General features: G+C 45.7%; 1 protein-coding gene across 1 annotated transcript; it reads left to right on the plus strand.

The window, feature by feature from the left end:
* Window positions 1-25,348: 25,348 nt before the first annotated feature.
* LOC121005787 (zinc finger protein OZF-like) lies at window positions 25,349-55,762 on the plus strand. The gene is made up of 3 exons (XM_040438552.1): window positions 25,349-25,356; window positions 36,488-36,543; window positions 54,585-55,762. The coding sequence occupies exons 1-3, from the start codon at window positions 25,349-25,351 to the stop codon at window positions 55,679-55,681; spliced, it is 1,161 nt and encodes a 386-aa protein (XP_040294486.1). The 3' UTR covers window positions 55,682-55,762.
* Window positions 55,763-60,948: the final 5,186 nt, after the last annotated feature.

Genomic DNA, 60,948 nt, shown 5'->3' on the forward strand with positions numbered 1-60,948 from the left:
TGTCTAAACCACCATAAATTGTGCCTGTTTTTCTATAAGCAAGATCTCCTAGCTCATAAAACACAGCTTGGCAGTGAATGAGAACTGATAATAAATTCCAGACGCTGTATCTTGTTATAACTGTACCAGCACAAAAGCAATACCGAGAATCAATATTGTTGCTGCTGTATAGTATTAAGCACGTATACCAGCACAAGAGCATCCCTGGCCACTCAGTTCTTGCGTGGTCATACAAGCTCACATAAGGTGAAAATAAATAGCTTTCGATATGCCATATTATTAAGTTACTGTACAAACATGTCAGTGCTCAGTGCTTCTCACCACACTGTGCATTTGCTATATGGTCCTACTGCTTATGGCACAGCTTTTCACCTTAAAATAGCTCCCAGACTGCAGGTCTTTGGCTTAGCATCTCGTAGTGTTGTCTCTGATTTCTCAGCACTGACACCGATGGTACTTTATGTTGCTTAAGCTGCCTGGATGGATGTAATACCCACTCTATCGTAAAGGCATGGTTAGGCGAGTTTGGCTTTAAAGAACTTGACTGGCCACACACAGCCCTGATGAAGATCTCGAGCCGTCATCATTGTCTGACCTCATAAAGGCTCTTCTGGATGAGTGGGCAAAAATTTCCACTCCAAAATCTTGTAGATAACCTTTCCAGAAATGTGAAAGCTAATTTAGCTGCAAAGGGGAAAACACCTTCATAAAAATGCCTATAAATCTAGAATGGGATGTCATATTAGATCCTGGAGGTGTCGGTGTCCCAATACTTTTCTCCATATAGTATATTTTTTGAAGTCTCTTCGACAGTTATTGTGTGGTCTTCCTAACATATTATTTCTCACAGCTGGACATGGCCACTCAGATAATTCCTTTCGTGCTGCAGTTAATAATCTACCTGATAAAACAGATCTTTATATCCATTGAATTTGTAAATTGTTGGACTCTTATGCATTAATTCCACCAGTTTTCTGCACATGTTTAATCTCTTAATTCTGGAACTGCACTTTCATCATACTTGCAATAATTTTTGTTACACAATCCATGTTTCCCATCCATGCCTTCATAATGCCACCATACCCCACTGGTATCCTTTGACTTTCCATGCCAAGGTTTCCAAGCTTGCTTTCGGTCAAAAACTGTTTGATGTATCTGGTAGGGCACCTGGGGTTGATTCCATATCATCATTTAGAAACCCACTTCTGCAGTGGTGGTAACAGTTTTTCACTGTTCATCTTGTCCTCAATGAGTGTTCACTGGTTTAGTAGTTGTAAAGCACTCCCAAATCAGCTTGGTGGGTTGGTGTTTTGGGGCTTGTTGGCTGTGGTGAGGTTGAAGTTCAAATGAACTTTGATTTACGCCCTTGCATCTCAAAGTGAGTTTTGTCAAGAGAAAAAAAAAAATACTTTTTCATAGTTCAGTCTTGAAGTTTCCTTGTCTATGATTACCATTCTGGCCACATTCCAGTACACGAGGCATGGACATTGACCCCATGTGAAGCCATTTCTTTCTTCATAGAGCATCATCTCATGAAATTGATTTCCTATTTCTTCCACAGCGTCCTTTCCAGAAAGCTTCTGTTGTACTCGGCTCTTTATGCAGTTTCACAATTAATGAAACACTCGATTTCCCCACAACTACTTTTGTGATTTTCCAAATCAACTTTTTTGTGTTTCCTTTCAAGGTAATAAATTTGGAGCACTTTCAGGAAGTGATATCCATCTCTACACCAGAAGTTAAAAATCTTGGAAAATACAATGACCATCTCAATGAGAATCAGTGACAATCACTTTCATGTCCCAATTAATGTACGCGACTGTAATTGTGGGACACAATGTTATCTGCTGATAATGTAGCCCCCATTTCTGTGAAATCTGATGCAGATTTCCATTATTTATTTTTTTATTATAGATCCCCCAGCATGCCCTCCCTGTTTGGGTGATAGCCCGAGGACATTACTGGGTTTAGAATTTTATTCTAGGATTTCAGTAACACACGGTGGATGGCAAATATACAACTGCTCACCTATAAAACTGCTCTGTACATACAACAATTCTATATAATTGTCATGTCACACCATGACTATCCTCAATGTGCTCCCTGAGGTGTCATCTGGGGGACCACTAGACAGCTGCCATCAGATATTTTCATATAGTGAGATTGGTCAGAGCCCAGAAGGAGGGTGGGGGGATAGCAATGAGGAGGGGGTGAAAACATCACAGCAAGCTGTCACTGACCACTGGGGATTGATTCCTGTGATTATTTCCTTACTCCAGGACATTGTTAAATCTTTACTGACAGACAGGCAGCTGCTAATGATCAGCGGTTGATCTTTTTTATTCCCCTTGTTTACCCTGCCCCGTTGGTGGCTCTGCCATAAGGCTCTTCCCGATTCCCAAAAATTCTGAATTGTAAGTGAACCCTTTAAGTACTACTGAAAGAGGGTTCATAGAAGTTAGAATAAAAGATGATAATCCCAAACTTCTGTTCAATACTGTGGGACCCCATGTAGTGGTAAGAATTATGTGCTAGTAAAGAGAACCTGTTAGAAAGTATGTGCCCCCCAAACTTCCACCAGCACCTGACAGTGGAATGAGGAATCAGTATTTAGTGAATGAGTAGAATCTGTGAGTCTTCTCTGTTTTACTTAGTGGTTACTACTCACCTGGGCTGTTATCTGTAGGAATGTCCTCTATACTCTGCTCATCACCCCTCACATATGTCTCTGTAACATATATCATGTTCAGATCTTCACCCGGATTCACAAGCTGTGAAAGAAATATTGTAAAAGTCATCAGACATTTGGAGAAGTCGAGTGGAATGTTTAATATGACCAGAAAGCCAAAATGACAGCAGTCTTCTGTTATGGTTGCAGTATATGCTTGCAGACACTCCTCTTCTGTTGGTGGGCATGCCTGCTGCCTGTTCACCCGATTTAAAGCTTCAAGGGTCTAGAGTCTTGTCCCACTGGAGTTCCTCTCCCCCTGCCTAGTGATTCTGGCTGCTGGAGAAACGCTGTCCTTCCACATAGGCTGATGTCTGCTTCCTGATGACAGTGGCACTCGTTGCCCATAGGGCACACGCACATGTTTTCACCAACTCTTAAAGGTTAAGTACACATGCACAATAATCTCTCACAGCCATGGGAAGGCACCTGAGCAACAGTTTCTAGTACACTAAAGTTGTGACATTAGCTTGCTTGCCTGTTTTCTGTATGGTCTTCTGCCTGACTTCTAGATTTGACCCTTAGCTGTCTGACCTGACCCTTGCCTGATCTCAGTTCTGACCCTGAGCTGCCCGCCTTGACATGTGACTGTTTACCGTATTGCATGTACTCTGCCTGCCCTCAGCCTCTCCTTGACTATGGTTCTACAAATGTCCCTTGACCACAATGGGGGCACTTTTACAGAGATTACTTCAAGTGTTAGAGTCCTGGTGGTTCCTCTGCAGCAGAGTCCAGATCCTTGTACAGAAGTTAAAGGGTGAAAACCAGGGGGCCACTTGGAAAATGCCTTTAGGAGTTGTTCCTAGTCAAATCTTTGTAAGAGACAAAGCGGATCCACATCCACTTCGTTTCACACAATTATCTGCAGGTTTTCTGTATAAATCCAACCTGTTGGTTCCTTATTCCAGTCAGCAGTCTCCATAGCCAGAAAACTGTAAATAGATTCAGACAACATGTAATGTCTATGGTCAGCTGTAATCCTGCCATCTCCACCTTTCTCATTATACAAGGATAAAACATACTATACTGGTGGATAAAACAAGACTGAACACAAGATCTTCACAGCCTTCTAAAGATCATGGGGAGACATTTCATGAGACCTTATCGCCATCTACCTGATCAGCCTGTGGGACATTGTGATGTTCATCTGAACCATCCTGTGGAAGAAGAGGACTGGGACATCTCCCCGGTGTTCTTATCTCTTCCTTAACTGTAGGAAACACATCCAGTGACTGAATTCATTCCTTACATACAGATAATGAGAGGATGTGTGTATTTAGTCATGTCTATTACCTGGTGATGTGAGGGGCCGGTGATCCTCCATCAGGATGTCCTTGTACAGATCTTTGTGCCCTTCTAAATACTCCCACTCCTCCATGGAGAAATAGACGGTGACATCCTGACACCTTATAGGAACCTGACAACACAATGGTACAGTCATCACCCAGATCCCTTCATAGCGTTCCTGTATAATGTCCCAGCATTCCCAGCAGTGTCACCTCTCCAGTCAGCAGCTCAATCATCTTGTTGGTGAGTTCTAGGATCTTCTCTCTATTGATTTCCTCATGTATCAGGGGGTGAGGTGGAGGACCTGTGATTGGGCTCAGGGTTCTTCCCCATCCTTCAGACACAGGGTCCTGACAGCGCTCACTAGAGGTCTTCTTCACTACTGTGTAGTCCTGGTTATGGAGAGACACAGTAATAGATATCACTCCATACATCTCCAGAGTCCCTCACCTCTCCAGTCATGTCCATCTGTTAGTAACATAGATAAGATGATGTAATGTGACATCATCAGAATCTCTCACCTCTCCAGTAAGCCGGAAGAGGATCTCTAGGGTGAGATTTATTATACTCTCCGCCATCTTGTCCCTGTCCCTATCCATTCTTGACAGGTCAATCAGGAGAAGGATCTTATATAGAAGATCTCCACTGAGCGGATCCTATATTGTAGGAACCTGTATGGAAAGAAGATGAGACGATGTAAAATCCTACAAAATCCCATGTAAAATACAATTACTGGAGATAATAAGAGGAGACATCGGAGGAGATAATAAAGTGTAGATGCTGAATATCCAGTTAAGGCCGTTCCTCCTCCATACTACCATTATAGTCAATTGCAGCGGTGATGCAAGGATAAGGGTGCTGCCACATGTTGCAGCTTTGCTAGTTTTTGGTACAGCATCAAAAAACACATAAAAAAATGTGTTTTTAGCAGCAACGTACCTGCATTTATGGCACTTTTTCTACCAGCAAAAAAGAGATCATGCAAACCACACACACAGCAAAACTGAATGACATTAATTACAAAATAGAATTAGATCAATGTTATTTATGTCTGCTGTGATTTCTTTTGTTGGAAAAAAAATGCAGCACAACCGTGAAGTCAGCAGCACCCTTAGCTGTAATCTGGTAGGTGACGTCATAGATCCAGAGCTCAGACTACCCTCGTCCTATCAGCTGGGATCTCAAGATTTACCCCAAATACAGATCGTCTTGGGCTTATTATACATAGACTCCTCAGCGCTGAGATTGTAACACCAAGAAGGAAAAGCGGTGGAATTCTGGAAATCACAGGATGGACAGATATGTTAAAGATATGCAAATGAGAAACAATGGAAAGAAAACATTCAAAACCTCTGGATGTATTCAGTATGGAGTAGGAGCTCCAGGCGGAGAGATCCCCGCACTTACACACCTCGGCCGCTATCAGTGAGGTTATTAATGGTTGTCTGAGGAATGTTCTGCCATGTCTACATCTCACCTCCCGATGAGGGAGAAGACCAGACGGGAGGATAGCGCACTGCGGCACAGAAACCGTTGTCAGCCGGACATACCTCAGCCGTTCTGGGACTGCAGGAAAACCACCAAACTCTGGGACTGTCCCACCGGATCTGGGACAGTTGGGAGGCAGTCTCACCACTGCACCTTCACTGCTGGAAAGAGCCTGAAGAAGGGACTGGAGGGCAGTGTCTGCCCCAGAGGGAGAGCGGATCCGGGGAGAGGGCTGGTAGTGGAGGGGTTAATGATGCCTTTGCCCCAGTAATCCTGACAGACACTGGCAGTGACTGTACACATACCTCCACCTGTATGGGGGACGGGGAGGCTAGTAGTGGGCTAAAGGACCTTTCATGATGTCATGACCATGTGATCATGTGTGGGAGGAGCCAGAGTCCAGGCTGTTCTGCTGGAGGATGTAAAGGACCTTTCATGATGTCATGACCATGTGATCATGTCTAGGAGGAGTCAGAGTCCAGGCTGTTCTGCTGGAGGATGTAAAGGACCTATGATGATGTCATAACCATGTGATCATGTGTGGGAGGAGTCAGAGTCCAGGCTGTTCTGCTGGAGGATGTAAAGGACCTATGACGATGTCATGACCATGTGATCATGTGTGGGAGGAGTCAGGCTCCAGGCTGTGTTCCCTTATGAGCAGGCAATAGTCTGATATGCACAGAGGTCTCTCCCAAGGAAGGAGATCCATCTCACTAGCGCCACCCTGTGGAAATGATTCCCTTGGAGTCAGAATCCAATTTTTCAATAAGTCATGGCGGATATCCATCCGTGGACAGCTGTTTTGTGGTACTTGCCTTTTGTCATGTTAACTCATAGGAAGCCACTTCCACAGGGTGGCACTAGTGAGATGGTTCTCTTTCCTTGGGAGATAGCTCTTTGCAGGCTCGGACTGGCCCACAGGGGCACAGGTGTATCCCCCGATGGGCCCCTGTGCAAGGTGAGCCCCTAGTCCCCCACTCCCTGCACAAGTGGCCCAGTAGGCTGACATATAATTAGGCTGGCTGAGATGCTATACACTACATTGCCTATGTCCATATAAAACTGGTTAGTATGGGCAGGTAGTATATGTGTCGCAGGGAAATTATGAAAATAGAGATTTGCTCAATTCACGGAAGATGATGTTCCCTAAAGAAAGTAAGTGATTTGATCATCAAACACATTAAGGCCCCTTACATACGGGCGAGTATTCCGCGCGGATGCGATGCGTGAGGTGAACGCATTGCACCCGCACTGAATACCGACCCATTCATTTCTATGGGGCTGTTCACATGAGCGGTGATTTTCACGCATCACTTATGCGTTGCGTGAAAATCGCAGCGGATGCGGTGCGATTTTCACGCATGGTTGCTAGGTGACAGTCTATTCACTGTATTATTTTTCCTTATAACATGGTTATAAGGGAAAATAATAGCATTCTGAATACAGAGTGCTTAGTAGGTGATCAATTGAGGGTTAAAAAAATAAATAAATTAACTCACCTTCTCCTCTTGTTCGCGTAGTTCTCGGTCTCTTCTTTACTTCTTAAAATATGAAAATACCGGCTAGGACCTGTGGTGACGTCAGATCACATGCTCCAATCACATGGTCCATCACCACGGTGATGTACCATGTGATTGGAGCATGTGATCTGATGTCACCAAAGGTCCTTTAGCCCACAGCTCATCATTAAAGAAGTAAAGAAGAGACCGGGAACTACGCGAACAAGAGGAGAAGGTGAGTTAATTTTTTTATTTTTTTAACCCCTCCAGCGCTATTTTACTATGCATTCTGTATTCAGAATGCTATTATTTTCCCTTATAACCATGTTATAAGGGGAAATAATACAATCTACAGAACACCGATCCCAAGCCCAAACTTCTGTGAAGAAGTTCGGGTTTGGGTACCAAACATGCGCGATTTTTCTCACGCGAGTGCAAAACGCATTACAATGTTTTGCACTCGCGCGGAAAAATCGTGGGTGTTCCCGTAACGCACCCGCACATTTTCCCGCAACGCCCGTGTGAAAGAAGCCTAACTGTTTTAGTGAAAAGTTTAATATTGTTGATAATATAATAATAATATGAAATAATATTGTTTAGATATTAAAAGTATTTATTTAGTTAACCATGTGTTAATAATGTAGAGTAGGTAATACAACAATAGTTATTGAAACACAACCAGGAGTGTGTCCCCCCTGCCAGAATAGTATATACCTAGAATCAGGGGTCGCTAGGGCCTTGGTAGCGGCGAGTTCCCATCCCGCAGATTGCCCTGTGACGTCACAGGAAACATGTGACCAGGAAGCAGGAATTAGTGGGCGGTAAACTGTAATGACTAGGAGCTGCGATACAGTGAGGAGGAGGCTGCGATACAGTGAGGAGGAGGCTGCGATACAGTGAGGAGGAGGCTGCGATACAGTGAGGAGGAGGTTGCGATACAGTGAGGAGGAGGCTGCGATACAGTGAGGAGGAGGCTGCGATACAGTGAGGAGGAGGCTGCGAGCAGATCACACGTTCATCACTGGAGGTCTCCCTCTCACTCCCTCTGTCCTTCTTCTTTTACATTATATCCTCTCTGTGCCGTTCTCTGTATCCCCCCCTCTCTGTATCTCTGTCTGTATACCCCCCTCTCTGTATATCTGTCTGTATACCCCCCTCTCTGTATATCTGTCTGTATACCCCCCTCTCTGTATATCTGTCTGTATACCCCCCCTCTCTGTATATCTGTCTGTATACCCCCCTCTGTATATCTGTCTGTGTACCCCCCTCTCTGTATATCTGTCTGTATACCCCCCTCTCTGTATATCTGTCTGTATACCCCCCTCTCTGTATATCTGTCTGTATACCCCCCTTCTCTGTGTGTATAACCTCCCCCTCTCTCTCTCATCTGTCTCTCTCCCCCACTCTCTCTCTCTTTCTCTCCCCCCTCTCTCTCTCCCCCCCTCTCTGTCTCTCTCCCCCCGTCTGTCTCCCCCCCTCTCTCCCCCCCCCCTCTCTCTCTCTCATCCCCTCTCTCTCTCTCATCCCCTCTCTCTCTCTCTCATCCCCTCTCTCTCTCTCTCATCCCCTCTCTCTCTCTCTCATCCCCTCTCTCTCTCTCTCATCCCCTCTCTCTCTCTCTCTCTCATCCCCTCTCTCTCTCTCTCTCTCATCCCCTCTCTCTCTCTCTCTCTCATCCCCTCTCTCTCTCTCTCATCCCCTCTCTTTTTTTTTTTTTTTTGTGTACGCTGACTGTGGCCGGCACTCTTAGCGTCTGGCCACTGTTAGCGCATCCCACACCTCACCGCTGATCAACTTCGGACGGTTGATCAGCTGTTTAGAAAAAAAAAATTCCTCTTTTTTTTAGTTACTCTTTTTTTTTTTGTTAGTTTTAGGGTGAGTTCGCGAACACCCGTGCCCCACACACGCACACCAAATAAAGATTTACACGCACACACATACACACGCAGACACACACTCCCCTATGGCCCGGCAGATGTTCTGGGCCGAGGAGGCATACGCCCAGCTTGCCTCCGAGTCCAAGAGTCCCAGTGAGGACGAGGATGACCCCACTTTTCTGTTGTCATCCGCGTCCTCCTCATCATCTAGCAATGATGATGAGCCCCCAAGGCGGCAGAGACACCGCCAGGCGGAGCAAGGGGACCGCTATGTTAGGGACCCTAGAGCAGCTCTGGGGCTCATACTAGTTTTCCGGCCCGCCAGTTAAATCCACCGGAGCCCCCTGCCGGTGAACTTGTCTGGTGTACCCCAGAGCGATATGAGCCCGCGATTCCTGATTTTGGAGGCCAATCAGGAATCCAGATTTTCACAATGGGCTTCTCTGAATATGACCTTTTTTGTCATTTTTTCAGTGACCAACTGGTAAATCTAATGGTGGAGCAGACAAACCTTTACGCCCAACAGTTCGTTGCTCAACACCCGGGCTCCTTTTTGGCCAGGCCCGGTGGCTGGAAGCCGGTCAGTGCAGCCGAGATGAGGACATTTTGGGGCCTCGTGCTGCATATGGGCCTGGTCAAGAAACCCAGTGTCAGGCATTACTGGAGTGGTGACATCCTCTACCAGACCCCACTTTACAGTACGCTCCCAAGGGAAATGTCTGCATTATTCAGATAATGCAGCATGTCTCCCCCGAGGTGATCCTGCCCATGACCGTCTGTATAAGATACGGCCGGTCATCGATCACTTTGGGGCCAAATTTGTACAGGCCTATGTACCTGGAAGGGAGGTCGCGGTTGATGAGTCTCTCATTGCGTTCAAGGGGAGACTCATTTTCCACCAGTATGTTCCCTCAAAGCGGGCGAGGTATGGCGTGAAGCTATACAAACTTTGTGAGAGTACCACAGGGTACACTTACAAGTTTCGTGTATACGAGGGGCGAGATTCCCGTATTCAACCCCCAGAATGTCCCCCCACTCTGGGTGTTAGCGGGAAACTTGTGTGGGACCTTATGCACCCACTGCTAGATAAGGGTTACTACATTTACGTGGATAACTTTTATACTAGTATCCCCTTGTTCCAGTCCCTTGCCGCCAGATCCACTTCCGCTTGTGGGACCGTGAGGAAAAATCAACACGGCCTCCGTACCCTCCCTCTCCAGGTACCTATCCCCAGGGGTGAGACCCGTGCCCTTACCATTGGAAACCTGTTGCTGGTCAGGTATAAAGGACAAGAGGGATGTCCTTGTACTGTCCACAATTCATGGTAACGGCATCACCCCTGTCCCTGTTCGAGGTGCCGCGGCAACGGTCCTCAAGCCCGATTGCATCGTCGACTACAATCGGTATATGGGAGGAGTTGATCTCTCTGATCAAGTCCTCAAGCCATATAATGCCATGCGCAAAACCCGGGCATGGTACAAAAAAGTTGCGGTCTACTTGGTACAGGTTGCCTTGTACAACTCTTTTGTGCTGTCCCAGAGCGCTGGCAACACAGGGAAATTCCTCCAGTTCTATGAGGCAGTCCTCAAGGCCCTGATCTTTTTGGACCGGGAAAAAGCAGGCCGGAGTACCTTGGGAACTGGAGGCGCCCGAATCGTCCCTGGCCAACACTTTCCAGGTGTGTTCCCCCATACTGGAAAGAAAGGACGAACCCAAAAAAGGTGCAGAGTGTGTCACAGGAAGGCGATACGGAAGGACACCACTACTCAGTGTGACGTGTGACACGTGCCCCGATCATCCGGGCCTCTGCATTATTGGTTGCTTCAGGGAGTACCACACTTCCATGGAGTACTAAATTTCTATCCCAATTTAGCCACTGACATCGGATAAAAAAACTGGTTCTTAGACTTGAGACTAAAATAATTTATTAAAAGTATACAAATTAGGTATCTCAGCGTCGGTAATAATCTCCTCTATAAAAAAAAATACTCCATGACCCAACCCCCAAGATTAACTCGGTCCAAAAAAAAAACGGTGCAAAAAAAAGATATTTTTTTTGTCACCTTACATAACAAAAAGTTTAATAGCAAGCGATCAAAAAGTCATATAGCCCCCAAAATAGTGCCAATAAAACCGTCCTCTCATCCCGCAAAAAATGAGCCCCCATATAAGATAATCGGCTAAAAATAAATAAAAAAGGACTCTTAGACTTTAGAGATACAAAAAACATTTTTTATATCAAAAAGGATAATATAGTCTAAAACCTAAATAATTGTAAAAAAAAAGTAGATTTATTAGGTATCGCAACATCCGTAAGAATCTCCTCTATAAAAATACCCCATGACCTAACCCCCCAGATTAACACGGTCAAAAAAAATAAAAAAATCTGTGCCAAAACAGCTATTTTTGGCACTTTTCCATTTCAATCAGTTTTTTCCGGTAACAAAGCAAGGGTTAACAACCAAACAAAACTTTATATTTATTACCCTGATACTGCAGTTTACAGAAAAGCCACATTTGTGGTCATAAACTGCTGTATCACTAAAAGGCAGGGCGCAAAAGGAAAGGACCGACATGGTTTCTGGAAGGCCGATTTTGATGACCTTTTTTATTGACACCATGTCCCTTTTGAAGCCCCCCTGATGCCCCCCTAGAGTAAAAACTCCCTAAAAGTGACCCCATCTAAGAAACGACACCCCTCAAGGTATTCAAAACAGATTTTACAAAATTTATTAACCCTTTAGGTGTTCCTCAACAGTTAATGGCAAATGGAGATGAAATTTCAGAATATAAATTTTTGGTAACCTTGTCTCACAAAAATGTAATATAGAGCAACCAAAAATCATATGTACCCTAAAAATAGTCCCCAAAAAACCGCCACCTTATACCGTAGATTCCAAAATGGGGTCACTTTTAGGGAGTTTCTACTCCAGGGGTGCATCAGGGGGGTTGAAACAGGACACGGTGTAAATTGGTCCATAAAAATCAGCCCTCGAAAAACCACACGGCGCTCCTTTCCCTCTACGCCCCGCCGTGTGGCCGTACAGTAGTTCACGACCACATATGGGGTGTTTCTGTAAACGGCAGAGTCAGGGCAATAAAGATAGTCTTGTTTGGCTGTTAACCCTTGCTTTGTTAGTGGAAAATATGGGTTAAAATGGAAAATTTGGCAAAAGAAATGAATTCTCAAATTTTATCCCCATTTGCCAATAACTCTTGTGCAACACCTAAAGGGTTTACAAAGTTTGTAAAATCAGTTTTGAATACCTTGAGGGGTGTAGTTTCTAGAATGGCGTGGATGTGCGGATGCGGTGCGATTTACTCGCACGGTTGCTAGGAGACGATCGGGATGGAGACCCGATCATTATTATTTTCCCTTATAACATAGTTATAAGGGAAAATAATAGCATTCTGAATACAGAATGCATAGTAAAACAGCGCTGGAGGGGTTAAAAAAATAAACTAAAAAATTTAACTCACCTTAGTCCACTTGATAGCGGCCCGGCATCTCCTTCTGTCTGCTTTGTTGAATAGGACCTGTGGTGAGCATTAATTACAGGAACAGGACCTTTGATGACATCACTCTGGTCATCACATGGTACATCACATGATCTTTTACCATGGTGATGGATCATGTGATGACCGGAGTGACGTCATCAAAGGTCCTGAAGAAAGAATACAGAAGGAGATGCCAGGCTGCGCTATCAAGTGGACTTTAGGTGAGTTAAATAAAAAAAAAAATATTTTAACCCCTCCAGCGCTATTTTACTTTGCATTCTGTATTCAGAATGCTATTATTTTCCCTTATAACCATGTTATAAGGGGAAATAATACAATCTACAGAACACCGATCCCAAGCCCGAACTTCTGTGAAGAAGTTCGGGTTTCGGTACCAAACATGCGTGATTTTTCCTCACGCGAGTGCAAAAACGCATTACAATGTTTTGCACTCGCGCGGAAAAATCACGGGTGTTCCCGCAACACACCCGCACATTTTCCCGCAATGCCCGTGTGAAAGAGGCCTAAAGCTGCCCATACACCTTACAATTTATCTGCAGATTTTCTGTGGTCAGATGGAAAAGGTGGAACAGATTCCTCCATCTACACTTAACTGTGTGGACGGAGTAATCTCCACCTGGGCCAATCTGTTGCACTTTTTCCATCTTACCATAGAAAATCTGCAGATAAATTGTAAGGTGTGTGGGCACCTTAATACTTAAGTGAAAGAGCATAGTGAAAAAACTAGACTGCACATGTGATAATGTGTGAAAATAAACACATCTCCTGTACCCATTAATTAATATAACACCTGGCTTAGAGCTTGAACTTGAAAGAAAAAGAATAAAGTTAGGAAACCCCTGCTTGTGTAATAGATGGGGAGGGAAAATGTTTTTAGGATTAAATCAGTAGACCATGATAATGGGAAAACAGAAAAAAAAAAACTTAAAATTGTAAAATTATATTCACTTGCAATTTAAAAATAAAATATACATACATCATTTTCATGTTAAATTATGCTTAAAAATCCTTCATAAAATAAACATGTAGTAAATTACTGGAAACCATGGCTTTGTATTTTGGAGTGGAAGAACTATAATGAGGGATTGTGAAGTTAGTACCACTAACTAATACATTCCGTATTCTAATAATCAAAATACTTAAAGGAACATATCTATGAAAAAAGAACTAACTCCTTCACAGTGAACTGTCTAGTTCCCATCCTTCTAAATAACCTGTATGGTAATAATGAAGAAAGGTAATTTAGGAGGATGGGAACTAGCTGTCACGGCTGAGGATGGGGGAAATCCTCAGCCGTGTGGAGCCCGGTGATGTTATGGCTGCTTGACCATGAAGACAGGATTAGGGAGCAGGTCACCTCCTAAACGCATCCCTAACCTGACCCTGGCTCCTAGCTACATGAGCCAACCTTGATGGTAGGAGGGCTCATGCGCCGGAACCTAGAAGTCCCTGCTAGCCCTCAAGATGGCCCTAAACTAGGAGCTGAGTAAGACAACCCACTCCTCCTAGACACGGAGGAGCAGGAGTCTCAATGGCCAAGCTGCTGGAAAAGGGGAGACATAAACAGCTCTATGGATATGGCAGGTGAACAAAGAGTTCCACCTACCTGCCACAGCCTTGCTGACTGGATCCCTGTGTAAGCAGGGTGCAGATCACAAACGCATCCCCACACAGGGACCCAGATCCATAGCTGCACAAGATCACAACAAAACATCAAACGGACATCACACATCACTAGAAATAAACTTAATGAGACATTATGGTTATGACCACAGGGGTGGCTCTTACTGGCAGGTAGTAAAGACAGGAGGCTGCTTTCAGCTAAGCATGGCTGAAGCAACCTGCAGACCTGCAAAAGCAGTGAGGCTTTATAGGCCAAGAAGCCACACCCCACAGTCGGACACACCCAGTGCACACACACACTAGGAAGGAGATTAACCCTTCCAACACCAGGGAAGGGAAAACACCACTTAAAGGGGACGTGCACACAATAACATAAAAAGCAAGTGCACACATACACACATCACACAAAACCGCATGCACAACGTAGCGAGCTGCAATGGCACAGCTCAGACTGCTACGCTGCCACATACATACTGTTGCCAGCGGCAACCACAGGTGAGGCAAATACCACAGCCCTCACCTGTGATTGACAACCAAAGAAAACCGCTGACAACCGCATGCGGTTCAGGAGTCACGGTCATAGCCATGGCCGTGACACTAGCTCACTCATAGTGAACTGGCTAGTTCCCATCCTTATACATGACCTGACCACTAGGGGGCAAAAGGTTATTCTGTGGGATGGGAACTAGCCTGTTCACACTGAGCAAGCTAGTTCCCATCCTCAGAATTGACTAGGTTAATGTGTACATGCCACATTTTTCTGGCCTCTGGTGCTGCACTGTGGCTGCAAAAACAAAACAAAATAAAAGGCAGATACATGTGTCAATTCCCCTTCGTGATCATTACCTTGTTGTGGTGAAGGGGCTTGCGTATCACAATGAAGCGACCACCTCTATGAGTGTGTTGGCAATGGCAATGTTGGCACACCCCAGATGATAAGGTCGTTGCTTCATTGTGAACAGACCAAAAGCGATCGGCTGGATAATTTTGCATAGAAAAAACATTAATTTTCTTTGTGATCATCTAAGGTGATTATTAAAGTCTACTAGGCCAAAAATGGGCCCACACTGCAGAATCATTGTTTTCTGGGTCACTTAACTGTCACTGAACTACCTCAGCATGACCATAGGCTTTGTAAAACCCCCATCGCCTGCAATCTCCCAAACGTGCGCACGAGCACAGTCATCACTACACCAAGATTGACGCATAGAGGAATAAAATTTATGTCATGAGTGTGTCAACTATTGACAACTCTTTGCTGTTGTCTAAAATCTATTCCATACACATCCCCTGATAGGGGACGTGACAGGGATTAAACTGATAGGAATAGTACTACTTAACACACCACTCATATCTGGTGGCACAGTACATTGCAAGGCACACGCGCAGTGCCCAAAATTGGAAGTAGCAGGACCAACCAAGCATCTTTTTCCATCTCCTGGTTCCTAAAATCTATTCCATACACATCCCCTGATAGGGGACGTAACAGGGATTAAACTGATAGTAATAGTACTACTTAACATACCATTCATATTGGGATTGCACAGTACATTGCAAGGCGCACGCGCAGTGCAAATTGGAAGTAAGAGGACTGACCAAGCATCTTTTTCCATCTCACGGTTCCTAAAATCTATTCCATACACCGGCCCCTGATTTTCCGTTCGCGAACAGCGAACGCAAATTTTCTCAAATGTTCGCGAATGGGCAAACCGCCATAGACTTCAATAGGCAGGCGAATTTTAAAACCCACACTACAATGCCGGGAGGCAAGCTGCTGCACGCACGATATCAGAGGCGTGCAGCGTCTTTCTAGTCAGCAGACCGAAAAGTGCTTGGCGATATCATTGCATACCCACCATCAGGGTCGCAATACATGACGCCGGCCAAGCACTAGGTCTAATGCTCCTGATGAAATACCGACAAGTGTCGGATAGGGAAACGCGTTGAGCATTAGACTGCAGTACAGGCATACATGCAGACTGACTCTCGCTTTCATATCGAGCCCATTAGTGATTAGTCCTCAAAGTGTGAGATCCTATACAACACCTACTAATGGGTGCACAGCCCTATACATGAAGTGTAAAAATATCTCTGTAGGATCACTAGAGGACTTATACCATCATTTGTATACTACTAAATATAAAGGAGTCTTTGTGGTAGGGTGTTACTAGGAACCAGCATATAAATAGTCTGAAAAATTCTAGTTCACCCTATCAGCCTATTTATGTGGAGATTTATTATTTTAAACATTATTAAATAAAAGTGTTTTTAACGTACTTTAGATAGGCAGTAAACCATAGCTTGGTATCCAACCTTGTGCAAATGGGGAGTTTGCGGTTGTGCAAATGGACTATTTGCGGTTGTTTGCGGTGCGTTAAACAGGGAGGTTTGGTCTGTCATAGTTTTGTCTCTCACTGTGAAGCGGGCGTAACCCTTACACTACCTGATCGATACAACATCATACCTGATGTTTTAAAGCACGTTATTCCAAACAATTTAGGAATGTTAGGTGATTTATGCCCTTTATGGATTAAAACCCGACTCTGCGTCAACTACGTAATTTTCCATGGGAGTTTTGCCATGGATCCCCCTCCGGCATGCCACAGTCCAGGTGTTAGTCCCCTTGAAACAACTTTTCCATCACTATTGTGGCCAGAAAGAGTCCCTGTGGGTTTTAAAATTCGCCTGCCTATTGAGGTCTATGGCGGTTCGCCCGTTCGCAAACATTTGAGAAAATTCGCGTTCGCTGCTCGCGAACGGAAAATTTTGTGTTCGCGACATCTCTACTTGCTAACCCGTCGGCCATCCTGAAAATGAGAAGGGGGTGGATGATCGCGCACACCTCCCGCCCTCCCGCCCACACTGCAGCACCCCCCTTCCCCCCTGCTGCGCCGCTGGCACATAACAAAGAGGGCTGCAGGGGGGTTAAACATTAAAAAAAGGCATTTTGAAGTTTCTGATCCCCGCAATCATTGACCGCGGGGCTCAGAAACTTCCGAAAGCCGAGAGACCCTGATAACCCAGAAACGCATGAAAACCGCAGGTCTGAATTGACCTGCGGTTTGCAGTGATCGCCGATACGGGGGGGTCACAGGACCCCCCTCGGCATTGACCCAGGATGCCTGCTGATTGATTTCAGCAGGCACCCAGTTCCAATCACCGGCCGCCGCGCGGCGGTAATCGGGAACTACACAGGACGTACCTGTACGCCCTGTGTCTTTAAGTGCCAGGACATCAGGGCGTACAGGTACGCCCTGTGTCCCCAACAGGTTAAATGGGGAATATGGCATCATGCACATGGAGTCATTTCGTTGTTTTTGTGGCCCCATTAAAGTGAATGGTTCCGCATACGGGCCTAAAAAATACAGTACGGACAAGGAAAAATAATACGTTTGTGTGCATGAGCCCTTATTCTTACGTACAGCCCTCCTCGTTACTGCTGGCCAGGTACTACTGGTGGAACAATAGGGGTCATTGTTAGAGGAAGTCCAGGGAGCATGGTGAAGGTACGGCTGGCCTGGTGTTGTGACCCACATCTCACCTCCCAAGAACCTTGCTCCATATCCATATTGGACACAATTGGAGGAGGAGAACAGAAGCAGCTCTTCACGGCCACCATAGAGGCACAGCTTCCGGGAGGTATTTAGGCCTGCACTGTGGTATTTGGTTCTGTGGGATGGTATTCTGTGCTGCACTATGGTATTACTGACCCTGACAACCTGTATTATCCTCATCTACTTTTGTTGCCCGACCTTCTGTCTGTTTAGATCCACTTACAACATTAAGGTCACTTTCTGTTATTTTCCAGGGCCACTTTAAGTTCCCAGTCCACCCCTGTACAGCAGTACGTTTGCACAGTAAATATTTTTTAAGAAAAATGACTTGTCTGTCCAGTGGCGTGCCTAGGGTATTTGCCACCCAGGGCGGGTCCTTTCTCTGGCACCCCCTCACGGTAGTATTGCCCTCACTGTACAAGCTTCATAGTAGTTTTGTCCAGATATGTGCCCCTCATGGTAGTTATGCCCATATTGAGCCCCCTTATGGTAATTATGCTCACACTGTGCCCCCTCACATTATGTATGCCCTCTCTGGACAACTTTCACAGTAGTTATGCCCTCTCTCTGCTTCTTTCACAGTAGTAATGCCCATTGTTCCCCCTTTATAGTAGTAATGCCCTCTGTGCCCCCTTTATAGTAGTAATGCCCTGTGTGCCCCCTTTATAGAAATAATGCCCTCTGTGCCCCTTCACAGTAATAATGACCATTGTGCCTCCTTAATAGTAATAATGTCCTCTGTGCCCCTTTGAGGTAGTAATGCCCTCTGTGCCCGCTCCATTGTAATAATGCCCATTGTGACCCCCTAATAGTAATAATGCCCTCTGTGCCACTTGTAGTGTCCCACTAGGTAAAGGTGGGCACTGCACAAAAGGGGTTAATGTGTCTTAATTGCATTTAATGTCATATGTATGTATTTTCCCTGTGTTAACTGGTGTCAGGCCTGTCAGGGTGCAGTTTAGCCTCCCAGACGTTAGAGGGAGCCAGAGAGCCCTGGTCATATATAGGTAGGCCCAGCCAGGGGAAGTTAGTTCATTCCAGGGGACTAGAGGAGTTACTTCGTCCACCTGAAGCTCCTGAGGCTAGGATTAGCTCAGTAGAGACACCCCAGTTGCAGGACAGCACCTCCTGGGAGAAACCCACAGTCAGGATCTTACCAGCAAAGATAAGTAACACTGATGGGCAGATGCTATATAGGAAGCAAAGCAAGGATTTATACGGGAGGAAGATATATATATACCAAGGATTTAAGCCACCATTTAGGCATCCGGGCCTTGGGATTGAAACCAGACAGGAGTTCTAGAAAAGGACAGTGTACGCTATTTCTGAGGAAAGGTACAACCTGATTCTGAGTGCATTGTGGATTTACCCTCTGAGTATCTTGCATAATTAATACCTGCCATCTTGTGGAGTAAGCCTGCTTGTAAAGCTGTGATCTAAAGGACTGTGTTACCATCTGTATGTACAAAGTTGGACTATTAAGTAAAGCAACGTTTGGTTCACTATACCACCTGTGTACCTCAATTATTCCAACTATAAATCGGTGTGCCACCGTTACAGGCACTGGCGTCACGAATCCAACAGGGACCTTGCCCCAGGCACTCAAAATACCTGTAACATCCAGGGCACCTCATCCACCATCAGGCCTGGTCCCTACATACCGAGTGTGCCCCAGAGGAACTGTGTCTACCTCTCCTTCACTGCCGCATGCCTGCCCAGGGTTCTCCAATACAGTGAGCAACCCTCGATTGCCCATAACCGTGACCTCGCTTCGCTATACCCTGCAGGTCTGGCGTGCTGCGTAAATTGGCGTCACGAACAGGATAACAGACATTCCTGCGCCATTGCGGATATACAACTGTGTGCTAAAAAGTGCCTTAAAGTGACTAAGCCCTATTGTTTTATTCAAAATTGCTGGGCCAAAGAACTGAAAAGAATTAGCGGTGTGAAGATAGTGTTTTCTGGACTATTTGCTGCTTATTTGAGTCACCGCTTGCTGTCAGTGAATAGACAGCCATTTTGCCACTTAAACCTGAGGTGGATTGCGAGTGCGCCCGGTGAACTGTTTGGCGCGAAAAGAACCAGGCAGAGTCATCACCCAGCCGGCGAGGAGGAAGAACGCCGCCGTGTCTGGAGGAAAAGGTGCCGCCAACCTGAGTCCCGGAGCTACGAGAGGCCGCGCCCACCTGCTGACGCTGTACGCAGGACGTCCGACGCCCGTAGCCACGCATCTCGCGAGACTTGGAGCGAGCACCACCGGAGTGAGTACCGACTTAAAACTTTTGCTGGCTCCCCCGATCACCTTACCGGAATCTTCCCGACCCCTGCCAGGGTACCGGAGGGACTCCCGTTAATAGCCAAAGACTTTTCTGGAAAAAAAAATAAAGTTATTACCATTGCCACTCCGGTCCGCTCCGCTACATTTAAAGGGCCTCTCGCCTTGCCAACTATGACTTTACTGTGAAGTACCGGGCAGGCCGCTCCAATGATAATGCTGATGCCCTGTCGCGGCTTCCCACTACAGAGGCCCCAGATGAGCTAAAAGATGCCTGGGAAGAAGTGGAAATGCCTGCGTTCTACAATAAATTCGCCCAGCAGGATAATATCCGTACTGAAAATCTCCCTGCTGCTGATCCTCCCTCATCAGATGATCCTGAGTCCAGAGGCGATCAAGAAAGATGGATTAAGCTCCAGTCCGAAAGTAGAGTCCTCGGTGAACTGCTCGACTTCCTTACCAGTGGGAAAATCCCTGAGAGAATCCGCAGGAAGAGTGCAGACCCAGAACTAGTGAGACTGTGGAGACATCGCCACCAACTATTCCTTCAAAGAGGCCTGTTGCTCAGAAGGAGTCTGGATCCAGTGTCCTGTGATAGAGTTTACCAAATTCTCCTGCCACGTCGGGATGCCAGCCTGGTACTGGACATGTACCACAACCAGTCCGGACACTTCGGTGTGCAAAAGACTGAGGCCACCATACGGAGAAGATTCTATTGGATTGGGATGAGAGAGGATATCGAAAAATGGTGCCGAGAATGCACTGCCTGTGCTGTGGGACGGACTGAACGCCATGACCAGAGGGCGCCTCTCCATCCTATTGTAAGTACAGCTCCTTTAGAACTTGTCGCGATTGATCATGTGAAGTTGGAGCCGAGTCGCTCTGGGTATACTTATACCATGACTATAATTGATCACTTCACCAAGTTTGTCGTAGCAGTGCCTGTGAAAGACCTGACAGCCAAGACCACAGCGGAGGCGTTCTGGAAGCATTTCCTGTTGCCCTACGGCTGCCCAGAGAGGATCCTCACGGACCAAGGGTCTGCGTTTGAGTCACAGCTGTTCCAGGAGATGTGTCTGTTTCACAACTGCCAGAAAGTCCGGACTACCGCCTATCATCCGCAAGGTAACGGACTCTGCGAAAAAATGAATAAGACTCTTATTGAAATGTTGAGAGCAATACCCCCTGAGACGAGGGGTGATTGGCCTACTCTGTTGCCGCAGCTCATGTACACTTACAACAACACCATCCATTGTTCCACCGGTTACACCCCGTTCTATTTGATGTTTGGCCGACAAGGGAGATTGCCTGGGGATCACTCCCTGGGTGTCCAAGTACCGGATGTGATCAACCCACTGCCCAGGACCGATTGGGTAGTGGAGCATCAAAGGCGTCTCCTCAATGCTAAGGAGATTGTCCAGGAACGGATGGAGATTGTTCGTGAGAGGCAGCAGAAGGACTATGACCAGACTGCCCATGCGGGACCCCTGGCTCTGGGAGACAAGGTATGGTTGAAAAATAACCACCGGACCAGCAAGTTGGACAGCAAGTGGGAAAGGATTCCCTACCTTATTACTGCCATACCCAATGCTGCAGCCCACATTTACCAGGTCTCCAGAGAAGGAAAAGGTCCCCAAGTCGTTCACAGGAACCGTCTCAAGTCCTGTATAGAAGGAGAACCAGCGGCGGAGGAGATGGAGCCTGAGCCTTCTGAGGAAGAATTGCCGGCTCCACCTATGGACCCTATGCAGGCTGTGGAGAACTTGATCCACGATAAAGAGCCACTCCACTGGGCCCTCACGCCTTGGCTGAATTTGCTGGTTCCTGCTCCTGTTCCTGTTGGTCTCCCGTCTCAGGAGACTTCACCTCCGAGAGCTCCTGAAGAAGTTCCAGAGGCGGTGAGCTCCCTTGACCTTCCTGAGTCCAGGCAGGAAGAATCTCTGCCACTAAGGAGGTCTACACGTTCTACCAGGGGACACCCACCTGTGAGGTTTGAGGACTACATCATGGGCCCAGGTAGCCCCTCACGGGAAACCCCTGTTTAACCTTTGCAAGCCTGGGTACGGACTCATGTGATCCTTTGAGCCTCCAAGGACTTATGTTTCTTTGCATTTTTATGGACTATCCTGGTTTATTGATACGCTGCACCAGGTCAGCGCCCCTGTTCCCTTCCATTATCCTGAGAGAAGAGAACGACGCCCCTTTTCACCATTCCCTGCAGTTATATTGGTTGTCAATGTTTGTATTGTTGCTGTGATATTTGCCATGTATGCCGGTTCTCATTTTGTCTTTCAGGCTGCAGTATCCAGCCGGGCAGGGCCCCTCCATGTTGCGCCGAGGACGGGCAACGTTATAGCGTGGTGGTATGTAGTGTCCCACTAGGTAAAGGTGGGCACTGCACAAAAGGGGTTAATGTGTCTTAATTGCATTTAATGTCATATGTATGTATTTTCCCTGTGTTAACTGGTGTCAGGCCTGTCAGGGTGCAGTTTAGCCTCCCAGACGTTAGAGGGAGCCAGAGAGCCCTGGTCATATATAGGTAGGCCCAGCCAGGGGAAGTTAGTTCATTCCAGGGGACTAGAGGAGTTACTTCGTCCACCTGAAGCTCCTGAGGCTAGGATTAGCTCAGTAGGATTAGCCCAGTTGCAGGACAGCACCTCCTGGGAGAAACCCGCAGTCCTTCCTCATCCAAGCAAAGATAAGTAACACTGATGGGCAGATGCTATATAGAAAGAAAAGCAAGGATTTGATATGGGAGGAAGATATATATATACCAAGGATTTAAGCCACCATTTAGGCATCCGGGCCTTGGGATTGAAACCAGACAGGAGTTCTAGAAAAGGACAGTGTACGCTATTTCTGAGGAAAGGTACAACCTGATTCTAAGTGCATTGTGGATTTACCCTCTGAGTATCTTGCATAATTAATACCTGCCATCGTGTGGAATAAAGCCTGCTTGTAAAGCTGTGATCTAAAGGACTGTGTTACCATCTGTATGTACAAAGTTGGACTATTAAGTAAAGCAATGTTTGGTTCACTATACCACCTGTGTACCTCAATTATTCCAACTATAAATCGGTGTGCCACCGTTACAGGCACTGGCGTCACGAATCCAACAGGGACCTTGCCCCAGGCACTCAAAATACCTGTAACATCCAGGGCACCTCATCCACCATCAGGCCTGGTCCCTACATACCGAGTGTGCCCCAGAGGAACTGTGTCTACCTCTCCTTCACTGCCGCATGCCTGCCCAGGGTTCTCCAATACAGTGAGCAACCCTCGATTGCCCATAACCGTGACCTCGCTTCGCTATACCCTGCAGGTCTGGCGTGCTGCACACTTTGTAGTATTAATGCCCTCTGTGCCCCCTCCATAATAGTAATGCCCATTGTGCCCACTCCATAGTAGTAATTCCCATTGCAACGCTGTTATAGTAGTAATGCCCTTTGTGCCTCCTTCACAGTAATAATGACCATTTTGCCTCCTTCATAGTGTTAATGCCCTCTGTGCCCCTTTGTAGTAGTAATGCCCTCTGTGCCCCCTTTATAGTAATAATGTCCATTGTGTCCCCTTAATAGTAATAATGCCCTTTGTGCCCCTTTGTATTAGTAATGCCCTCTGTGCCCCCTCCATAATAGTAATGCCCATTATGCCCACTTTATAGTAGTAATGCTATCTGTGCCCTTTTACAGTAGTAATTCCCTCTGTCCCACCTTAATAGTAATAATGCCCTTTGTACCCCTTTGTAGTAGTAATGTCCTCTGTGCCCCCTCCATAGTAATAATGCCCATTGTGCCACCTTAATAGTAATAATGCCATCTGTGCCCCTGTGTAGTAGTAATGCCCTCTGTGCCCCCTCCATAATAGTAATGCCCATTATGCCCCTTCCATAGTAGTAATGCCCATTGCACTCACTTTATATTAGCAATGCCCTCTGTGCCCCTTTACAGTAATAATGCCCATTGAGCCCCCTTTGTAGTAGTAATGCCCATTGCGCCCCCTTCATAGTAGTAATGCCCTTTGTGCCACTTTGTAGTAGTAATTCCCTCTGTGCCCCCTTCACAGAAATAATGTCACGATACTGGTGCAACAGAACTGGAATCCGATGGCCAGGACTTGGGAGCAGAGTATATATAGTACGGATGTAGCAGAACCCACGTTGTTGTGCCCTGCACTGATGAGGCAGAGTCTGTAGACAAGAACCGAGGTCAGGATTAGCAGAAGTCAGGGCAGGCGGCAAGCTGGCAGGAAAGGTAGTCGAGCAGAAGGTCAGGTCAGGCGGCAAGCAGGTACGAAGGTCCAAGGACAGTCCGGGTCGGCAACAGGAGGTAGCAGGGAGAACCGCTAGGGCACAGAACACACGGAGGAGTGAGTTCCAGCAAAAGGATTGCGGACTAAAAGCCAAACACAATACTCTAGCAAAGACAGGAAGGTCTGGCCAGTTTAAAAAGGAACAGGAAGTGAGGTGGCAACCAGGAAACACATAATCCACCATCTTGACTGAGGGCAAACTTGAGGACAAAGTAAACTATATCAGAGTGGTTTCTGACACAGAAACAGGAAGTGAGATGGCAACCAGGAAACACATAATCCACCATCTTGACTGAGGGCAAGCTTGAGGGCAAAGTGAACTATATCAGGGTGGTTTCTGACATTACTCCCACCTCAACAGCGGCCTCTGGACGGGACCTGACTTGGTCTTCCATGATGTGTTTGATGGAATTGTCTAATCATTCGAGGAGCATTGATGTTGTTTATTGGTTCCCAGGAATTTTCTTCAGATCCGTACCCCTGCCATTTGATTAGGTACTGTAGCTGATTCCTGAAAATCCCAGAGTCCAGAATCTCTTCTACCACGAACTGCTCCTGTCCATCTATCTTCAATGCTTCGGGAGGAGGAAGGGTACGTTCAGGAAACAGATTGGGCACTGCAGCCTTAAGTAAGGACACGTGGAAGACAGGATGTATCCTCATGGATCGTGGGAGTTTAAGTCGAACGACCACTGGGCTGATTATGCCCATGATTTTGTAGGGCCCAATAAACTTCTGTCCCAGCTTTGGTGAGGGGACCTTAATTTTTAAATTCCTCGTAGAAAGCCATACCTTGTCGCCCACTCTAAACATTGGTGCTGGTCTACAGAATTTGTCAGCGGCCCTCTTATAATTCTCCTGAGCACTCTCTAAGGTCTCTCTTAGTAGTAGCAAATTTTGTTGAATTATGGAAATTCTTTCCGCCACTGCTGGTATAGGCGAAGTAACAGGAAATTTTGGGGAGAATGTTCGGATGGTAACCCAGATTTGCAAAGAAGGGGGTCTGTCTGGTTGATGCATTTTGGGAATTATTGTAAGAAAATTCAGCCACTGGAAGAAGGTCAACCCAGTCATCCTGTAAGTGACAGATATAACATCGAAGGTATTGTTCCAAAGTCTGGTTTGTGCGTTTGGTCTGTCCATTATACTGAGGATGAAAGGCTGGAGCGTTGCAAAGACCAAAAGGCATGACGAGGTATTCGAAGTAGATTCTAGTAGAAAGCAGGGCGGCACTACCTTCTTTAAATTCGCGGTGCACGTGTCCGTGGAATGGCGTCCAAACAAACGTTTCAGAGAAGAAGACCGGCACTTCGCAGAGATGTAGATCACAATTTTGTAGATTTATTTAGTCACATATTCAAGTGGCATAGTGACGCGTTTCAGCACAGGTGTGCTTTCATCAGACTGCAATGAAACATCTTACACTCCAGCTATTTATACATAAATGAAACACTAAGGAACTGACTTGAATATGTGACTAAATAAATTTGTTTGGACGCCATTCCACGGACACGTGCACCGCGAATTTAAAGAAGGTAGTGCCACCCTGCTTTCTACTAGAATCTATACAGCCTTCAGGAACGAGCACACCTGCATCAACAAACATCAGATGAGTACCTTTGCTTATACAGAGGATGAGGCACGAGACATTGTGTCGAAAATTATCGCTCCCTCTGATTTTCTGAAAATCCCTCCTACTGAGCTAAAGAGCAGGAGCCTGATTAAGGAGGCGAGACACCTTGTTTCACTTGAATTACATGCGGCAACATTGGCTGAATATCACCGCACTCAAAAGATACCACGGGGTCTGCGAGTCAATTTAAGACCAACTCTTTTCTGTGATAAAGTGGACTATTGTACCCGTTTTGCGAATATTCTCAATAAATGTTCGCTGGACCTTATAGTCCTGATGCTTGAACATCTATTCATCTCCATCACTGAATGCAACGCCAATATTGCGACTATAAAAGAACAGCTGAGAGATAATGGCGCGGATATGATCGTATCCTGTTCGTGACGCCAATTTATGCAGCACGCCAGACCTGCAGGGTATAGCGACAGTGAGGTCACGGTTATGGGCAATCGAGGGTTACTCACTTTTTTGGAGGAGAACCCTGGGCAGGTATGCGGCAGTGAATGAGAGGTAGACACAAGTTCCTCTGGGGCACACTCTGTATAGAGAGACCTGGCCTGATGTTGGGTGAGGTGCCCTGGATATTGCAGGTGTTTTGAGTGCCTGAGGCAAGGTCCCTTTAAGAATCGTGACGCCAATGCCTGTAACGGTGGCACACCGATTTGCAGGAGGATTAATGGAGTACACAGGTGGTAAACCAAACGTTGCTTTACTTTAGGAAACAGTCCAACTTTATACAGACAGTTGCAGTAGGTGATAATGATGCAGTCCTTTATAGTACAAATGCACAGCAGGTTTACTTCACAGCACAGCAGGTTTCAATCTTGCAAGATACTTGGAGGGTATACAGTTAATGCTTTGCAGTACAATGCTGCTCTATCCCCTCAGCTATTCTAGCTGGCTGGATCCCAAGGCCCGGATGCCTAATTGCTGGCTTAAATCCTTGGTATATGAATTCCTTACTCCAGTATTGGCACTTGCTTTAACTATTACAGTACCTTTGCTTATGAGCTGGATTCTCTGCTGGATTAGATAGGTGACTGCAGGTTTCTCCCAGGAGGTGCACTCCGACTACTGGGGTGTCTCTACTGAGCTAAGGTTAGCCTCAGGAGCTTCAGGTTGACTAGGTGTCGCTTCTAGTTCCCTGGCATACACTACTTCTCCCCTGTCCGGGCCTTCCTATATATATCTAGGGCTCTCTAGCTCCCCCTAACGTCTGGGAGGGAAATACAACACATGACAGTAAATGCAATAAACACATTAACCCTTGTGTAGTGCCCACCTTTACCTAGTGGGACATTACATGTGATCACCTTGACTTTCAGGTATGCCGTTTGGTGAGAAATCCTTTCCACGTACATGCACATAGAAAAAGGATTAACCAATAATACAGATTATACTGTATATATAGTTCATCCAATACAGGTGAAATGTGCGTGTGTGTATATACAGACACGGAACCCTTACGGTCGTGGGCATAGGCCTTTAGTTAGTAACTTCATGGTTGTTCAGCTTTCTGTCTCTCCCAGCAGTCTACAAAACCTGCTTATTTACAATGCTGATCTTGCCCCTACACAGGGATAACATACCCTGACAGCCATAGTTTATGCATTCTTTGCAATCAGGAGGTTGGAGATCAAAGTGTGCCGGTCTCCAGCGTCATACACAGCAGTTGGAGGCATGCTGGGGAAAGACGTACCGGGAAGTTGGTACATCATGAGCGCTGATCTGATCGGACATGCAGAGCCCCTCTCGGCTGATTCACTCCATGCTCTCTGCCCTCATCTTCCTGCTCTGAGATGTTGTCGTCGGTCATGTAGTTACAGTTAGTCATAGCAGATCTCCAGGCTTAGAACCAAACCGTTCATTCATTTATGATACCCCTGGCCAGTGTAGGGAAAATGACGTAGTGCTGCTAGGTATACCGAGAGCTTACTGCGGCAACTTAGCTGTCTGGCGGCAACTCTTTCAGAGGAGTTGATTGATTAGCATATGATGCCAGGACATTGTAATTACACTGTTTTATTTTTTATTTTTTATTAATTATATTTAGGAATGTTCTTATTTGTTTAATGACCATTAGACCCCTCGATTCTTCACAGTACCCCTGATGGTGGGAATAGATTTTCCCGAGGGGAACACCAGGTCACTATGTCTTGAGGAGGATAGGACATGAGGCAGCTGGTCCAGGCGGTACAAGTACAAGCGATGTCAGCAGGCAGGGTTGTTACCAGGAGCAACAGTGCAGGACCGAAGGATAAGGTAGAGGTATAGTCAGACAGGCAAAAGGTCAGGGCAGGCACCACAGGTACAGGTCAGGGAATCTGGGTCGGCAACAGGAAAGTCAAGGCAAGCAGGCAGGGATCAGATGGGTAGCAGAATCCAGGAACACAATACGAGTCAGGAACACAGGAACACAAGTGGTTATCAGGAACTAAAGCAGGACACAAGGACCTTGACACTGAGGCATCTGTGAAGGGAAGTGGGCCACTTATGTATGTGTAGCAGGGCTAGGATTGATCAGCGAGGTCACATGACCTCACCTATAAAGCCCAGGAAATGAAGCGCTCCGGCCCTTAAGAAACAAGCAGCCAGCATGCTGTAGCCAGGGCTGAGAGGAAACTGTGGAGCGGATCCCAGAACCACAGTACCTACAGAGACAGAGCCCAGGACTGCAGCGGTGAATGGGAAGCACTGGCCTCAGATCACCGCTGAACACAGTGCCCAGGACTGCAACGATAAGCAGGGGAACAGCGGCGCACGGCAGCCGCTGTTACAATTAGTGCTTAGTGCAACGTTTCGGCCCCATATCTGGTGCCCTTCTTCAGGCTGTTGACATGGCTGACCATGTGTGGATCTACGAACATGGGGGCAGTATTAGTGTGCAAAGGGGTGGAGCGCTGCTTATGACAGTTACCACTACTCCACATCAAGAAGACCCAAAAGGTGTACCCCAGGAGCAGCCGATGCTTGAGATTTCACCACCTCCTACATTTTGTGCAGAGCTGTGTAGAGCAGGCAGCATAGATGTCAAGATCTCCTTAACCTGTTGGGGATACATGACGTACCGGTACGTCATGATGCCCTGGTACTTAAGGACACATGACGTACGGGTACGTCATGTGTATTTACGATCACTGCCGCGCCGCGCACGGTGATCAGAAAAGAGTGCCTGCTGAAATCATTCGGCAGGCACGCTTGACAATGCCGAGGGGGGTCCTGTGACCCCCCCATATCGGCGATTGCAGCAAACCGCAGGTCAATTCAGACCTGCGGTTTGCTACGTTTCCGGGTTATTCGGGTCTCTGGTGACCCGATAACCTGGAATAGGATGGCAATCGGTGGTGTGATAATACGCCGCCAGGCGGAGCAAAGGGACTGCCATGCCAGGGACCCTGTGGCCCACACTAGTACGAGCAGTTCTGGGGCTCGTACTAGTTTTCCGGCCCACCAGATAAGTCCACCTGAGCCCCCGACCGGTGAACTTGCATGGTGTACCCCAGAGGATTTTCAGCCTGTGATTCCTAATTTTGTTGGCCAACCAGGAATCCAGATTCCCACAGTGGGCTTCACTGAATATGACTATTTTAGTCTTTTTTTCAGTGACCACTTTGTGAATCTGATGGTGGAGCAGATGAACCTGTACGCCCAACAGTTCATTGCTCAACACCCGGGCTCCTTTTTGGCTAGGCCCGGTGGCTGGACTCCGGTCAGTGCAGCCGAAATGAGGACGTTTTGGGGCCTCGTGCTGCACATGGGCCTAGTCTTAAAACCCAGTGTCAGGCATTACTGGAGTGGGGACGTCCTCAACCAGACCCCACTTTACAGTACGGCCATGACACGCTCCCCTTTTGAGGCCATTCAGAAATGCCTGCATTGTCCCCCCCCCCCCCCCAAGGTGATCCTGTGTATGATCGCCTATACAAAATCAGGGCAGTCATCGATCACTTTGGGGCCAAATTTGTGGAGGCCTATGTACCTAAAAGGTAGGTCGCGTTTGATGAGTCTCTCATTGCTTTCAAGGGGAGACTCATTTTCCACCAGTATGTTCCCTCTAAGCGGGCGAGGTATGGAGTGAAGCTGAACAAACTTTGTGAGAGTACCTCAGGGTACACTTTAAAGTTTCTTGTGAAGGAGGGGCGAGATTCCCGTATTAAACCCCCAGAATGTCCCCCCAATCGGTATATGGGAGGAGTTGATCTCTCTGATCAAGTCCTCAAGCCATATAACGACAAGCGCGAAACCCGGGCATGGTGCAAAAAGTTGCGGTCTACTTGGTAAAGGTTGCCTTGTACAACTCTGTTGTGCTGTCCCAGAGCGCTGGCAACACAGGGACAGTCCTGCAGTTCTATGAGGCGGTCATTAAAAAAAAACGGTGCCAAAACAGCAATTTTTGGGCAAATTTTTCATTTTAATCCATTTTTTCTAGTAACAAAGCAAGGGTTAACATAACAGCCAAACAAAACTTAATATTTATTACCCTGATTCTGCAGTTTAGAGAAACACCCCATATGTGGTCGTAAACTGCTGTATGACCAAACGGCAGGGCGCAGAAGGAAAGGAACGCCATATGGATTCTGGAAGGCAGATTTTGATGGCCACTTTTATGGAGTTTCTACTCTAGGGGTGCATCAGGGGGGCTTCAAATGGGACATGGTGTAAATAAACCAGTCCAACAAAATCTTCCTTCTAAAAACCACACAGCACTCCTTTCCCTCTACGCCCTGCCATGTGCCCGTACATTAGTTTACAGCAACATATGGGGTGTTTCTGCAAACTATAGAATCAGGGCAAAAAATATTGAGTTTTGATTGCCTGTTAACCCTTGCTTTGTTACTGGAAAAAATTGATTAAAATGGAAAATTTGCTAAAAAATTTAAATTCTTAAATTTAATCTCCATTTGCCAATAACTCTTGTGGAACACCTAAAGGGTTAACAAAGTTTGTAAAATCAGTTGTTGTTTTTCAACAATAATCTTTATTTGAGTTTTCTGAGTTTGTCAGTAAGCATAAATGCACCAAAAATAGAGCAATTACAATGTAATAAGTCGGCAACACAGTGCCTGTACAAATCATATACAGTTATCACATGTAGTAAGAGTTCTGTCGCAGGGAAATGATGAAAATGGAGATTTGATCAAATCCCTAATGGAGATGATCAATTTACGGAAAATGTTTAAAATAACATCTCTGTGGGGTGATTTCCCTAAAGAAAGTAAGTGATTTGGTTCAAGTAAGGAGTCCTGGAAAAAAAAGAAAGCAGTCGAAGGACCTTTCATTACCTCATAGACATGTGACCAGTAATGTGACCAGTATTGCTATGTTACTGGTCACATGGTGATGATGTCATCAAAGGTCCTTTATCCCATAACTCTCACAGTTCGCTGATAAAAGGCCCTAGCGACGCCCCTGATTCTAGGTATATACTATTCTGTCAGGGGGACACAGCCAGGCATATTTCTGTGGGGCACACTCCTGGTTGTTGTATTACCTACTCTACATTTATTAATGCATGGTTAACTAAATAAATACTTTTAATATCTAGACAATATTATTTCATTTTATTATTATATTATCAACAATATGAAACTTTTCACTAAAACAGTTAAGGTGTTTGATGATCAAATCACTTACTTTCTTTAGGGAACATCATCTTCCGTGAATTGAGCAAATCTCAATTTTCATCATTTCCCTGCGACACATATACTACCTGCCCATACTAACCAGTTTTATATGGACATAGGCAATGTAGTGTATAGCATCTCAGCCAGCCTAATTATATGTCAGCCTACTGGGCCACTTGTGCAGGGAGTGGGGGACTAGGTGCTCACCTTGCACAGGGGCCCATCGGGGGATTCACCTGTGCCCCTGTGGGCCAGTCCGAGCCTGCAAAGAGCTATCTCCCAAGGAAAGAGAACCATCTCACTAGTGCCACCCTGTGGAAGTGGCTCCCTATGAGCTAACATGACAAAAGGCAAGCACCACAAAACAGCTGTCCACGGATGGATATCCCCATGACTTATTGAAAAATTGGATTCTGACTCCTAGGGAATCATTTCCACAGGGTGGCGCTAGTGAGATGGATCTCCTTCCTTGGGAGAGACCTCTGTGCAAATCTGACTCATGAAGCGCACACATCTCTATTGCCTGCTCATAAGGGAACAGAGCCTGGACTCTGACTCCTCCCACACATGATCACATGGTCATGACATCATCATAGGTCCTTTACATCCTCCAGCAGAACAGCCTGGAGCCTGACTCCTCCCACACATGATCACATGGTCATGACATCATCATAGGTCCTTTACATCCTCCAGCAGAACAGCCTGGACTCTGACTCCTCCCACACATGATCACATTGTCATGACATCATCATAGGTCCTTTACATCCTCCAGCAGAACAGCCTGGACTCTGACTCCTCCCACACATGATCACATGATCATGACATCATGAAAGGTCCTTTAGCCCACTAGCTTCCCCGTCCCCCATACAGGTAGTGTCCAGCGGTGCAGATGGAGGTATGTGTACAGTCACCGCCATTGTCTGTCAGGATTACTGGGGCAGAGGCATCATTAACCCCTCCACTACCAGCCCTCTCCCCGGATCCGCTCTCCCTCTGGGGCAGACACTGCCCTCCAGTCCCTTCTTCAGGCTCTTTCCAGCAGTGAAGGTGCAGTGGTGAGACTGCCTCCTAACTGTCCCAGATCCGGTGGGACAGTCCCAGAGTTTGGTGGTTTTCCTGCAGTCCCAGAACGGCTGAGGTATGTCCCGCTGACAACTGTTTCTGTGCCGCAGTGCGCTATCCTCCCGTCTGGTCTTCTCCCTCATCGGGAGGTGAGATGTAGACATGGCAGAACATTCCTCAGACAACCATTAATAACCTCACTGATAGCGGCCGAGGTGTGTAAGTGCGGGGATTTCTCCGCCTGGAGCTCATACTCCATACTGAATACATCCAGAGGTTTTCAATATTTTGTTTCCATTTTTTCTCATTTGCATATCATTAACATATCTATTTATCCTGTGATTTCCAGAATTCCACCGCTACAATCTCAGTGCTCAGGACTGTGCGTTTATTATCCTCAAGACGATCTGTATTTGGGGTAAATCCTGAGATCCCAGCTGATAGGAGGAGGGTAGTCTGAGCTCTGGATCTATGATGTCATCTACCAGATTACAGCTTTATTATCTCCTTCGACGTCTCCTCTTATTATCTCCAGTAATTGTATTTTACATGGGATTTTGTAGGATTTTACATCGTCTCATCTTCTTTCCATACAGGTTCCTACAATATAGGATCCGCTCAGTGGATATCTCCTATATAAGATCCTTCTCCTGACTGACCCGTCAAGGATGGATAAGGACAAGGACAAGATGGCAGAGAGTATAATAAATCTCACTCTAGAGATCCTCTTCCGGCTTACTGGAGAGGTGAGAGATTCTGATGATGTCACATTACATCATCTTATCTATGTTACTAACAGATGGACATGACTGGAGAGGTGAGGGACTCTGGAAATGTATGGAGTGATATTTATTACTGTGTCTCTCCATAACCAGGACTACACAGTAGTGAAGAAGACCTCTAGTGGGCGCTGTCAGGTCCCTATGTCTGAAGGATGGGGAAGAACCCTGAGCCCAATCGCAGGACCTCCACCTCACCCCCTGATACATGAGGAAATCACTAGAGAGAAGATCCTGGAACTCACTAACAAGATGATTGAGCTGCTGACTGGAGAGGTGACACTGCTGGAAATGCTGGGACATTATACAGGAACGCTATAAAGGGATCTGGGTGATGACTGTGCCATTGTGTTGTCAGGTTCCTGTAAGGTGTCAGGATGTCACCATCTATTTCTCCTTGGAGGAGTGGGAGTATTTAGAAGGGCACAAGGATCTGTACAAGGACATCATGATGGAGGATCACTGGCCCCTCACATCACAAGGTAAAAGACATAACTAAATCCACACGTCCTCTCATTATCTGTATGTAAGGAATGAATTCAGTAACTGGATGTGTTTCCTACAGTTAAGGAAGAGAGAAGAACACCGAAGAGATGTCCCAGTCCTCTTCTTCCACAGGATGGTTCAGAAGAACATCACAATGTCCCACAGGATGATCAGGTAGATGGAGATAAGGACGTCATGATGGAGGATCACTGGCCCCTCACATCACCAGGTAATAGACATGACTAAGTACACACGTCCTCTCATTATCTGTATGTAAGGAATGAATTCAGTCACTGGATGTGTTTCCTACAGTTAAGGAAGAGAGAAGAACACCGGAGAGATGTCCCAGTCCTCTTCTTCCACAGGATGGTTCAGAAGAACATCACAATGTCCCACAGGATGATCAGGTAGATGGAGATAAGGTCTCATGAAATGTCCGCTATGATCTGTAGAAGGCTGTGAAGATCTTGTGTTCAGTCTTGTTTTATCCACCAGTAGGGGTGGGCGATATAGACGATATAGGCGATATGCGATATAAATTTGTGCCACGATATGGATTTTGAGCATATCGCCTATATCGCCGGACCGCGATATGATCGCGCTCTCTGCGCCCACCATCTTCTCCTGAACCGGCACACTGGGCACAGTGGAGAAGGAGGGAGTCCCTCCCTCCCCACTGTGCGCGGCTGCCGCTGACCACCAATGACAAGAGGAGGAGGGGAGGGACTGACAGTAAATCATTGAGTTTTCACGATCTCAGTGAGCGCGTGAAAACTCAAATCCGATGGTATATTCTAACCCCCAGGCGTTCCCATGGTGACAGGGACGCTTGCCTGGGGGTTAGTTAGAATATACAGGGCTACGCCGCTGACAGTAGAACATTTAAAAACTAATCAGTAACTTTAACTTTATTCATTGGTGATCTCTTTACTGTATACCTTACTAGGTCTTAGCTCCGGTAACAGCAGGCAGTGCGGGCGGGCGGCGCTCACTCACTGATGTCACGCGCCTGCTCCTCCCACTAGGCGGCGCAGGCGCGTGACGTCAGTGAGTGAGCGCCGCCCCCCCGCACTGCCTGCTGTTATCGGAGCTAAGACCTAGTAAGGTATACAGTAAAGAGATCACCAATGAATAAAGTTAAAGTTACTGATTAGTTTTTAAATGTATTCCTGTGAGCGTCGGGGGGGGGGGGGGGGGGGATCTGTGGATGGCACCGTTTAGGGGAGGGGGGGGATCTGTGGATGGCACCGTTTAGGGGAGGGGGGAACTGGGGATGGCACCGTTTAGGGGAGGGGGGGAACTGGGGATGGCACCGTTTAGGGGAGGGGGGGAACTGGGGATGGCACCGTTTAGGGGAGTGGGGGGGGATCTGGGGATGGCACCGTTTAGGGGAGGGGGGGATCTGTGGATGGCACCATTTAGGGGAGGGGGATCAGCTCCCTGCTGCTGTGTGCACAAAGCACAGGGCAGCAGGGAGAGTGTAAAGTCCTATTCACCCTAATAGAGCTCTATTAGGGTGAATATGACAAGGGTTCTACGTTCTAGCCCTTAAGGAGACTAATAGTTATTAAATAAAAAGTTAAAAAAAGTTTAAACACGCCCCCCCAAAATATAGAAAACAATATATCGCAATATATATCGCATATCGCACATGCTTAAAATTATATCGCAATATAGATTTTAGGCCATATCGCCCACCCCTATCCACCAGTATAGAATGTTTTATCCTTGTATAATGAGAAAGGTGGAGATGGCAGGAGTACAGCTGACCATAGACATTACATGTTGTCTGAATCTATTTACAGTTTTCTGGCTATGGAGACTGCTGACTGGAATAAGGAACCAACAGGTTGGATTTATACAGAAAACCTGCAGATAATTGTGTGAAACGAAGTGGAAGTGGATCCGCTTTGTCTCTTACAAAGATTTGACTAGGAACAACTTCTAAAGGCATTATCCAAGTGGCCCCCTGGTTTTCACCCTTTAACTCCTGTACAAGGATCTTGACTCTGCTGCAGAGGAACCACCAGGACTCTAACTCTTGAAGTAGTCTCTGTAAAGGTGCCCCTACTGTGGTCAAGGGACACTTGTAGAACCATAGTCAAGGAGAGGCTGAGGGCAGGCAGAGTACATGCAATATGGTAAACAGTCAGATGTCAAGGCAGGCAGCTCAGGGTCAGAACTGAGATCAGGCAAGGGTCAGGTCAGACAGATAAGGGTCAAATCTAGAAGTCAGGCAGAAGACCATACAGAAAACAGGCAAGCAAGCTAATGTCACAACTTTAGTGTACTAGAAACTGTTGCTCAGGTGCCTTCCGATGGCTGTGAGAGATTATTGTGCATGTGTACTTAACCTTTAAGAGTTGGTGAAAACACGTGCGTGTGCCCTATGGGCAACGAGTGCCACTGTCATCAGGAAGCAGACATCAGCCAATGTGGAAGGACAGCGTTTCTCCAGCAGCCAGAATCACTAGGCAGGGGGAGAGGAACTCCAGTGGGACAAGACTCTAGACCCTTGAAGCTTTAAATCGGGTGAACAGGCAGCAGGCATGCCCACCAACAGAAGTGGAGTGTCTGTAAGCATAATACTGCAACCATAACAGAAGACTGCTGTCATTTTGGCTTTCTGGTCATATAAAACATTCCACTCAACTTCTCCAAATGTCTGATGACTTTTACAATATTTCTTTCACAGCTTGTGAATCCGGGTGAAGATCTGAACATGATATATGTTACAGAGACACATGTGAGGGGTGATGAGCAGATTATAGAGGACATTCCTACAGATAACCGCACAGGTGAGTAGTAACTAGGGTTGAGCGAACCCGAACTGTAAAGTTCAGGTTCGTACCGAACTTTAGGATTTTTGGACCCCAGACCTGAACCCGAACTTTTCCGTAAAAGTTCGGGTTCGGTGTTCAGCGCTTTCTTGGCGCTTTTTGAAAGGCTGCACAGCAGCCTATCAACAAACGGTTAACTGTCTGACCTTAGAAGCCATGACAGCCATGCCTACTAATGGCATGGCTGTGATTGGCCAGAGCAGCATGTGACCCAGGCTCTATATAAGCTTGAGTCACATAGCGCTGCACGTCACTCTGCTGTTACAAGTGTAGGGAGAGGATGCTGCTGGACTTGTGATTTCAGGGAGAGAATAGGAGAGAATCTAACTCAGCAATCTACAGAGAAATAGTTGTGTGGGTGCAGGACACAATCGTTTTACCCTGCCCTGAGGCCATTGACCAAAAGAAAACAAAAACTTTTATAATTCTGTTAGTAAGGTGGATGGCGGCGGCCACTTTATGCAAGCTCAGTGCACCAGCACTGCATCTGAGCTTTTGGGACATTGCAAATCACAATTTTCTTTGCCAAACTACAACATCTGGATTAGTCAGTGTGCAATTTAAGGTAGAAATACACCCATCATTTTCTAGGGTTTTAAAAACACACTATTCTTTTCAAAAAACAGTATTTTCCAGATCTGCAAGTGTTAAATTCAAGTTTAATATATACATCTTTTCATATTTCTGTTAACAAAAAACACAATTTTGGCAATCTACAACATCTGTATTAGTCAGTGTGCAATTTAAGCTAGAAATACACCCATCATTTTCTGGGGTTTTAAAAACACACTATTCTTTTCAAAAAACAGTATTTTCCTGTTCTGCAAGTGTTAAATTCAAGTTTAATATATACATCTTTCATATTTCTGTTAACAAAAAACACAATTTTGGCAATCTACAACATCTTGGTTAGTCAGTGTGCAATTTAAGCTAGAAATACACCCATCATTTTCTGGGGTTTGAAAAACATTTTTTTTTTACAAAAACACTATTTTCAGGCCTTGCAGCATCAGCACGTGTAAAATTACAGGCTTATATACTGCTGTCAAATTCAGTTGTTAAACAAACACTCGTTTGGGCACAAAAAATTTAGTTGGCAGCCTTTGATGCAGATGTCATTGTGAGATACACCCTTAATACATTTGGGTTACATTCAGAGATTTTAAATACCACCATTTGGTGCACTAATACTGAATTCAGGCCTGCACTGGTTCAGGCCCTGTGAGATACACCCTCTACATACAGGGATTTGAAATACAGCCATTTAAAATACAGCCATTTTGGGCAAAGAAATATTTACTTCAGGCCTACACTGGTTCAGACCATGTGAGATACCCCCTCTACATACAGGGGTTTGATTAAGGGATTTGAAATACAGCCATTTGAAATACAGCCATTTTGGGCAAAGAAATATTTACTTCAGGTCTACACTGGTTCAGACCGTGTGAGATACCCCCTCTACATACAGGGGTTTGAATCAGGCATTTGAAATGCAGCCATTTTGGGCAAATAAATATTTACTTCAGGCCTACACTGGTTCAGACCGTGTGAGATACCCCCTCTACATACAGGGGTTTGATTCAGGGATTTGAAATACAGCCATTTTGTGCAAAGAAATATTTACTTCAGGCCTACACTGGTTCAGGCCCTGTGAGATACACCCTCTACATACAGGGGTTTGAATCAGGCATTTGAAATACAGCCATTTTGGGCAAAGAAATATTAAATTTAGGCCTACACTGGTTCAGGCCCTGTGAGATACTGCCTCTACATACAGGGGTTTTAATCAGGCATTTGAAATACAGCCATTTTGTGCAAAGAAATATTTAATTTAGGCCTACACTGGTTCAGACCGTGTGAGATACACCCTTTATATACTGTCGTTCTATTCTACTATTAATTAAACACCCATTTAGGGCAAGATCCTAAATTTGAAAAATATGAGGAGAGCATCAAATAAAGGACGTGGCCCAGGTCGTGGTGCTGCTGGTGGAGCTCCTGTTGCAGGGAGAGGACGTGGTCGATCTGTGCCAGCTACACGCACAAGTGAAACCCCTTCCTCAGGTGCGAGTAGGCGACAAAACCTGCAGCGGTATTTGGTCGGGCCTAATGCTGCTCTACGAATGGTGAGGCCTGAACAAGTACAGGCAATAGTAGATTGGGTTGCTGACAGTGGATCCAGTTCCTTCACATTGTCTCCCATCCAGTCTCCTGCTGAAAGACCACAGTTGGCACCTACAGCCGATGTCCATCAGTCTTTCACCTCACTCCCTTGCAAATCAGCCAAGCAGTCTGAGCCCCAAGTCATGCAGCAGTCTCTTCTGCTTTTTGATGACTCTGTTAGCAGGGTTTCCCAGGGCCATCCACCTAGCCCTGCCCCAGAAGTGGAAGAGATTGAGTGCACCGATGGCCAACCACTTATCTTTCAAGATGAGTACATGGGAGGACTATCGCAGCATGTCTCGGATGATGATGACGAAACATAGGTGCCAACTGCTGAGGCTTTCGAAAGTGTGCAGACTGACAAGGAAGGCAAGGGTAAAGACTGGGTGGAAGATGATGTGAAGGACGATGAGGTCCTCGACCCTACGTGGAATCAAGGTCATGCGAGTGACCTATGTAGTTCGGAGGAAGAGGCAGACAATGTGCTGACGACAAGACACGAGTGGTTTGCACGCTGTGCAATCAGAGCCTGAAGCGAGGCATAAATGTTCTCAACCTGAGCACAACCTGCATGACCAGGCCTCCTCCTGCTTCCTCTTCTGCTGCAGTCGCGGCCTCTTCATCCACCTCTGGAGGGACAGTGCCACCTGCCACCCCGCAAACAGAGGATCTGCCAGCAACACCAACACCTGGGTCACCAAGCATCTCCACAATGCCCCACGGAAGCGTTCACCTCTCCATATCCCAAACGCTGGAGAGGAAGAGGAAGTACCCACCTACCCAAGAATGGCAGCATTTCTAAATTACTGGCCTTTGAAATGCTGTCATTCCGTCTGGTGGAGACGAATAGTTTTAAAGGCCTTATCACAGTGGCTGTCCCACAGTACGTCATGCCCAGCCGCCACTACTTTTCAAGGCGAGCCATCCCTTCCCTTCACAACCAAGTAGGAGACAAAATCAGGTGTGCACTGCACAATGCCATCTGTGGCAAGGTGCACCTCTGACTACGGATACGTGGACCAGTAAGCACGGTCAGGGCCGTTATATCTCCATAACAGCACACTGGGTAAATGCAGTGGCGGCTGGGCCTGAGGCGGATAGCAGTTTGGCGCATGTCCTTCCACCACCGAAGATTGCAGGGCGCTTCAGTTTGCCTCCTGTTGCTTCCTCCTCCTACTCTATATCCTCATTCTCTACCAGCTTCTCATCCGGTCAGCGTAACACCTTCACCACCAACTTCAGCACAGCCAGGGGTAAACGACAGAAGGCAGTTTTAAAACGTATCTTTTTAATGGGGACAAACCCCACACCGCGCAGGAGCTGTGGACGGGCCTTGAACAACAGACCGATGAGTGGTTTGTGCCAGTCAGCTTCAAGCCCGGCCTGGTGGTGTGCGATAATGGGCAAAATCTCGTAGCAGCTCTGGGACTAGCCGGTTTGATGCAAATCCCTTGCCTGGTGCATGTGCTGAATTTGGTGGTGCAGAGAATCCTTAAAAATTACCCCGATATGTCAGAGCTGCTGCATAAAGTGTGGGCCGTCTGTGCGTGCTTTCGGCGTTCTCACCCTGCTGCTGCTCACCTGTCAGCGCTGCAGCGTAACTTCGGCCTTCCCGCTCACCGACTCATATGCGACGTGCCCACAAGGTGGAACTCCACCTTGCACATGCTGGCCAGACTGTGCGAGCAGCAGCAGGCAATAGTGGAGTTTCAGCTGCAGCACGCACGGGTGAGTCGCTCGGTGGAACAGCACCACTTCACCACCAATGACTGGGCCTCCATGTGAGACCTGTGTTCCTTGTTGCGCTGTTTCGAGTACTCCACCAACATGGCCAGTGCCGATAACGCCGTTCTCAGCGTTACTATCCCACTTCTATGACTCTTTGAAAAAACGCTCCTGACGATGATGGAAGAGGATGTGGCACAGGAGGAGGAAGAGGGATCATTTCGTAGGGTTTCCAGCCAGTTATTCCCAAGTGGCTCCGAGGGTAAGTTCCTGCACCCACAAATCCAAGGTACACAATTGTCCAGCCAGGGCACAGTTCTGAAGGATGAGGAGGTGGAGGAGGAGGAGATACCATGTTCACAGCACGGTGGCACCCAGACCAGCTAATGGCCATCACTGGTGCGTGGATACAGAGGACACAGACGATACACCTCCCACAGAGCTTTTCGTTGCCTCTGGGCAGCCTGGCACACATGAGCGATTACATGCTGCAGTGTCTCTGCACCGACCGCCGAGTTGCCCACATTTTAACTTGTGCTGATTACTGGGTGGCCACGCTGCTGGATCCCCGTTACAAGGACAATGTACCGTCCGTAATTCCATCACTGGAGCGTGATCGTAAGATGCACGCTGGTAGACGCACTGCTGGTGGCATTCCCACCTGACAGCGGGGGCACAGTGGAAGCACAAGGCGAAGGCAGAGGTCTCCAACGCAGCTGGGGCACCGCCAGCACCTCAGAAGGCAGGGTTAGCATGGCCGAAATGTGGAAAAGCTTTGTCAGCACACCACAACAACCAGCACCACCAGCTGATATGGAACGTCTTAGCAGGAGGCAGCATTTCACCAACATGGTGGAGCAGTATTTATGCACACGCCTACACGTACCAAATGAGGGGTCTGCCACCTTCAACTTCTGGGTCTCCAAATTAGGCACATGGCCTGAGCTTGCCCTTTATGCCTTGGAGGTGCTGGCCTGCCCTGCAGCCAGTGTATTATCTGAACGTGTGTGTCAGGATTCGAACCAGTGACCAGCCATGTCCCAGGCAGTAGCTCTAGCCACTAGACTACCAACCCTTCTGGACATTTCCTTCTACTAAACTCGTTGATCTACCTTGTTCCAGCCTTGCCTTGTTAATCTCTGTGATTCCTTGCACCTGCTTCTTCCTCTTTATAAGCCCAGCCTCTTGCACCAGATCCCTGCTGGTTATTGTTCTCCTGGACTTGATCCTGCTGCATATACTGCTGTTCCTCTGTTGCTACTGCTACCAACTCGACTGCTGCTGACCTTGGAATTGTCCCCGACTACTCTTCTGCTTGTCCCTACCAACTGAACTGCTTCCACCGTTCCCGATCCGGATTGTCTGACCACGCTCACTGCCGCCTGCCCTGACCCACCGCCTGCTAACCGATTACGCCTCTGCCTGACTTCCTGCAACTACAACCTGCCTACGGTCCTTGCCACTGGACTCCACCTCCAGCCAGCTGTCCTCTGACTCAGGTGAGCCTGTAGGATTGCAACAGAATAACCAGCCAAAAAATGGAGTCCGCGATGGCCACCCTGCGCAAACAAGTCTCCGAACTTCAGGAGTTTGGCACCTCTGCCCAAAAGGAAATGACTCAACTTCAAGGCGCGATCCAGAGCCAACAGAGAGAAATTATCGACTTACAGCGTCAACTACTGGACGTACGCAGCGCGGTCACAGACTCCCGCATGCCTCTCCCGTCAAAGTTTAACGGCGATCGGAGCCAGTTTCGGGGGTTCCTCAACCAGTGCCGTATCTACTTTCAGATGCAGCCGGGCTCCTTTTCCTCGGACAGAAAGAAGATCCTGTTCATCATTAACCTTCTAACTGACGAGGCCCTGGCATGGGCATCCCCATATGTGGAGTCCCACAGTCTTTTATTAAATAATCTAGACAACTTCACCGCAGCCATGAGCCAAGTCTTCGACGACCCTAACCGCTGCGCGACTGCCGAGGCTAGGCTGCACAGTCTACGGCAGGGAAGACGCTCTGTAGCCGAGTATTCCTCCGAGTTCCGCCGCTGGGTCACGGACACCACCTGGAACCCCGCTGCTCAGAAAAGTCAATTTCGCCGCGGACTCTCCGAACTTATAAAGGATGAGCTCGCCAGGGTAGACGCCCCAGACGATCTAGATGACTTCGTCCAACTGTGCATTCGAATTGACCGGAGACTCGCGGAAAGAAGGAGAGAAAGACTCTGGTCCTTAGATAACAGGCCCGCGTACCCTTTCACTCCAATGACTCAGCCGGCTCACCAACCCTCCACCGAACCGATGCAGGTCGACACACTGCGCAAGACTCTATCGGCTGCTGAAAAGGAGAGACGACTGGCCGCGGGCCTCTGCCTTTACTGTGGCGAGCCAGGGCACTTCGCTATTAGGTGCCCCAATAAGACTTGCCGAACCATTGCTGTCACTGAATTACGGGAATTACAACAAGCTACAATTTCACCCTTGGCCTCTGAAACCATGGACACTACAGGTACCGGGTCCCACTTCATTGTTCCCATCCTTATCACCATTGGGGAACGACAGCTTCCCTGCTCCGCAATGCTTGACTCGGGGGCCGGCGGAAATTTCATGGACTTGACCTTCGCCCATGAGAACAACATACCACTGGTAACCAGGGCAGCCCCCATCGATCTGGAAACCGTCGATGGGACCCCGCTCTCTTCTGGGCCGGTTACGCACCAGACCGCTGATCTTCAACTTCTCGTCAAACCCGATCATCAGGAAACCATTCACTTCTCCCTGATCACCTCCCCTAAGTTTCCGGTGATCCTAGGCATCCCTTGGTTGGAAACTCACAACCCCTCGGTGGACTGGGATGCCCGCTGCATACGGTTCCGCTCGGACTTTTGTTCTCAGAACTGTTTACGTGAATCCGTCCCTTCTCCGCCCGAAGAACCTACCATATTCGGACTATCCACCAAGGAGCTTTTACCCCCTCAATATCTGGAGTTCCAGGATGTCTGTGACAAAAGAAATGCAGACAAACTGCCCCCGCATCGGCCTTATGACTGCCCGATTGAGCTGCTACCTGGAGCCGAAATACCCTTCGGCAGTATATACTCCCTCTCCGAGCCGGAACCAAAGGCCCTGAAGGAGTACTTAGACGAAAATCTAAAAAAAAGTTTTATCCGACCTTCCACATCCCCTGCAGGGGCCCCTTTCTTCTTCGTGGAGAAAAAAGACTCTTCTCTACGCCCTTGCATAGATTATCGAAAGCTCAACAACGTTACTGTGAAGAACCGGTACCCTCTCCCCCTGATTTCTGAACTCCTTGAGAGACTTCGGGCGGCAAAAGTCTTCACTAAGCTCGATCTCCGAGGAGCCTACTACCTGGTCCGAATTCGCCCGGGGGACGAGTGGAAAAACCACCTTCCGAACCCGCTATGGTCACTTTGAGTATCTGGTCATGCCTTTCGGCCTCTGCAATGCCCCTGCTACCTTCCAACATTTTATCAACGACGTCCTCAGGGACATGCTTGACCAATTTGTGGTAGCATATCTGGACGATATTTTGATTTTCTCAGAAGACCCTGAACAACATCGTGGGCATGTCCGCAGGGTGCTACAGAAACTCAGTGAACAGTCTCTCTATATTAAACTGGAGAAGTGCGAATTTGAACAGACTTCCACCCAATTCCTCGGCTATATTATTTCACCGGAGGGCTTAAGTATGGATCCCCGGAAGATCCAGGCTGTGACTGAGTGGCCCGCCCCGAAGAACGAAAAGGAGGTCCAGAGGTTTGTAGGTTTTGCAAACTTTTATCGGAAGTTCATCAGGAACTTTTCAAAAATCATCGCCCCAATCACTCAACTAACAAAAAAGACTGTCCCCTTCGTGTGGACTCCGGAGGCACAGGAGGCCTTTGCTAAACTGAAGTCCCTCTTCACCTCTGCCCCGATCCTGGCCCACCCAAACCCTGAATTACCATTTACGGTCGAGGTGGACGCCTCCGACGCTGCGGTGGGCGCAATTCTGTCTCAACGTTCAGGGGAAAAGATGCTCCTACACCCTTGCGCTTTCTTCTCCCGCCAGATGTCCCCCGCTGAACGGAATTACGACATGGGGAATAAGGAACTGCTGGCAATCAAGGACGCTTTCACCGAGTGGAGACACTTGCTGGAGGGGGCCCATAATCCCATCTCTGTATACACTGACCACCGGAACCTAGAGTTTATCCGCAGCGCCAAGAGACTCACCGCCAGACAGGCCAGGTGGAGTCTGTTTTTCTCCAGATTCAATTTTGTTATCTCCTATCGCCCTGGGTCGAAGAACGGCAAAGCGGATGCTCTCTCAAGGATGTTCTCTGAACCCTCTCAGATCAATGAGGCTCCGGCCGGTATCCTTCCCGACAGAAGCATCATAGGAGCCACCTACTTGAGGGAACTCCTGGGTTCCCTCAAGGAAGGGTATGAGAACGATCACCTCCTCACCTACCCACCTGGAGCTGTAAACCTTACTCTCAAGGGTGGCTACTGGTTGTACCGGGATCAGCAGTTGTACGTACCAGAATCTGCACGACTTGACGTACTTAAACTCAACCACGATTCCAAACCGGCCGGCCATCTGGGTATCAGAAGGACCCAGGAGCTCCTCTCCCGTTTCTTCTGGTGGCCAACTTACAGAAAAGATACCGAGAGGTTTGTCTCCTCATGCACGACGTGCGCCCGCAACAAGACCCCCCGCTCCTCCCCCGTGGGCTTGCTATGTCCACTCCCGGTTCCCTCCCGCCCCTGGGGTTCAATCTCCATGGACTTTATTGTGGAACTTCCTCCCTCCAGAACGACACCGTTCTGGTCGTCGTCGACCGTCTCACCAAAATGGCCCACTTCATCCCCTGCAAGGGCCTACCTACCGCCAAACAGACGGCCGATCTCGTACTCCGAGAGGTTTTTAGGCTACATGGGGCCCCGGACGATGTTGTTTCGGATCGGGGAGTACAGTTCACTTCCAGGTGAACCTGTCTTCCGCGTTCCACCCCCAATCCAATGGGCAGACCGAGAGAACGAATCAAACCCTCGAGCAGTATTTGCGCTGTTTCGTCACCCATCTGCAGGACGACTGGCTGGACCACCGAGTTCGCCTATAACAATGCGGAGCACAGTTCTACCCAATACAGCCCGTTCTACGCTAACACCGGCCTACACCCAACCTTCATCCCTCACTTGCCCATTTCCACCACAGTCCCAGCTGTGGCCGAACGTCTTGCAAGTCTACAACAGGCACAGGAAAATATTCGGGACAATCTACATCGAGCCCAGAGCCGCTTCAAGCAGGCAGCGGATAAACACCGCAAACCCGCTCCGGAATTCCAGGTAGGGGACAAGATGTGGCTCTCCACCAGAAACCTAAGCCCAAAGGTTCCCTTCCGGAAGTTGGGCCAAAAATACATGGGTCCTTTCCGGATCACGGCTCGAATCAACGAAGTTACCTTCCGACTCGACCTTCCCGACTCCATCCGAGTGCACCCGGTTTTCCACTGCTCTCTCCTGAACCCACTTGTTGAGAACACTTTCCCAGGCCGCCACCCCCCTCCTCCTCCTCCGGTAAGAGTACAAGACCAGGAGGAATACACTGTGGCCAAGATCCTTGACTCCAGACTCCACCGTGGAAGGCTGCAGTATCTAGTTGGGTGGAAGGGCTATTCCCCCGAGGATAACTCCTGGGAGCCGGAGGAAAATGTCCATGCCCCCAGACTGGTAAAATCTTTCCACCAAAGACATCCCGATAAACCATCATCTGCGGTGCCCGGAGGTCACCTTGGAAGGGGTAGGGAGTACTGTCAGGATTCGAACCAGTGACCAGCCATGTCCCAGGCAGTAGCTCTAGCCACTAGACTACCAACCCTTCTGGACATTTCCTTCTACTAAACTCGTTGATCTACCTTGTTCCAGCCTTGCCTTGTTAATCTCTGTGATTCCTTGCACCTGCTTCTTCCTCTTTATAAGCCCAGCCTCTTGCACCAGATCCCTGCTGGTTATTGTTCTCCTGGACCAACTCTACCAACTCGACTGCTGCCGACCTTGGAATTGTCCCCGACTACTCTTCTGCTTGTCCCTACCAACTGAACTGTTTCCACCGTTCCCGATCCGGATTGTCTGACCACGCTCACTGCCGCCTGCCCTGACCCACCGCCTGCTAACCGATTACGCCTCTGCCTGACTTCCTGCAACTACAACCTGCCTGCGGTCCTTGCCACTGGACTCCACCTCCAGCCAGCTGTCCTCTGACTCAGGTGAGCCTGTAGGATTGCAACAGTGTGTTTAGCACGGCATGGGGCGTCATCACAGACAAGCGCAGCCGCCTGTCCACAGCCAATGTGGACAAGCTCACGTTCATTGAAATGAACCAGGCATAGATCCCTCAGGACTTGTCAGTACCTTGTGCAGAATAGACATGTATACTGGCACTAAGCAGCCATTGTTATACTGCAGCGCAATTTCTTATGTTTGTATTTTGGATATTTCACACTCTTTTGGAGTGTACCTTAATTTTACAAAATTTTAATTAAAACCAAAAACCTGTGTTGGCTTTCTCGTCCTCCTCCACCGCCGCTTCCACCTACTCCGCTACGTCCACCGCCTCCTCAAACTCCTACTCCATATGGAACTCCACCTCATAAATCCATTTTTATTTTGTACGTGTTTTATTTTATATCATTTCACTACTTTGTCATTAACATTTTCAGGTGAAATTCACCAATTTTTCCGGTGTATAATACCACTGCTATACCTAGTAGGCCGGTTAAAAAAATAAATAAAAATTGTCAGTTACATTTTCGGGCGAAATAAACAAATTTTTGGGTGTATAGTACCACTGCTGTACCTAGTAGACAGGTTAATCAAAAAAGAAATCATCAGTTATATATTCTGGTGAAATTCACCAATTTTTGGGTGTGATGTACCACTTCTATACCTAGCTTAATAAATTTCAATAATTTTTCTGTTACATTCTTGGGTTGACATTATACAATTTTAGACGTGAATAAACACCTGCTATGCATAGGTGACAGGGAACAAAATTTTATATATTATTCAGTAATTAATGCGCGCCACATCCTTTCATTCAATGCTTAGACTTTGAAAAGTTGTCACACTTTTACGCTTTAATAATTTCTCCCATATTTCAAGTCTATAATTTTAAATTTGAAAAAATGAATCCTACCTTTGATGTGGTCTCTCTTTCTCACGCACCCTCTCTGGCCTGGAACCTTGATTCCCCGCCACCCGCAATCACCATGGTAGGCGCATAAAAGAACATCAAAAGTTGATAGAGCAGATATCAAATTGGATCGTGAACATCACGGGACGTGCGACATGGTGGGGTACTAAGTGTGCACACGCCTACACGAACTGACTGACAGGGGTCAGCCCCTGCAACTTCTGGGTCTCCAAATTGGGCACATGGCCTTAGCTTGCCCTTTACCCCTTGGAGGTGCTGGCCTGCCCTGCAGCCAGTGTATTGTCTGAACGTGTGTTTAGCATGACTGGAGGGGGTTATCACAGGCTATATTTCCCAATGTTTTGGGGTGTACCCTAATTTAAAAAAATAAAATTTAAAACCAAAAAGCAGTGTAGGCTACCTCTTCCTCCACTGCCGCTTCAACCTACACCGCCAAATCTACCGCCTCCTAAATCTCCTACTCCATATGGACCTGGTCCTCCTAGATCAAGTTTTTTATTTTATTTTTTTACGTATTTTATGGTATTTTAAGTCATTTCCCTATCCACATTTGTTTGCAGAGCACTTGCCATGCTCTTAACCACACTTTGAAACCATTTGCAGCCCTCTAGCCCTTTCCATGACATTTTTACAGCCATTTTAGTGCTCAAATGTTCGGTTCCCCATTGACTTCAACTTTTTTCCGAATTTCGGCCGAACCCGAACATCCAGGTGTCCGCTCAACTCTAGTAGTAACTACTAAATAAAGTGAAGAAGACTCACAGATTCTACTCGTACTCATTCACTAAATACTGATTCCTCATTCCACTGTCAGGTACTGGTGAAAGTTTGGGGGGCACATACTTTCTAACAGGTTCTCTTTACTAGCACATACTTCTTACCACTACGTGGGGTTCCACAGTATTGATCAGAAGTTTGGGTTTATCATCTATTATTCTAACTTCTATGAACCCTCTTTCAGTAGTACTTAAAGGGTTCACTTACAATTCAGAATTTTTGGGAATCGGGAAGAGCCTTATGGCAGAGCCACCACAGGGGCAGGATAAACAGGGGGAATAAAAAGATCCACCGCTGATCATTAGCAGCTGCCTGTCTGTAAAGATCTAACAATGTCCTGGAGTAAGGAGGTAATCACAGGAATCAATCCCCAGTGGTCAGTGACCGCTTGCTGTGGTGTACTCACCCCCTCCTGTTAAAGACTTCCCCCACCCTCCTTCTGGGCTCTGACCAATCTAACTATATGAAAATATCTGATGGCAGCTGTCTAATGGTCCCCCAGATGACACCTCAGGGAGCACATTGAGGATAGTCATGGTGTGACATGACAATCATATAAAATTGTTGTATGTACAGAGCGGTTTTATAGGTGAGCAGTTCTATATTTGCCATCCACCATGTGATGTCCTCGGGCTATCACCCAAACAGGGAGGGGGAAATATTGCAGCCACCTATAGACTACATCCAGTATACAAAAAACTATTTATCTCTAACTGTTGTCTTGCATGAAAATGTAACTTTCATTATTCTAGTAAAAATGTTTTATAACTGTCTGGTATATTACATATAAAGTAAAATCATTAATTACACAGACACTGTCGGCTAAGGGTACTTTCACACTTGCAGCAGAGAGATCCGGCAAGCAGTTCCGTCGCCGGAACTGCCTGCCGGATCAGGCAAAATGTATGCCAACTGATGGCATTAGTAAGACTGATCAGGATACTTATCAGTCTTAAAAATGCCTGATCAGTCGAAAAAATGCATTGAAATGCCGGATCCGTCTTTCCGGTGTCATCCGGCAAAACGGATCCGGCATTTATTTTTTTCAGCTTTTTTTCAGTCTGCGCATGTGCAGACCGGAAGGACTGATCCGGCATTCCGGTATTCTGAATGCCGGATCCGGCACTAATACATTCCTATGGGAAAAAATGCCAGATCCGGCATTCAGGCAAGTCTTCAGTTTTTTTTCGCCAGAGATAAAACCGTAGCATGCTGCGGTTTTCGCTTTTGCCTGATCAGTCAAAACGACTGAACTGAAGACATCCTGATGCAAACTGAACAGATTACTCTCCATTCAGAATGCATGGGGATAAAACTTATCAGTTCTTTTCCGGTATAGAGCCCCTGTGACGGAACTCTATGCCGGAAAATAAAAACGCAAGTATGAAAGTACCCTAACCCAACTTATTTTGCAGAATTTTCGGCATGCTGGGGGATCTATAATAAAAAAAAAATTGAAATCTGCATCAGATTTCACAGAAACAGGGGCTACATTATCAGCAGATAACATTGTGTTCCACAATTACAGTCGCGTACATTAATTGGGACATGAAAGTGATGGTAGTTGTGGGGAAATCGAGTGTTTCATAAATTGTGAAACTGCATAAAGTGTCGAGTACAACAGAGATGATGCTCTATGAAGAGAGAAATGGTTTCAAATGGGGTCAATCTCCATGCATCGTGTACTGGAATGTGGCCAGAATGGTAATCGTAGACAAGGAAACTTCAAGACTGAACTATGAAAAAGTATATATTTTTTTCTCTTGACAAAACTCACTTTGAGGTGCAAGGGCGTAGATCAAAGTTCATTTGAACTTTAACCTCCCCTGATCCAACAAGCCCCAAAACACCAACCCACCAAGCTGATTTGGGAGTGCTTTACAACTACTAAACCAGTGAACACCCATTGAGGACAAGATGAACAGTGAAAAACTGTTAGCACCACTGCAGAAGTGGGTTTCTAAATGATGATATGGAATCGGCACCAGGTGCCCTACCAGATACATCAAAGAGTTTTTGACCGAAAACAAGCTTGGAAACCTTGGCATGGAAAGTCAAAAGATACCAGTGGGGTATGGTGGCATTATGAAGGCATGGATGGGAAACATGGATTGTGTAACAAAAATTATTGCAAGTGTGATGAAAGTGCAGTTCCAGGATTAAGAGATTAAAGATGTGCAGAAAACTGGTGGAATCGATGCATAAGAATCCAACAATTTACAAATTCAGTCGATATAAAGATCTGTATTATCAGGTATTATTAACTACAGCATGAAAGTAATTATCTGTGTGGCTATGTCCAGCTGTGAGAAATGATATGTTAGGAAGACCACACAAGAACTATGTCGAAAAGACTTAAAAAAATATACTATATGAAGAAAAGTATTGGGACACCGACACCTCCAGGATCTAATATGACATCCCATTCTAGATTTATAGGCATTTTTATGGAGGTGTTTTCCCCTTTGCAGCTAAATTAGCTTTCACATTTCTGGAAAGGTTATCTACAAGATTTTGGAGTGGAAATTTTGCCCACTCATCCAGAAGAGCATTTATGAGGTCAGACAATGATAACAGCTCGAGATCTTCATCAGGGCTGTGTGTGGCCAGTCAAGTTCTTTTAAACCAAACTCACATAACCATGCCTTTATGGACCTTAAAATAATAATTGCCATAGCTCTCAATTAGACAGCAATGGACATGGCTTACTAATATTGTATACAAAAAATATTTATTATGTGGATCTTAACATAGTTGCTGTTCATGAAATCGTGATAGAAAATAGTCTGAGTGGCACTGCGTTTAGCTTCCTCCGCCTTTACTGGCTATGTCATTTTTTGCAAGTGGGGTATTTGCTCTAGCAACCTGGCGGTGCTCTGCCCGAAAGTAAACTTGAAAAGATACAAAAAGAAAATGTGTAGGCGGCACTCACCAATCAATGCAATCTTCTTTTATTTCCTCCAAAGCTGGGTACATCATAGCTGAATACATCATTGCTGAATGCACACAGCTGAGTACATGATGGCTGGATACATAAAAGCTGAGTACATAAGATGGCTGGAGGCAGACTTACATACATGCAGTGCTGACACAGGTGATAAGACGAGAGCCGTTTCGCGCCTAAGCGCTTCTTCAGGCCAAACAACATAGTGTACAATATGTGAGAGAGAATCTAAATCGCACATCCTCATTACTATGCTTTTGATATAACAACTGTTTTAAATTTCAGCATGATAAAACATGGCTATACAGCACTATTATCAATCTATTGCTGTGCAAGATAGTGGCGTCACTGCACCAGCCTTTGAATACCGGGGCTCATCTCACATGCGTGACGGCACCAGCGGCGCCCGCTTATGACGTCACCACAAGCCCAGCATTCCTTACCATGTTACAAAACACACAATTTTAAAAACAAAACCCTGCATTATGGCATACTAAATACTATAGAAACACTCCCATATCGATTTTTTTCATTTAAACTTAGGGCGCCCATTGCGCATGAGCGCAGAATCCTCTTGCTCTCTCTCCTGAGAAGCTCTTTATGTCTGTCTCCCTATTGTGGGGGGTGCGGTACAATCTCTATGCCTGCAAACTTTAACACATCACTGTTTCCTCCATGTTCAATATTGACATGGTTAATAAGGCGTGGACACCCCTTTCCTGTAGCAATTGAATTTATGTGTTCACGAATTCTTTCGTACAGACATCTGATAGTTTTCCCTATATAAAATCTACCGCATATACACAATATCAGGTACACAGCAAATTTGCTTTTACATGTGATCAAAGTGTTGACATGGTGTTGTAACCCACTAAAGGACAGAACTTTCCACTGGGGGTTAAACTTACAACAAGAGCAATTGCCACACCGGCGATTTCCTTGTGGTCGCCAGCCTTCTAGCCATGTATTGGTCTTACTCTCTGTAAAACGGCTCCGGACCAACCTATCTTAATGTGTGACATCTCCTGAATGCTATTATAGGACGGGTCCCTTTTATATCTCTGAGGTTATCATCAATTTCCAACATATCCCAATTATCTCTGATTATTCTTTTAATTTGATCAGCCATGGGGCTATATTTAAAGGAAAACACAAAGGGTGGTGAATTGACCTACTGATATCCCATCTTACTATACCTCACTATAGTCACTTTTTTTTGTGGACCTAAGTTTGTGGCCTTTGTCATTGCATCATTTAATAGGTTTATGGGATAACCTCTGGACAACAGGCGTCCCTTTAAGTCTAGGGCTTGCCTCCTCTATTTTGTTGATACATCTCAGTCTCACAAACTGACCGTATGGAACCGCTTTTTTAACGCTATATGGGTGATAGCTGGAATAGTGTAATAACGAGTAGGTGGCTGTGGGCTTACGAAACCCCTCAGTCACCAGCTCATCAGCCCTCACTGTTATTAATACATCCAAGAACTCGAGCTGTAAGCCCCCAAATTTATAAGTGAACAGTATATTCATCTTGTCATCTTGATTAAGGTACTCTACAAAATCCCTGAAGATAGTTTCTGTACTTGACCACACTATGAATATATTATCTATGAACCTAAAATATGTTTGTATATAGGGAAGGAAGGGATTGGTGGTTGAGTATATGTACTTATCCTCAAATCTTGCCAGATATAAGTTAGTGAATGTACATGCGACAGGGGTACCCATAGCGGTACCAAACTTTTGCCTGTGCCACCTATCCCCAACTATTAGATGCCTGTATGAAAGAATTTGTGAACACATAAATTCAATTGCTACAAGAAAGGGGTGTCCACGCCTTATCAACCATGTCAATATTGAACAGTGATGTGTTAAAGTTTGCAGGCATAGAAATTTTACTGCACCCCCCACAAGGGGAGACAGACATAAAGAGCTTTTCAGGAGAGAGAGCAAGTGGATTCTGCGCTCATGCGCAATGGGTGTCCTAGGTTGGGTGTGTTTCTATAGTATTTAGTATGTCATAATGCAGGGTTTTGTTTTTAAAATTGTGTTTTGTAACACGGTAAGGAATGCCGGGCTCGTAGTGACGTCATCAGCAGGCGCCGCACCCCAGCGCTGCTGGTGAGGTCACGCATGTGAGATGAGTGCCGGTATTCAAAGGCTGGTGCAGTGACGCCATTATGTTGTTTGGCCTGAAGAAGCGCTTAGGCGCGAAACGGCCGTCGCCTTATCACCTGTGTCAGCACTGCATGTATGTAAGTCTGCCTCCAGCCATCTTATGTACTCAGCTTTTATGTATCCAGCCATCATGTACTCAGCCGTGTGCATTCAGCAATGATGTATTCAGCTATGATGTACCCAGCTCTGGATGAAATAAAAGAAAATTGCACCGATTTGGTGAGTGTCACCTACACATATTTTCTTTTTGCATGTTTTATATTTGCTGTTCACACCTGAGACCTGCATTTTGTATGTAATGGTTTTCACCACAGAGCTGGATATCTTTACGATAGAGTGGGTATTACATCCATCCAGGCTGCTTAAGCAACATAAAGTACCATCGGTGTCAGTGCTGAGAAATCAGAGACAACACTGCGAGATGCTAAGCCAAAAACCTTCACTATACTGCAGTCTGGAAGCTATCCTAAGGTGAAGAGCCGTGCATTGGCCATAAGCAGTAGGACCATATAGCAAATGCACAGTGTGGTGAGAAGCGCTGAGCACTGACATGTTTGTAAGGTAACTTAATAATATGGCATATTGAAAGCTATTTATTGTTACCTTATTTGAGCTCGTATGACCACGCAAGAAATGAGTGGCCAGGGATGCTCTTGTGCTGGTATACTTGCTTAATACTATACAGCAGCAACAATATTGATTCTCGGTATTGCTCTTGTGTTGGTACAGTTATAACAAGATTCAGCATCTGGAATTTATTATTAGTTCTCATTCGCTGCCAAGCTGTATGTTGCATTTTTTATAAGATAGGAGATCTTGCTTATAGAAAAAACAGACATAATTTATGGTGGTTTAGACAGCCGATTGTTGAGCAGATTATCATGGACAAACGTTCCTACAAATGCTTGTTCCCGTTAGTCTACTTATCTAAAGATGCAGCCAATGAATGAGATTATATTATTTAAAAATAATAAAATATGTTTTATTTCTGACAGATAACTGGACCAGGATCTCAGAGGAACATCTGAAAACTCCAGATTTTAAAGCAGGCGATCATGGTGTCACAGAGAATACATATGAAGAGCATGCCAATATTCGAAATGCACCTTCGGCCTTTCACAGCAAAGATCTATCATCTGATCCTTTGGACCAAGTCCACTCTAATGATTCATTATGGACCATTAAGCAAAATAAAAGTCACAGAACGAGTGTTCAACATCAAAGAACTTACACAGGGAATAAACCATTTTCATCTTCAAAATGTAGGAAATATAGTGCTAAATCAACTCTGGTTACACATCAGAGTACTCACACAGGGGAGAAGCCATTCTCATGTTCAGAATGTGGAAAACGTTTCAACTATAAATCATATCTTGTTAAACATGAGAGAATTCACACAGGGGAGAAGCCATTTTCCTGTTTAGAATGTGAAAAAGGTTTTATCCAGAAATCAGATCTCGTTAAGCATGAGAGAATTCACACAGGGGAGAAGCCATTTTCCTGTTCAGAATGTGAAAAATGTTTTATCCAGAAATCAGATCTCGTTAAACATGAGAGAATTCACACAGGGGAGAAACCATTTTCCTGTTCAGAATGTGGAAAATGTTTCAACTATAAATCAGATCTTGTTAAACATGAGAGAATTCACACAGGGGAGAAGCCATTTTCCTGTTTAGAATGTGAAAAAGGTTTTATCCAGAAATCGGATCTCGTTAAACATGAGAGAATTCACACAGGGGAGAAACCATTTTTCTGTTCAGAATGTGGAAAATGTTTTAACCAGAATTCACATCTTGTTGTACATCAGAGAATTCACACCGGAAAGAAACTCTATTCATGTTGTGACAAATCTTTTAACTGTAAATCAGATCTTGTTAAACATCATAGAATTCACACAGGGGAGAAGCTATTTTCATGTTCAGAATGTGGAAAACGCTTTAGCAAAAAATTTGTTCTTGTTAGACATCAGAGAATTCACACACGGGAGAAGCCATTTTCCTGTTCAGAATGTCAGAAATGTTTTGCAACTAAATCATATCTTCTTAGACATGAGAGAATTCACACAGGACCAAAACCATTTTCATGTTCATAATGTGGCAAATGTTTTAAACGCAAATCAGATCTGGTTAAACATCAGGGAATTCCCTTATGTCCTCACCTGCAGCACAATTGCCACCCCACTGCAGAGCAGTGTGTATAATGTATAGTGCAGAGCTGTGTGTGTATAATGTACAGTGCAGAGCCGTGTGTATAATGTACAGTGCAGGACAGATGGAATTTTTTTTTTAATCAAATTAATCGCTAGATAATCAGACCCCTGAGACTATTTAAGGATAACTAGCCCCTCCTACCCTATGTTTTTTTTTTTTTTTTTTTTTTTTTATGTCCTTTGTGGACTTGGACAGATTTGCTTCTGGTTTTCTTGTCATGTTTCTGTTTTTATTCAGTATGCTGGACTTCCTAGATGGAGGAAGTTTAAGGGGTTGCATTAACCTTATACTGGTTTCTGATCCTTGAGAGATGCAGCTGCCTGCTATTGAGTGCTTAGTTCGCACTAATGCACTTACATTTCCTACTCTTTAGGCAGCCTGATTTAGCGGCCCTTGGGACTTTACACATGTTGGGGTGAAAGCACCCTTCATTTTCAGCATTTCTCAGATAAACATTACTGAGATCACTGTGTGTATTGTTAACCACTTCCAGACCGTGCCATTTATCCCCTTCCTGACCAGGCCTAATTTTGCAAATCTGACATGTTCACTTTATGTGGTAATAGCTTTGGAACACTTTTATTTATCCAAGCCATTCTGAGATTATTTTCTCATGACACATTTGTACTTCATGATAGTCATAAATTTTAGTCAATATATTTCTCATTTTCATATATTAAAAAAAAAAAAAATTTACCCAAAAAATTTGAAAAATTAGCAATTTTCAAAATGTCAATTTCTCTGCTTTTAAAACAAAGTGATATCTCATAAAATATTTATTACTTAACATTCCCCATATATCTACTTTATGTGGGCATAATTTTGTAAATGTCATTTTATTTTTTTAGGACGTTAGAAGGCTTAGAATTTTAGAAGCAATTCCTAAAAATTTTTAAAATTTCCAAAATCCACTTTTTAAGGACTAGTTCAGGTCTGAAGTCACTTTGTGGGGCTTACACAGTGGAACCCCCCCCCCCCATAAATAACCCCATTGTAAAAACGACACCCCTCAAGTTACTCAAAACTAATTGAACTTTGTCAGCCCTTTAGATGTTCCACAAGAATTAAAGGAAAATGGAGAAGAAATTTCTAAATTTCACTTTTTTGGCAGATTTCCATTTTAATCCATTTTTTTCTTTATCACATAAAGGGTTAACAGCCAAACAAAACTCAATATTTATAACCCTGATTCTGCGGTTTACAGAAACACCCCCATGTGGTTGTAAACTGATGTAAGGGCACACGGCAGGGCGCAGAAGAAAAGGAGCGCTATATGGGTTTTGGAAAGCAGATTTTGCTGGGCTGGTTTTTAGATGCCATGTCCCATTTGAAGCCCCCCTGATGCACCCTTGCAGTAGAAACTCCCAAAAAATTACCCATTTTGGAAACTAGAGTATAAGGTGCCAGTTTTATTGGTACTATTTTTGGTTACATATGATTTTTAATTGCTCTATATTACGTTTTTTGTGAGGCAAAGTAACAAAAAAAATGGCTGTGTTGGCACCTTTTTTATTTTTTACAACATTCATCTGACAGGGTAGATCATGTGCTATTTTTATAGAGCAGGTTGTTACGGATGCAATGATATCAAATATGTCTACTTTATTTGTTTGTTTCAGTTTTACATAATAAAGCATTTTAGAAAAAAAATTATGTTTTTGTGTCCATTTTCTGAACGCAATATATATATATTTTTTTCTGCTGATTGTCTTGTGCAGGGGCTCGTTTTTTTGCAGGAAGAGTTGATGTTTTTGATAGGATTTTTTGATCATTCATTATTACACATTATGGGGCAAGGTGACAAAAATATTTGTTGTTTTAGCACAGTTTTATTTATTTCTACAGCGTTCACCTGAGGGGTTAGGCCATGTGACATTTTTATAGAGCAGATCGCTACGGACGTGGATATACCCAATATGTATACTTTTTCTTATTTAGGTTTTACACAATAATAGCAATTTTAAAACCCCAAAATTATGTTTTAGTGTCTCCATAGTCTGAGAGTCATATTTTATTTTTATTTTTGGACCGATTGTCTTAGGTAGGGTCAAATTTTTTTGTGGGATGAGGTGACTGTTTGATTGGTACTATTTTGGGGGGCATATGCCTTTTTGATCATTTTGAGCAATTTTGGTGATGTAAGGTGACAAAAAATGTCTTTTTTTGTCACTTTTTTATTTTTTTACGGTGTTCACCTGAAGGGTTAGGTCATGTGATATTTTTATAGAGCTGGTTGTTACGGACGCGGCAATACCTAATATGTATATTTTATTTATTTATTTATTTCACTTTAACACAATAATAGGATTTTTGAAACAAAAATGATGTTTTAATGTCTCCATGTTCTGGAAGCCATAGTTTTGTTGTTTTTTTTGAGCGATTGTCTTATGTAGGGGCTTATTTTTTGTGGGATGAGGTGACTGTTTTATTAGTACCATTTTGATCACTCGGTGTTGCACTTTTTGTGATGTTAGGTGCCAAAAATGGCTTGTTTTTTACACCGTTTTATATTATTATTATTTTTTATGATGTTTATAGGATGGGGTGGATCATGTGATATATTTATAGAGCCGGCTGTCACGGACGCGGCAATACCAAATATGTCTATTTTATTTTATTTTTCTATTTATTTTTTTTTATTACTTAATTGGGGATTTTTTTTTTTTTTACATGTTAAACCTTTTTTTTATTTTTATTTTATAAAGCACTTTATTTTTTTTATTTTATTTTTTACACTTTGCGTCCCCCACAGGGTCATACAAGACCTCTGGGGGACATTTAACTTCAAATTTTTTTTTTCACTATTGATTTCTCCTGTAACTGGGGCTGACATAGTATACTATGATGTACAGCCTCAGTGCATGGCTAATTGAGGTCTGTGGAAGACCCGACAGCTCCTGTACTCTCCCGGCCCCGGCGGTCACATTACCACCGGGCCGGGACAGGAAGCGCATAGCGTTCCTGATCTGTATACAAAGCGCTTGTTGAGCACTGTGTATACAGCGATCTAGAAGGCCGGGACACCGAGGAACGGTCCCTGCCTTCTCTTTGGGCTGCCCTGCTGTCACTGACAGCGGGCCCCCCGCTTGGCAGCTGCACGATTAGCGTGCAGCTGCCATCTCTAAATGGACGTTCTAAAACGTTCATTCAGAGTTAAACAACTGCCCATAGGACGTTTATAGTCTATGGGCAGTCATGAAGTGGTTAAAAATGCCTATCAATCTGGAAACTCGGTTTCCTTTAGTGAGCGTGCTGCAAGTGAAGCTTCACCACTCTAGCTCCTGTCTACACTACTTCTTTGAGGGCAGTTTATACTTTGTTTTATAATTTGTATATGTATTTTTCTTTTCTTGGTATATATACTGTCCTCATACACGTTAGCATAGTGTGTAATCTGACATGTAGCTAAACCTTCTCTGTCTTGATAAGAAGAGAAAACAACTGCTTTAAATTTCTCTTTATTGAGAGTAGATTGACAGGAAAGGTGAAACTAGAGAATAAAACAGTAGTATTTTAGAACATAAATATCCATGGTACATGGCATAAGACACAGAATAATCTTCTATACATTCAGTTCATGAAATAATACAATGATAGTGAGTTATCAATACAAGAAACATATATTGAACTACAGTAAATGTCACAAGATAGTGTCCTTACCGACTATGCTTGAAAACAGGTTAAATAACAGATGATTGGGCAGGAAACCAGTGAGACACAAGATGGTTGCTGCTTGCAATATACCAGCACAAGACTAGAAAGAACCAGGAACTACCCACAATGCCCTGGGACTCCCATAATGCATAGGAAAAACAGGCTGGATGAGATACATGAACTCATCAGTAGATGGTGCTGTTACCATACAATAATGCACATGAATTACAACACAGGTACTGCAATGTCAAACTGTTAACACACAGAAACAACTGGATCTGCATCTGGGGACAGAACACTCCCCGCTTGACGTCAACCGACGTCACTATTGTATTTGTTGGGTGCAAACAATAGAACGAGTTCTCATACTGGTCTGAGGAACAATTTGGTCTCTCCCTGTCTCCATATTTTCAATTCTACTTTGCGTATAATTCCGTCCTTACTTGGGAATGTCTTAGTCACAAGACCTAACGGCCACTCGTTTCTTCGTGACTGGCAGTCTTTCATTAGGACTACATCGCCGGCCTGGAGGTTAGGCTTGCTGGTTTGCCACTTTCTACTCGGTTGCAGAGTGGGAATGTATTGCTTTTTCCACTTGTCCCAGAATGAGTTTGGGAGACTCTGTACTTGTCTCTATCGATTCCTGTAAAGATCTTTGGAATAAAATTCTCCAGGTGGAGCACAAATTTGTTCAGTCTTTTGGGTAAGCAGTGTGGCGGGTGTGACAACTGTTGGGTCTACTAGTTCGAACATGGTAGTTTCTGCTGTGTTGGGCGTCGGCTTATACAAAAAGGTGGGGCCTGTCAACCAAATTGTATCCTTGAGACTGTCAGCAGCGACGGATCTAGTTGCTTGGTCCGCAGGGTTGAGATGCTTAGGTACATATTTCCACTGTTTGGGAGAGGTATATCTTCTGATCCTTAGAACTCTGTTGTTGACGTAGACATAGAAGCGTCTAGCTTCATTACAGATATATCCCAGTACTATCTTGCTATCGGTATAGAACTCAGAGTCTTTAATTTCCAGGTCCATTTCTGCAGCGATGAGTTCGGCTAACTCCACCACTAACACCGCGGCACATAGTTCCAGGTGTGGTATTGTGTGTTCCTGGAGTGGTGTTAGTTTCGCTTTACTCATGACGAACCCTACATGGCATCGTCCGCTGGTATCTAACGTCTTCAGGTAAGCTACAGCCGCAATTGCTTTGACTGAAGCATCGCAGAAAACACAACGTTTTTGTGTCTCAACCTTGGTAGTTGGTACAGAAACATATGGACGAGCTATTTGAAGATCCGATAAGGCTGTAAGGGAATTCTTCCAGGCCATCCATGTGTTTTTTTCCTTCATAGAAAGGGGAGTATCCCAGTTAGACCCTTCTCTGATGAAGTCTCTTAACATAGCTTTACCTTCGATGAGTATAGAAGCTGCAAATCCCAGTGGGTCATAGAAACTGTTTATGGCCAACAGTACTCCTCTGCGAGTAAAGGGTTTTTCT

This window comes from Bufo bufo, chromosome 6, assembly GCF_905171765.1.
Source record: "Bufo bufo chromosome 6, aBufBuf1.1, whole genome shotgun sequence".
Lineage (NCBI taxonomy): Eukaryota > Metazoa > Chordata > Amphibia > Anura > Bufonidae > Bufo > Bufo bufo.

Bases quoted from the DNA above. Each gene is read 5' to 3' on its own strand.
- LOC121005787 (XM_040438552.1), top strand. The intron at 36,544-54,584 runs GTGAGTAGTAAC...TATTTCTGACAG, and splicing joins TCCTACAGATAACCGCACAG to ATAACTGGACCAGGATCTCA.